The 60,948-nt window shown below is 45.9% G+C and overlaps 1 protein-coding gene across 2 annotated transcripts; it reads right to left on the bottom strand.

The window, feature by feature from the left end:
- Positions 1-998: 998 nt before the first annotated feature.
- On the bottom strand, positions 999-37,608 carry nrip1b (nuclear receptor interacting protein 1b). Of its 2 annotated transcripts, XM_071898385.2 has the most exons (3): positions 37,393-37,608; positions 31,899-31,981; positions 999-7,323 (listed from the first exon to the last, which is right to left on the bottom strand). In XM_071898385.2, exon 3 carries the CDS (start codon positions 6,864-6,866, stop codon positions 3,246-3,248), a length of 3,621 nt encoding a protein of 1,206 aa, XP_071754486.2. In that variant the 5' UTR covers positions 6,867-7,323; positions 31,899-31,981; positions 37,393-37,608; the 3' UTR covers positions 999-3,245. The 2 variants fall into 2 exon arrangements, with proteins under 2 accessions (XP_071754486.2, XP_071754487.2); XM_071898386.2 differs by lacking the exon at positions 31,899-31,981.
- Positions 37,609-60,948: the final 23,340 nt, after the last annotated feature.

The raw sequence follows: 60,948 nt of genomic DNA, 5'->3' as shown, positions 1-60,948 counted from the left end.
GTTCTTTATGCTCGCCGCCGCCTCGGCAGTCGGGAGGAAATCAAGAGGTTACTGGCGGTTCAGCCTTGATAAGAATCTTGAAATGGAGAAGTTCACCGAGGGGAAAGGTTACTGAGAGTTTAAAGAGAGTGCAGCCAGTCATAGGGAGGATTAAATAAAAGAGAAGTCGGAGCTGAGGAACTGCGCTGGATTTCAAAAGTGCACTGCAGACAAAAAGCCGTCTGTTCGCCGGTCGGACCTCATATTCAAAACCCAGCGCAAGGGAAGTTGAGCTTGAACTCCTCTTCACCTTCGGAGAGTCTCACGCTACAGGCTGTTTTTCTCAAGCTGAGCCGATCATGGCAAAATGGATAATCACGTAGTCTGAGCACAAGGCTTCAGGTGCTCCAGTGCCCGCGTGAAGCCATCTATTCTGGGGTCTAAATAAGAGATGCATGTTCCATCCTTGGGCATGCATTCAGGGCACATCTGTTGACCTCCGGGTGTCCTCCCGCCTCTCAATGTCTTTCCTGCCTTTGTTAAGACTCAGCAATGTAGTGAACTGCAGCCAACTCAGAAGCAGAAGTTTTGGGGGGGAAATACAGGACATCCTCTGGCCCTTCTATAATAACGACCATAGTCTTTGATTGCTCAATGTGCTTTTGGCTTTTTATGTCCTCAAGGCTTTTTGAGGTCCCAATCTGATATGTGATGTCTGTTACCCCACTACTGGTTTTGTTTAAAGTCCATTTCTACTCTAAAACTGATATAAAATATGATATACAACTGTTTCCATTTGTATTGTTTGGAAGCATAAAACCAAGACGTAGGCCTATGTGTTTTGTGGTGGCATCTGAAAGCTAGGAGATGAATTTCAATCAGCCAATGCTAACATTCAAGAATATATTATCGATTAATATACTCAGACACATCCCAGATTTATGCATCAAGTTGTCAATAGAAAAAAAAAACTCATGAATGGCAAAGTACAAAAAAAGAAACACATTCATACTAGGTCATGCATTTTAGTACTTTATTTTTGAGATATCAGTGCAAATGAACACCAAAAATGAAAACATAAAAAATGAAATAATGTTTCAGGTCTTCACATGAAAAAATGAAACATCTTTTTTTTTTATATTTGCTGCTACAAATGTATTTCTCAGATGCACAATGCAGGTCTATGATTGTACGTCAATCCTCCACTATAGCCCCGAGCTCCTTCGCAGAGCTTTGTTAACCAGTAACAGAAATGAAAATCACAAAAATATTCAATGCACGTTTATTTTCACACATTTTTATCAACTTGCTCAACAGTCTGTGGTTATTTAGGGACTGTTCATATTCTAAACGAGCCTCTCTCTGTGATAAAAAAAGACCTATTTTAAGACTTGACATTTTCCCCCATCACCAGTAGGGATACACAGGTAGTTCCCATGCGTCTGCATGCAACAGGCAGCAGTGAGGAGAGTCAGACATTATTACACAACACAGCGCAGGATAGATTATCATTTACCACATAGAGACACATGCAAAGAACAAACCAACCAAAAAAAGATGGGCATAGCATCCTCTGCCTTTGTATGTACACTAGTACGCATATAATTCATATTTACATATCAGGGCATTAAAAACTAGGGTAATATCTTTTTCTTCAACAATACAAAATAGTCATCTTTCATAATGAAAGTACTATTTACACAAATATATTTAACCATTGTGAAAATGTATTAATAATAGAAGAAACGTACTTCATAGGTATATGTATTAAAAAGATCACAAGACTAAATGGATAACGCAGTGTGTGAAACTAAAACTGATACTGAAAAGAATACAGTACAATCAAAATAAGGAGCTAGATACCAGATATCCCTCAAGACACCAACATGTCTTGGTGATTATTGGGGGGCAGGTACACATATCCAGCTGCTTCGGAAAAAAAAATGTACCTGTGGTTTTCTCTGTATTTTCATGCAATTCTTTTGACATTTTATGAGTTAAGAGACCGTCACGAAAATAAAAGGTGTCCATAAAGCACAAGAGTCAAGAAATAATAATAAAAAAACTTCACAAACTGTCAAATTTCTCAACAGATAACAATACTGACATTTTTCATTACATGCCATTAACTTATTCTTAAAAGGACACCGAGGACTCAAATTCGAAAGTGCAAACTCCGGGTACAACTGTACATGAATTGAAAAGAGACATGCCATGTGCTTCGCGCTCAAAGTAAATGCTGCTGCCTTACCCAGGATGGAAAGATAACAGTTCCTCAGACACTGCAGTCTTTTAACTGTTGCTCTAGAAACCTGTTTACACACAGTTGCTGAACTGTATGCACCACAGATGCCTTGTTGACCCATCTGCTCAAAACTGCACAATCTGCAAAGACGTTACCCCCGAATTTGCACTGTCGAATTTTAGCCTAACAAGTTCAATTCAGATAAAAGCAAAATACAATGAATTGTGACCATTCAAACCTCTGTTGATGTATTGTCATCCCACTGGTAATTATGCCACACCATGATTCTTGAGGAAATGCGAGAGAGAGCATTCATCACTGTAGGATCCCCTCTGAAGCTACTGCAGTGTGAATATTGTTTTCAAGGTCCTCCTTTGAATGTCTCTATCTTGTACATTTTTGTAATAGACTGCTGTGCCTGCCCTAGAATGACTTTATTTGGAATCTGATCTAAAATTGATGGGACTCTGTCCATCTCAAAATGTTCTGATGGAGAAAATAAATAAATGCCCACTGAACTGAGAGCTAACATTTTTGGAGTCATCAATAATAAATGCTGCTTGAAATGTTCTTTGTAAATGTTTTATGGCAGGCAACAAAGAGGACACAGAATGGTGATATGTGTACAATTCAGATACAAATTATAAGAGTAAACAAGACCAAATTCTAAAGGAGGACTTTGCAGTTGAGAGAGTGAAATACATACTGCATGATTATCAGTAATGGGCAAAGTTAAATTTGACAGTTACTTAATTTTGGTTTAACCAATCAGACATTCTGCAAAGATAGAGCTATTTTGTACCATTCCATAACCTCACCGTTTAAAATTGAGAAAGCAATGAAAATATGCCTTTGAATTTGAACTTGCTCCATTCCACTAAAAAAATCTTCATTTTTGCATTCTCAATGTTATTTTGTCTCATCAAACTTCAAACCAATTTGGCAAGTCAGTAAAAAAAGAAAAAAAAGAGAGTCATTGTAATCTTTTCCCCCTTTGTCTTTTTTGTTGTTGATAAAACTTCTACTCAGATGATTGGCTCAGCCCCTGGCTCTCGTGGCTGTGCTTGTCGTGGGTCGGCGATTGCGGAGTGGAGCTCAGTCTGTGTTCATAGGCATGCACGTCACTGATTGGCTCCTCCTTAACTCGGACCATAGGCTGGGTCCCCTCCGCCTGATCCCTCATCTCCTTCCTCAGCTGAGCGCTGCCCTTCTGCAACATGTAATACAGGATGGGGTTGGAGCGCGTCAGCCGCGGAGAGTCCGGGTTGGAGTCACAGCCCTCATCCTCCTCCTGACCAGTCCATCGCACCGGGCTCTCTGGCTCCTGTTTGACCAGAGTCGGGGGGTCCCGTTTTTGAGTGACCGGCCACGGGGCTGAGTGGCGGCCCCAGGGGGCGCGGAGGGGGCCTTCGCCTGCCGGAGGGGTGGGCAGGGGTCTGAGATTACTGGGGAGCCCTGAGCTGAGGGAGCTGTGGGGGTGCCAGGGCATGTGGAGGAAGCTGTGATTGTGGGCCGGCTGACCGAGAATGCTGCCGTTGGCCTTGCCGTTGGCCTGCAGGACAGAGGGGCTGGGTGCCCCCCGGGGCTGCTGGGACAGCTCCTTCAGACAGTTGTCGGAGAGCAGCAGCTGTTTGAGCACGTTGAAGCCCCGACTCTCTCTGGTGAGCGATTCACTTGGGGGGCTCCTGGGTGGAGCCTCCTCCTCCTTGGGACTCCTCTGCTGGTCAGGCTGTTCCTGAAGAGCAGATGAGGCAAGGCTGTTGCCGTCTCCACTGTCCACTGCCCTTGGAGAGCTGACATTATTCAGGCTGTCAGTTCGATCAGAGCAGAGGCGTCTCTTCTTGGGGCTGGGGCTCGGGTACTCCCTCTGTTCCTCTTTAACCTGTCTGGGCTGTGACTCAGCCTGCACAGCAGCGCTGGTGTAGTAGGTAGCAGTCTGTTGTTTTAGCAGCTGGCTGAGGAGGCCATATTTTGCTATGACCTCTGCAGGCCGTGGTTCTGTTTTAAAATCCTGCTGGGGTTCTGAGAGGGGGCTGCTCTTGTCGTAGCCACTCCGTCTCTTTCTGCCACTCAAATCGTCAGATGCGGCCGAGGACGGCCCCACCTCCTCCACAAGCTCCGTTTTGACCTTTACGTCCAAAGAGGGCCCATTGGAGCTGTCACAAATTACGGAGGGGCCGGGGCTCTTCTCAAAGCACCCCCCTGCCGCCTCCACACTCCTCCTACCACTCCCAGCGGGCCTGTCTTTGCGGTTGACCGTAGCAGTGGTCGAGCCCGTTCCTAGCAAGAGTTGCAGCACCGTGCGCCTCTCCAGAAGGTTCTCGATCTGGGAGGAAGGGGGTGAGGCTCCCTTCCGGCTGAACGGCGTGCCACTGCCCGAGGGCCCGTCGGAGAGTGGAGTGGTGCTGGTCCTGTGGATGGGTGCATTGAGCCTCTCCAACAGGGCCAAGGGCCTGCCCGCTTCCAGCTCCTGGCCCATCCCTTTGCTGGGGGGAATGGGCGGGGAGGGCGAAGCCGTGCCACACTGGGCCAGGTTCTGTAACAGTTTACTGGCACTGAAGGCAGGCTCAGAAGCCTTCTCAGCAGGGAAGGCTTTAGACTTACACAAATCCAGCGGGCTGGACTGGACATGGGGGGAAGGGTAGGAGTAGGGGGACAGCGCACTGCTGGGGTCTCGATTGTGAGAGTAGAGGGGCTGGGCTGGGGGTGTGGGCCTGTCCATGGGGCTCTTTGTCCTGGTCTCATCCCAGGGCACCAGTCCCTTCGGTTGGCCCCGAGACATGGTGGCCATGCTTATGTCAAGTGGCAAATCTGGATTACCTACACTTTTGTTTACCTTCTCGTTATTTCTGCGCTCAAGAAGGAGCTGCATGAGTGTGACCTTAGGATGGGATTTTAAGTCTGGGCTCATTTCAAGCTCCTTACCCTTGGAGACCTTTGACCCGGACGGCTCTGGTTTCCACTTGTTTATCAATGACTCTGTCAGTTTGTCCAAGGAGGAGGTAGAGAAAGAGGAGGAGGAAGAGGAGGAAAAAGCGGTGGAGACAGAGGAGACAGCAGTAGAGGAGGGGGAAAAGGTTGTGGTAGAGGGTTGAACAGAAGAGGGAGGGGAGAAAGCAGCCGGGGTAGAGGAAAACACTGTGGTGGAGGAAGAGAAGGAGGAGGAAGAGGAGGAGTAGGAAGAGGAGGTGGTGGTTTTGGGCCCAGTGTCTTGGGCATTGGCCCGGCTCCTCATGGACAGGTCAATGGGAGAGCAGCTTGAGTAGGAACTCTCTGCATCACTGCTGTCCTTAGCCAGGCTCCTCTCCTGGGTGGAGCACTCGCTGTCCGAAGTGACCGAAGAGGAGCCGCTCGGCGGCAGGATGCCACAGCTGTCCTCCAGGTGCCCGTTCTTGGTCAGCTGCTTCTGGTTGTTGTGGTTATTGAGCAGCAGCAGGAGCAAGCTACTGCAGGTCTGGGGAGGGCGTGTCGGACGCGAGTCAAAGCCTCGCTTCTCCCTAGGCGGCTGGCTCTGGGTGTGGCTTGGAGTATGTGGGGGAGGGGGAGGAGAGCTCTGGCTGTGGCCGCGCAGCAGGGAGGGACTCCGCGGGCTGGACAGAGCCATTCGGGGGAGTGTTGTTGTTACTGTGGTTGTAGTCGTCATCCCATTTTGGGTGGTTAAGGAGCTTAGTGTGTCTGGAGCTCCAGGCAGAGCCTCTCCCACACTGGGTGGCCTTTTGTCCTGGCCCTGCTGCTGGGTTGCCATGGCGGCCAGTCGCTCGCTGGCGGAGCGTCCGGAGAGCTGGGCTTTGAGCGCGTGCTCCCGGGAGTACTGCTGGAGGTGGGCTTCACTGGACAGCAGCAAGGCCAGCTGACTGCAGGCCACGCTGGGCTTGGGCGAAGGTGCTGGGCTAGAGCGGATTTTCACCATGTTGGCCACCGCCTTCAGACGCTCTGCACAGGACACTGAATCAGTGGCCGCAGGGGCGGAAGGAGGCGTGGCGCTGTGTGCTGAGCGAGGTGATTCTGGAGGTCTGTCCTGGCTGTGTCCCCGGCGGCTGTAAGGCGTGTTGCTGTGATTCTGCAGTTTGCTCTTCCTCATCAGGCCCTTCAAACGGCTGGAGGCTGTCCCGTATACAGGGAGTGGCTCTTTGTCTGCAGGTGGGGCCTTGGTTGGAGGGGAACACTCGCTTGGGGGCTTGTTGGACTGCTGGGACATAGCCACACTCTGCAGCCTTGAGCTGAAGGACTGGAGCAGGGAGGCGAGTAGGGTGCTCTCCCCAGCGTGAGGAGAGCCCTCTATGGCTCCATTCTGCAGGCCTCCCCCTTGGCCGTTCAGCTCCACTGGGGGTGAACTCATCCGCTGGTTCCCCGGCTCACTCCAGGCCCCGGAGCGCAGCAGGCGGGCCTTCTTCAGGTGCTGCGAGGCACCCAGTGAGGGCCCATTGGCTCCAGCCTTGGGGGCTGTAGGGCCATGGTTGGGCAGCTGGAAGGGCCCGCCCGCCTTGTCGGCCTGCTCTTGGTTGCTGTGGGCAGCCTCGGACCTCCTGCTTGCCGTGGCCCCAGGCCCGGCCACCACTGGATGCATCAGTAAACCTTCCAGATAAGTTAGAACAGCTGAATCCTTGTGTGTCTCAGGGCCAGGCTCCTCCCCATGAGTCATGTTCAATACTAGGATCCCCTCGTATGGTTCAGCACTGGTACTGGGAAATAAATGTCCACTGGGTCATCTGGTTGACAGTGGCATGTACTTCCAAAATACCAAAAAGAAGGCAAGCAGTTGCACAGAGTGAGTCTGTAGGGGGCTGAAGGATGCACCGGCTAGATGCGATCCCTCTCTGTAGTGGGTCCAGTCAGCAGAGCGGTGAAACGGCGGCCATGGTTAGAGCCATTCCGGGGCAGGTGGGCCTCCCTGGCATTCTTGTACGCCTTTGAACACCGGATGGTCCCAGAAGGCCCGGCTCCAGGCTTATGTGAGCAGCGAGCGAGGAGTCAGCGGGATTTCACCACAGAGATGTTGACACATTCCGTGGCTGTGGATGTTTAGGATGTCTGTCCTTATGCCTGGCTGTGGTTCTCTCAGTGGCGCCTTTCAGCTTTCCAGATCTCACATGGGGGACCTATGGGAGCGAGAGAGGAGAGAGAGAGAGAGAGAGAGAGAGAGAGAGAGAGAGAGAGAGAGAGGGGAGGGGGGGGGGGGAGAGAGAGAGAGAAAGAGGAGAAACTGTGTAAGAAGCAGGGATTTGCACAGCACTATATACCTTGTCCGCCATCTCTGTTACTTAGCAACATTTCAGATTGACTGCACACGGCTCCCTCTCCTTCTCCCTCCCCACACTCTCCCCTCACAGCCACCCGAACAGACGACAAATGTAGATTAGGCCTGATTGGATCCAAATTGAAAATTCAAGCCCACTACCTTGAAAACATTCAGGTCTTGAGCTGTAAGCCCCTCGCAGCGATGTCTTTCAAAAGTGAAGGGCCTTGTGAGAGCTGTGAATAATTTCTTATGCAGCTTGTCATTTCAGTGGATTATCCCCCCCCCCCCCCCCTCCCCACACCTCCCGCTCCTTATGCACTTGAGCAGCATCTCACACGACACAACCCTGGCTCTGCACACAGCAGCAGCCACCTACCCACCCACCCACCCACACGCACGCAAATATGCATTAAAGCATGCGTGCCTGGACACAGGCATGAATAAGTGCATGAAGACACACATATACACATGCACAGACTTAGTGAAAACTGTCCTGCTTGTTGTGGCTACTCTATCTCACCACTGAATTATCTTTATCAACACCTGTCCAGCTGAATCCCTCACCAGGCCTACTTGATCTGAGCCTGAGCGGCTTTGAAATCAGAAGACAGGAGCAAAACAACTGAACTGACTTGATGTGATGTGAGTCTTGTTTACAGGTACAGTACAAAGGCAGTGGAGGATCACAGCAAGGATCTAGCTAACAGACAAGCCGTACCGGACTATCAAATGTTTTTGTGTGTAAGTGTGTGTGTGTTGGAGGGATGGGGGTGGCTTAAGGATCAGGTGCACCTGTCACACCACACCACTGTCAGGAGGGCAGAGCCGGTGACACTGGGGTGAGCTCTGTGCCAGTTGCCATGACAGTGTCAGCGGCACTGCCCTGGGAGACCTCTGCTCTGAACCCTGTCAGCGTGGTTTCCGTGGATACAGGACACCTCCGACAGTCCTGGCCGCATCCCATAAAGGTTAATTAATACAGAGTTTCCACCTCGCCTCAGCTGCTGTCCGTGTCCTTTCCCGACGCCGTCCTCACCTTTGGTGTCCGCTGAGTGGACCAACATAGCAGGTCACACAACGGGACAGCAGCCCTTGATTATGACGAAAGGCCATGGCAACCCACGCAGCCACTAGCCTAAATACTTCACAGAGAGCAGCGACGAGGGCCAAAAACAACAAGGCAGCGGGCCTCTAATCAGGCTGAAATCCATCCCTGTGGCCAAAGTCCACAGGTTGGCATGACAGTAAGGGCAACAAGGTGGCACTTTTAATGCCACCTTGAAAATGAGCAAGGATTAGAGGCTGGATTTAAGTTGATCAGTGTGCAATGAAGTCTGAGTACCCAATCGTTTCGGCCATTTTAAGTATTCTTCAGACCACTGGTCCACAGGTTGATGAGACAACGTCACAACGTTTGCCAATGCATAAAGAATAACTTAACTGAGATTGGCCCATCAGCGTCAATTACAGTTCAAGGCCAGCTTTAAGCTGTTGACCTAAATCTGACAACAACAAAAGCCAACCTGGTCATACTGGGCCATCTGACGTCTGCTGTCCTGCTAATCTTAGATGCCAGGATTAGGGCTATTTTCCCGCCAGTGAGCTTAACGCAATTATAATAGAACGCCCTGTAACACCGCGTTTGATCAGCATAATAAACACGTACACATGTTTACCTTCAACTTAGTTTGGAAGAGTAACTAATATGCCTTGATGCAGCCCAGTCAGTGAGTCAGAGGAAAAAAATTAAATGGAGAAGAGACACTGACACTGTTTCAACGTGGGAAATTCTGTTAATCTCTTTACTGTTGGCAGTGAACCTTACAAATTACAGTTGACCTTGTCTATGCTTTTGCCCAAAGAAACTTCAATACACAAAGCAGACAAGGCAGCACAGGGCCACTGTAACACTGCAATGAATACGTTTATATAACAGAGCTACCACATCCACTATATCACTTAAAGTACAAGTCAGCCTTTACAAAGGAGTGGGGACCTTCAAGCTCTTGAAAGACACATGTAATGACAGAGCTGATGTCAGAAAGCCCCGCAACAACAAGGGCAAGAGAAAATATGTTCTCTACAGCGACAGTGCTCTCTGAACAAATAAATGACCTTAATATAGGGAAAGCTGTCCTCTATAGTGAGCCCCTAAAGCATACGGCCCCCCTCGCTTCCCCTTTCAGGATGTGTGATGTGTGTATTACTATTACATTATCTCCCCTGGTGTATACATTGAAAATGACCTTACACATCTGTTAACATGTCATCTCATTGGTGGTGGCACCCCAAAAGCCTGACCTCCACCCCCTCCCCCACCGTGGGACACCGGAGCACCAATGAGCTGCTCTACGGTTTCTGTGGTGATTATCCATTATCTTTGACAATGTCAGCCAATGACAGAGCAGGCACCATTCTAAAGTGATTTTTACCACTACAGTCGGCCACGTACGTGTGAGAGGGGAGGGCAAGTGATGGGGAGGGGTGAGAGCTTCATCATCCCCCGGCTGGTCTTCTCTTCGTCTATTTCTCTCCCGCTCTCCCTCCGCTCGTACTTAAGAGACACCAGGAACAGGAAAGGTCACTGCACTCTCAGCCACTTCCTATGTGGAATTACCAGAAAACTGACACGAAAACGTCCCGATGCAGATGTCACGGATTAGATCTCAAAGTCTGACCTTCATTCCCCTGTAAATACACCCCCCCCCCACCACCACTACCCACCCACACAAACAAACAAACAAGCACGCACAACCTCACCCCCTCTTTTTACAAAAAATTGAGAGTTCCTAAATGACCTTCATTGTCAGGAATGGTAATCCATTTAAGCCATTTAAAATGTATGAGACCAAACAAAAGAATTAAAAAGGGGAAGAGCCACAGGAGCGGCAGTTAAAGTCAAGGTCATTCATGCCGCCAAGGCTTTTCCACTTGATGCAACAGCTGGTGTCCATGCAAAGCTCTGGGCGTTAATAAAAAGTGACAATGCTGCCCGAGCGGTGTGTATTACTAATGTCTGACACCAGCCTGGCAGATGTGTTCTCCCTGCATTAAAGGGGAGTCAAGGTTAAAGGAATTTAAAAGGAGAGGCGATGCCTAAACACTATTATATCATGTAATCTGCAGCCCAGCCCTGCTGCACATACTCAACGGGGTAGCTCACTTACACATACGGTGTGACCGCTATTTGTAAATTCAATATGGCCCTGACATGATTAAATAAGACAAAACATAAGCTACCTGACCAAATGTAGTTGTTCCGGGCCCACCACAAGTGAACGAGTGCACCAGAGGAAAGTCGAATTAAAAGCTCTCCCTCACCTTGAGAGAGGTAAACAAGAGAATAACATGCTACCGAGCAGCAGGAGACTAGAAACAAGAAAATGTTTTCGCAGATAAGTCAATCAGGACAAAATAACACTGAAATGCAATACACAGACACACGCACACCCACACAATGAGAACTAGGGCACTCTGACCCACTTCTAAGGATGCATTGACCAAACAAGTCATGCATAGCACACACGCCCCCATGTGCGCACACAGAAACCCGTGGACATACCCCACATAAAGGAAATGTGATACACGCATGCTGAAAAGTCAGACCTCTTGTGCTAAGTAGCACAGGCAATCCAGGGGGAAAACCGTCCTCCTCAGAGCACATGAATGTGAGGAACATTGTGTGATGAGTGAATGCTAACATTTCAGACTCGGACAAAATGGGACCGGAGAGCTACGGTTCTTGGCCTGCATCTGGCCTTGGATGAGAGGCGCGTGAGGGCCGTTTAACTTCATCTGCACTCATCAGTACAAAGAGTTCTCGGGGTGGAGAAAGAGCAAAGAGGAATTTATGCACGCTGATGAGTCATCTAAGCGATTCAGAGCCCAGCTGACTGGCGGGGGACCCAGCCAAACCTAAATGGCCCTGGATGATATCACTGTACTGTATCACAGACCTGGACAACACCGTTTTCCCCCCTTACCTTGCCCAGGGTGGCGCGGACGTGCTTACAAAAATGTTTGTGTCCATAGTAAATATTTGTGTGCCATTTGGAAGACCCACCCAAGGGCTATTTCCTGAGTGGCCGAGAATTAGTGCATCAATTAAAAACACACACACATTCCTTCTTAATGAGCCGTGGCCGCCATCAATCTATACCTGATTCGTTTCTATTGGGCTCCGAGGTAATCTTCAGCTCACATCGTCTATCCAAAATGGTACTCATTTCCCCCCGAAACAACACACATTTTCCATTTGTAAACACTGGCGCTGGAAACAGGAACAGCTGATTGCCCCATGGCCAGCACGCCAAAAGGCAGAGCTAGGCTTTTGAGGCAGACTGCGGTGGTGATGTCTGAGGGAAATGGGCCACTTTGCAATTGAGATCAAATGTCCCACTGTCAGGCTGCCCTGAATGCTAGATAAAACCAGCTAAAAAACCTTGGCCTTTAATGAATCATTTCCATAATATCCCTGGCATCAATCCTAAGAAGGCCATCGCCGTGAGTCAGCAAGATGTCTGCCTTTATCGGGTTAAAAGAGTGCTCCTGATTTTTCCTGTGAGTAATTTGGGACGGTTTGGAGTAAGATGGCCTGTGACAGAGGTCTAAGTGACAGAAAAGAGAAGAGGACATCTCTCTGCTACCATTTTGCCTTTCGTAATGCTCCCATTGACCTACTTTCCAGTTTTTAAATCATCCTAATGCTTGCTCTGAGTGAGGTTGGAGAATGGTATTAGAGGGTACAATAGGTTGTGAAGGGTCATTCCATTAGAATCATCCGAAAGACCGAAACACATTTTTGACTTGTTTTTGCCTCTGCACAACTACACATACAGCCCCATTCAAAGTTACACAATTAAAGGAATCTTGTAAATCAATTAGGTACATTTAACCCACTAAAGTATAAAACGATTATGCGTAACCTTTTGGGAGAAAATCTCAAGCAGCACCAATCCAGTTGGCAGGGCCGAGCTGAGTATATGCCAATGAACAGGACACTTCAATAAGATTAGTCCTACACCTGGCCCTGATGCCCGACCCAGCACTTACAGTGCAATAGCTGGCGCTACTGACAAAAACAGCTTCACTCTATTTGGGATATTCTCAGAATCTAAATTAGCATCCAGGTTAATACCCAAGCACACTTAAATTTACAAGGTTTGTAATCTGGTGATCATGTGGCACAAACATTTACATACAACCAGTAAACTGAATTGGCATCCATGTTAATACACAAGTATACTTGCATTTATAAGGTATATGACGAAGACCTGGCACTACTTCCAGGTAAACAAAGCTCAAAAATAGTTGTTGTTAGCCATATTTTCCCAAGAATACAAGGGTTTAACGAGACACTATGCTTACTGTCCCATCACCCTTATGGACCTTGCGGCACATTGCACCCACTTGTTAACACAACTTGGTAGATAACACAGAAGAGTGAGTCAAATAAGCTTTAGACAAGCAATCCCTGCCATTTAAGTTAATATCACAAGCCTCATATGATTCCTTTTCAAGCAAAACATTGGACAAAACAAAATGTAGCCACTTATTAAGCTTGGATAACCCTGGTCAATTACACCGGGGATTATATTAGAATACTTGCCATCAGTGCCCTGTGGGCAAATAGTTGTGCTGCATGATCAAAAACCCAAATTTCAAACAGCATTTTTAAATTGAAGTGTCGTAGGTAAACACCTTCCTCAGATGCTCTAGTGGGGTTAAGTAAGAGACTGTGGCGAGACTTGAAAGAAAGACAGAAAGAGACTTTAACACTGCAAAACAATAGGCGAGATAATGGGCAATTCTATGCAAAAATTGGAGGATAAAAGTGGGACAAAATCCAAACAATGACTTTTGCTGGGATGTTTGAGAGTGATTTTTCCATGGTCCTCTTAAAACAAAACTTAATACTACCAATGAGAGGTACTGTTGTCCTTATACCCCGTGCTGTCTGAATTTACTGTGAAACTCAAGTTGGCGTTAATTCTCTCCACTGTCACCAAGACAAATGCCATTTATTGCACTTCAGGATTAAAGTGATTCTGACATACTTTTTGTAGACATGCAATGTGTGTAAGCATTGTGCGTGGAAGCCATTAATTGAGTCAAAGCACAAGTCAATCTTAGATCCCATTGCAAGCATACAATCCTTCACGCAATGTCAACTGGGGGATGCTTGGTGCCTTCTAACACGCTTGGGAAACACAGGCTTGGGAGTTGGATATAAAATATACACATAAAAAGCGTATATAGAATCAGTTTACAACATTGACAAATATACAAATGAGTACAAAGCAGACTTCTCTAAATTACATTGTGTTTATTGTGTTGCAGGAAAAAAAAAATACCCTGAAATGCTCCGCCGGCAGCCTCTTTAAGTGTTGAAAAGTACTTTTATTTCTTGATGCAAGCCGGGATCACCTTGATCTCCACTTGAACCGGAGGTAAACCCGTATCACATGGAGACCGGGACAAAACACACTTATTCAGCCTGGCCTCTTCCTCACCTGTAAGCCTTCTCCTCACCTCTAAGCCTTATTGGCTAAAACACCTACAGTCTGCTCCGCTTGCTAACTACAGCAGGGTGACTCCAGCACTAAAGGAGAAAAGATGTGAGGAGGGCTCCCCTTTGTCTGCTCAGTGTTTCTGGACAAGCCGCCCTGGTCAGGAACTCATTATAGAAGTTTGGAAAAGAGTAATATATCAAGATTTTCCCATTGTTTTTAATTACTAACCCCCCTATATAGGTCTAAAATTAGTCACATTTTAGTGGGTAGAGTATTTGGATTAGAAAACAAATGAAATGTATTAATCTAAAATGACCTACTAGTTGAATACTCATATGTTTATATATAGGCCATTCACAGGCACTCTATATCAAAAAACAGTAATAATAGCCTAAGATACTATTAGGCAACGACGCATACAGCAGTGGTAATGTTTATGGGAATTACTATATTATTTATCTCTATGCAGTACACAGGCCTACATAACTGGAGTTAGCAGGCCTTGCCTATGCATTCGTAACACTGTTGGTAACCAGCTAATAAGACTCCTTACTCACTAATAAGTTGAAATAATAATGCTTTAGCATTTAGATTGGATCCTTTTCAACAGGTGGATTGGATAAGATGGTACTTATTCAACTTTGCATAGTCATGTGCTGCCAGTGAATGGAGGATATTAGAGGATATTTTTGGTGGATATGTATAACTGGAATTTTACAAAAAACGAATTAGGTTTACTCCACTGATGCTGTTTGCTAAGACAAGCAGACCCTGCCATTGGTTACTGAAGTGTTGCCAAGTTAGGGGCTAACTTTGAGTCATGAATCTTAAGAAATGTATTCCTATTGACAGAAGAGGATTCTTACCTTACTCTCAATCCAATGACAAAGGCCCAGGGGTGCTGAATTGAGCCTAACATTATAAGAATTTATTTTCAATTATCTCAAGCCATTTCTGTTAGTTAGGCATTCTGCAGAGATATACATACATATACTGACTGAGGAAGTAGGGGGTTGGTAAAATAGATAATTGGGCCTGTACAGAAACATTGGAAGAGTAAGGTATTGTAGTTAAATGAACAGTGTGTTGATGGAAATCATAGGCAGACAAAAATAACATTCTAATTGGATTCTGCATGGCTTTTAAAGTGCCTTGGAATTGACCAGGTTGCTTCCAGTGTAACTAATAGTAACATGCTAATTGTCATCCCTGATGCAGACAACCGCCGGGCCAAGGCTTGCAGGAAATGAGTCTGTCTTCCCTCAGTTAGCCATTGACCATTAAATCAGACGGAGAGAGAGAGAAAGAGAGAAAGAGAAAGAGAGAGAGAGAGAGAGAGAGAGAGACAAGGCCAACGCCGAACTGCAACCAGCAGTCCCTATTATTTTGCTGTAATGAAGGAGATCGAGGGGAGAAAGAAAACTATCTAGCGGAAAACATAGTAAATAGAGCCCAGCAGAATTAAGTAACCGCCCCCCCTCAAAAAAAAAAAAAACGCTACACTAAGCCAAACGCTAACACACCCATTCCGCTCTGGTCGGGGATTGGGAGGCGAACGCAGACACACATCACGCTCCCGTACCTTGTCATCCTTAGCTGTGGAGGCTGATACAGGTAAAGTGCAGTAATCAATTTGCTCTACTGGCAGGAGCGCTCCTTTGGAATACTAATCAGGCTTCCGCCCTCCCCGCTTCCCTCGTTCTCGCCATCCCTCCCCCTCCCTCTGCCTCCACCCCCCCCCCCCCCTCCCCCCTCTCCCTCTCTCTGCCTTTCTCCTTCCTCATTCACCTTTCTCATGACTTGACACCCCCCCTGTGCCCCAGACCTGACCAAACGCTAAAGGAGGGCGGGCTGTCTTCTGCACAGATAACTGCTGCCACTAATCAAGCCTACGTGCACCGGGGCGTGGGATTAAAAGAGCTTGCACAGCTTGACTCAGGCACTGAATAGCGGTAGCACACACATACACACAAGCAAACACACACGAGGTCAAAATAAAAACCTATAGGGAAGCCGGCAGCGTCTTGCCCCAGAAACACACACACACACACGCGGGCACACACAAGCCGCAGAAGAGCAAACAACACAACAAGGTCAACTTAAAAGCTGATGTGAGGTGAACATTCTTGGGCTATAAAAGAACACACACACACAAGAAGATTAGATCTAAATTTACTCCGCCAGTCAAAATGGGACTCGGTGGTGAGCCACCCATCTCTATCTCTCAGAACACATGTCACGCAGGGAGCTGCGGTGTTGTGCGCATCTAAAGCGAAAAAGAGGAACAAACTCGACTGTGAATTGACAGGGCCTTAATTCCCGTTCGTTTTTCATTTGGAGAGATGGCTTACAAGGGGGGGTCTCTACACCATATCAAACACATACCGGAGTTGCCTGGAGGCTGTAACAGAGCGTCCTCAATGTTACACTGCACACACACACACACACACACACGCATATACAGGCAGGCATGGAGCAGAGATAGGAGAGTGTGTGAGAGAGAGAGAGAGAGAGAGAGAGAGAGAAAGTGAGTGTGAGAGAGAACGCCACCCTATGCATCAGCAGGGATATTTCATTATGTACATAACGAGTGCCATTAATCGCTCTTAACAAGAGGACACAACCTCACCTTGGCAGTCTCACACGCACAGCAGGGGGGGTGGGAGGGGGTGGGAGGGGGCGGCGGGGGGGTGGGTGGGCGCAGGGCAGGGGAGGGGCATAGAAATATCTACGGCGCGCGGCAGAAATTAAAATTCACCACACTCGAGGATCTGCCACCTCCCTTTGACCGACCACATCGCTGCCCAGGGGGGGCGTGGAGGCGAGCCAGCAGCCATATAGGAGCCGCAAGTCTGATAGACACAAACACATAAAAAAAAAAAAAAAAGTCAAAAAAAAAAAAAAAAGAAAAGGAGCAGAGGAGAGAAAGGGGAAGTGAGGAAATAAATATATAAATTAAAGTAGGGGGGGGGGAAATGCCGCAGTGGCGGTTGCCAGCGGGGGCTCATGCCCTTGACATAGTGACACGGGGGGGCGCGCTGTCATGTGACACTCTTGTCGTTTGCCCGCTCACCCGCCTGTCCGCCCGCCCGTCCGGCTGGCCACCTGGCAAAAGTCGCCCCCCCTCCCACCTCCACCCTCCTCCACCCCTTCCATCTCTCGCCCACCTTCGCACGACCTCATCCTCCGCTGACCTGACGCCGCTTGGCCCGCCCGCCCGCCCGCCCGCACCCCGCCTCCGTCCCCCTCCCCACCCCTCTGCAGTCCTAGCACCCCACCCCGCCCCACCCCTAGCGCTCTGTCTCCCTCCCCCCTCTCCCTCCCCCTCCCCCGCGGCTGTGCAGCAAGGTCAGGCGGGTCACCGTGTCCTCATCTGTAATCCGCTGCCATTCGTCAGCAGCCCCGGCCCAGGCTGGAGGAGAGAGAGGAGAGAGAGGAGAGGCAGGCGCTCCGACGAGGGGAGAATGCCCAATTAGGCAGCTGTCACACACACACACACACACACACACACACACACACACACACACACACACACACACACAGCTCAGCACAGCAGAGCAGGGGAGAGAGAGAGAAGAGGAGAGAGAAAGCGAGGGAGGGAGGGAGGGAGCGAGGCTGCAGAATCAGCCTACTGTCCACAGACAGAGCAGAGGGGGGGGGGGTGGGGGGGCATACATGAACCCTTTCAGCTGCGAGTGTCTGTGTATTGTTTTGGAGTGTGTGTGTATGGGGTGAGGGGAGGAGGGGGGGAGGGGGGGGTCAACTGTAGTTTAGCCATGTATGACTACTATCTCAGGCATGTTAGTATGTCAACAAGAGGAGCAGCAGGGAGTATGGAATTACGAGGATATAGTTAGTATAAATTAAATTTTATTAGAGGGCAACTGTTCTTATCACTGGAGCTAAAACAGAAAGGAGTGGTGTGTATTCTGTTGATAACATGAGGACCTCTCCTATCTGTAACCCAGACGATGGGGTGGGATGATGAGGGAGAGGTGGCTGGGTGCTACTGGGGACGGACAAAGCTGGGGCAAAAGTCCATGCTCTGTCTAATGGTAGAGTTGGCCAGTTGGCCGTCCAAACAACAAGTCCAAAGGCCGGAGCAACATATACCCAGCCAGAATGGACTGTGGACTGGAGGGACCAGACTGAAATTCCTTGGTGTCCCAGACTAGCAGCAGATATCAAATGGGTGACAAATATCCCATAATTGGATCATTCATCACCTCCGAACACATCTGCTTTGAGTAATGGGAAAACTAATCAGCAAAAATGATACAGAGAAGACTCCACGCCAGGCCCCAGGAAGATTTATGCTAGAACGATTCAGGACTCAAGCCTGTACTTATTGATTGTTTAGTCTAAATGCTTTTTCGTTTAATCAAAGGAAAGAGTCAAAATGGTGCTATGCCAGTTGGGTGATGAGCAGGTGTGATCAAACGGCCTGTGGGGGGGTGGGGGGTGGGGGTTGTTGTGGCTTTGTTTTGCTGCTAAGAGGAAAGTGTTTCCCCACTCTTTTCTTCTAAGTCCCACCTAAAGTGTCAAAGTTCAACAGGGTTCAGTGGAGCTTCAAATCCAGCTTTGAGTGGTTAGTGTTCAAAAGGATTGCGTCACAAGAGCGAGGGACACTTATCCGGTAAATCCTGTCTGAGTAGAAAGTACAGTTCATAGGGACTTAGGGTGGATGTCATAACGGCTGCATACATATGCTCCTCTGCCCATGGGGAAGAGTTTCACTCCTCTACAGGTGTCGTGGGTAAACCTGCTCTCCACTGCTAGACTGTACACCTACAAGAAGACTACAAAATGGAAGAGATGACTATGCAGGCAGAGCCAAAATGTCCAGTTACATTAATATAGTTGGAGCAGGCAAGGGGATAAACACTCAACCCCCTTGAGCAACACTCCACTGAAAGGACTTCCTCTGCTGCAATTTGAATGTCAATTTATTATTCATCACTGGAACTGACTTTTTCCACGGTACACTCTCACTTTACAGCCCCGGTAATAACATCTGTCTTCTGTAGTAAAGGGTAAACCCATTTACTGTTAACTAGTATTAGAAAAATACATTCATAAATAGGGTAAATATAAATAAAATAGGCTATCGTTTCCATGAATTCAAATTTCTATAAATAAAAAAGAAAATCCCATTTAAATAAATACATCACATTTAATAAAATATAAAAACTGTAAATAATACATAACATATAATATGCTATTATTTTACTGTAACTGCAGTGGTACCCTAGACTACTGTACTAGTTGCCATGTCTTTGTTCTGTGTGTCAATATAGGCCGACATTGGTTTTGTACTTGTTGGAGTGAATTCTAGCACCAAACACAATTACTGAAATTCTATATAAATGCCATGTACTCAGCAAATGAAAGTGACTCAAATAAAATTGATGTTTTCAAGGTTTCTGAGAAACTAGCAACAGGCTTCTGTTAGCATTTGTTAGCCATGCTAGTGCAAGTCAAAGGGGCATGGGGCCAGTGTTAGCTAGCGAGCTGTCTTTTCTGTAGGAGGGTGAATTACTCTTCAGTTTACAAATGTTAGCTTCAATGGGCTCAATGGGCTCAGAAGAAAACCTTTATCCCATGTATTCCCACATGTAGCTACCTGGTAAAGCACTATTCATTTTATTTTTCCTGTGCGTCTAGACTAGAGAAACACTCTCTTGCCTAGCAAGCTAACAACCTTTCCATAAGAAACTGGATGTATATATATATTATATGTACTCAATGTATTGTAAGCCATGTATTTACTCATTTTTAAAGTGTGACATTCTCCTTCTCATCACATCCCCCAAAACAAGGTCAGTGGTAATTAACTGCATGTCCAGCATATTACCAGAGAAGGCTGGAGTTACAATTTCACTTTCGCACATAAGCTGTGTCCAGTTACTTTAATTATTTTAACAAAATTCTTGTAAGCCTAGGATAGGTGTGGTAGGTGACAACCATAGCACCTTTTCCTCTCCTCCTACTGTATCAATGTACCCTTATAAAAAAGAACTATAGTAATCCTATGATAAATTTCACAATCACACTATGAATATTACTGTGATACCACAGGCGATAAAAAAATACCATTAAGTATGATAAGTACACTGTTAACTCGCTATTGAGCACCACAGACACAGCACAAGTCCCTATAGGAATATTCAAGATTTTGAGTTAGGGTGTATCACTGTACAGCTCCACCCATCCCTGTGATTGTTATTATAATGACTCAGTGTTTTGTCACCCAGTCCTTCCTCCTTTCTTTCAGCACTGAAAGTACCTAAAGTGCTCCCAAAGTCTTAAGATTGTAATCTGTGATGTCATATTGATGCATAGCCTGAAATAGCTCCATTAGCAGCCTGGGAGACTGACTTTGTAGACTCATACAATGTCTGCCTGTACTTTTACATCTAAAGGAAATTTAGATGATAGTAAGGCTATTAGTTCCATTCCAGAAAATATACCCTTATCTGCGCCCCAAAATCATCCTTGTTACCATTAGGCTCACCTTGTACCTCTTTTACAAATCATTGTCTATGGAGCCGTGTATTGGTGTAAAAATCACAGATTAGGAGGCAAAGTAGACTCTTCTCATTTCTGGCTACGGGAGATAACGGTTAATGTTTAGTTATAGGGACAAAGCTGTACTAGACCAGGGGAATAACATTTTTCAAAGCTGAACATGAGTGGTATAAAGTAATATGGTACTAATAATGATGCGATACTTTATTGAGCCACACAGGGAAATTCTCTTTTCACTTTCCCCCTCCACAGGGAGGTCAGAGGTCACAGTCAGCTACAGAACAGCAGCCCTGGAGCTGGTAGGGATTCAGTGTTTTACTCAAGGACACTTCAGCACAGCATATGCTTGCCAAAACAGGGACTGGAACCACGGGGTCCTCTCTGGTTGAAGGGCGGAGTCCGTACTCACCACGCCACCCTGCTGCCCCAAGTGCATTCCCCCCGTTAAGTATAGCTGTGTGCTGTCGGAGGCCAAGACAGTGTTGTCACCGAGCGGCCATAGTGTAATGGGCACTGCAAGCCGACACCTGATTGACCAGTGGACACATGACTACAATGTAAACAAAAAGTGGAGGAGCGACTCAGCCCATGGATCCTGTAAATATATTCTCAGCTGTCAATACAGTGGAGTAATATTTGATAATGGGTTCACTTTTGTTCTTATCATGATGCCAGCCACTACACACTGCAAAACATCCCAGATTAGAATAAATTTGACTTTAACTTTAATCCCTCATCGGCTTTTCATTAGCTTTATTTTACTGTGAAATCATAGATCACTTGGAGAGCACAAAAATTGCTACTGAAAACTGCTTATTCATTTGTGAATGTTGCTTTCCAGGTTAAATTACGCATATCTGAATGTGGCTATGATGCCACCATTTCCACCTCCACAATGCGCTTTGTAATCTTTTTTGTATCACAATATATTGTACGACGATATAGCTGTTACACGTCAATATCCAATGTAGTGCAGTGGACAAATCTAGCATGGACACATGCAGAATCCAACAGGGTGAGTAGGATAAGATGCTAGTTAATTGCATTAAAATTGGAAGTAACTGTACCAAAACATTTTACATTCACATTTTAGGCATTTAGCTGGCACTCCTAACTAGAGTGACACACAATGAGTGCAACAGTTGAATAACCTTAAATTCCGAGAGCACCAAAATTACATGCAACAAAGAGCAAGGAGTGCAAAGGTCAAGGCTACACAGTAGTTCCCTCGCAATATTCCTGTGGCCATAGAACAATCCATCTGAAACCACCAGCTGATGCAATCTAGTTTACGACAGTATTGCCAGTAGTATATAGTCTGCTCTATGTAGTATATCTGTAGTAAAGGCTGCTCTGCGTCCCATGTATGGCAACAGCTAGGTTCTGATCATGCAGTAGAACGCAGCTTGATATCAGTATTTAACTCTCAAATGCATTCTGTGACAGCTGGCAAACTTGTTCAATTATTGATGGGACAGTCTATTGAAAAAGGTGAAATTCACTTTAGCCTCAACACTCAGCTGAAAAACATTTGCAGGGGGCTGCCATTGGTTCGCTGTCCCTTTAAATAACTTTAAGACCTTTTTTCTCTTCTCTACCTCCCTCCCCCGAGGTTTATCACACTGTGACTCTTCTCTCTCTCTCTCTCTCTTTCTTCCTTCTTTCTTTCTTTCTCTCTCTCTCTCTCTCTCTCTCACACACACACACACACACAAATGCGTGTGTGTGCATGTGTGGCTGGCAACTACAAAGCAGTTAACCAAGCATCTCTTGGCTCTGTGCAGAGAGAATAAGACACTCTCATTACTGCCCTTAAAAAGCTCTTGCCCTCACAAAATCCACTGTAGACCCAGACACCAGTGCAGAAAGTCACAGGAAAGATTCAAGGAGTTAAAGGTTACTTTTTCCCCTTACAACTCAATTCTGTGTGGTGTGTGAGTGAGTGAGTGTGTGCGTGTCTGTGGTTGATGGTTTTCTGCCCCCCCCCCCCCCCCCGTTCCCCTTTCCTGTTCCTCTTTAATGTCACAGGGCTGGCTCATATGACCTTGAGCGGCAGCGTTGGCACGGCAAGAGCGAGAGCTGCCTCGCCTGCGGGCGCCCTTGAACTGGATCTGCAAGACAAAAAAAACCTTCACGCGGCCTGATAGACATCTCAGACCCCCACCTCCCCACCCCTCCGCCACCAACCCCCCGCTCCCTCTATCCTCCCTCTTTCTCCCCAGCTCTTTTATTCAATCTACGCCACTCCTTATCTGTTCCCCCTGGTGGGAAGAGATTTATCAGGATGCTGTATCTTTAACCTCTCTATCAGACTGAGATAGAGACAGAATTTCAAAATGTCTGACCGGCCTGTGCGGATTTATTTTTAAACCACCACCTCCTCCTCCTCCTCGCTCGAGCCCTATGCCATTTCAGGACGGGGGCTGAGGGGGGAGGGGGGGGGGGGGGGGGGGGGGGGGTTTGGAATACACCTGTGTGATGAGATGGCCGTCCACTCCAGAGATGTTGTTTACGTATGAGGAAATTCCCGCTCTGCCCTGAGCCATTGGCACACAGTGACCCGGAGCTTCAAAACAAATATCCCAGTCTCTGTTCCAAGGATGAGCGTCGGCTTACCGGCCAATCGAGCCTCTCTGAGACTTAGAGAGGGGCGGCGCCTCGGAGCCAGTGTTTTGACAGGTTGATGATGACCTGCTGGGTCCAGATGAAGAGCTCTGATTTACCTACGTAAACACCGCGGTCCATAGTCCAAAGTGTGGCTCTCTGCTGCCAAACTCTGCTCTCGCATGAGAACGGAGCATAGCCTACTATAAAAGCACAAAGATGGCTTTTATCAGCATGCAAATATTGCAGCACCCTCCCTTTGACTGCGAATCAGGCCACCGAGGTTCAAGTAATAGAGTAAATATTTGCAGTCGCGCTGTTAGACGCGATGTGTTCAATACATGAGCGGTGTGAAAATTCATAACAGACTTGTTTTTTTTTTACATAACACACACATAGACGGCACAATAGTGTGTGCAGAGGAGTATATAAGAGGGCGAAACAGTGACAGGCCTAGCCCCCCTACCGGCTCTCTTCATGCCTGACCTTTCAGAACTGTAATGTTATCACATGTCATACGCAGGCCTGCTGGAAACCATCTGCTAAAGGCGCTGTGGTGGCTCCCTCTCATAAAAAACAAAACAAAACACAGCACTGGCTGAAGTGGCCGAGTACTGGTTCTGACTGGTTTACCGCTCAGCATGTCTCACCTTCACACACACACACACACACACACACACACACGCGCGCATAAACGTAGCCAGACGGACGGTGACATGCAAACGCCCCCTCAGAGACTGTTGTTGAGCGACACGAGCCATGAGCAGTCTCCTCAATTAGCGTTAAGGGGCTTTCGCACAGAGATGTAAAGTTCTGAGGCTAAGAATAACATTAGACAGGTCTGCTGCCCCGACAGCAGCGAGGCTATGGAGCTGTGGCACTGAGGCGCTGAGGAGAGCCCGGTGTCTGTACCAACCAGAGCCTCGCTGCTAATCCGATCCCCCGCCATGTTTAGCCCCACCTCGGGATATTATGTTATGTTTGTTAGTGTGACACCTTGGCTAATAAGGTTGTTTTTACAGAGAGCGAAACCAATCTGATTAACATTAGCCAGGACTGATATAGGGGAAGAGGAGTGACACAACCGCTAATGAACCCTGTGTTTTATTCGCTGTGAAATCCCTCTCATCAAAAAAAAAAAAAGAAAAAGTTGTTTTCATATTGGGGAGATGGGTGTGCTGAAATATTAACAGGCCTACTATAGACACACACGCCCCCAGTAGAGCCAAAAAGACTCGGGTGTGGAGGCACCACAGTGTCCTGCGAGATTCATTACAGGCAGATTTGTTCCACATAGTGAAATATGAGTGAGCTCTACTGTCTGAAAATTGAATTGCTCCATAAGCAGACCCCAACACGAGAGTAAGCCCCGATTTTCACTTCTGAGGTCCTAGCTCACTAGAACAGCCACAGCAACCCAGTGTTTATCCCGCTTTGTCTGTCTGAGACACACTGGAAGACACAAAGGATATGAAACGACTAGCGACGGCGGCGGGCCATGTGAAATCAATATCAAAAATATATGGTGACTGTGGATAATTTCTTCCCCGGGGCTGGAACATAATATGCCAGGAATCAACATGGGCAAAAGTCACCCGCTACTCCTTTTCACATAACATCACTGATCTTCCTAGTTTAGCCAGCATTGCACTGAGATTAGGGCTGCCTTGCATGTACTTTTAGAGTAGATTAGTTTACCAGCACAACAGTATATATGTCCACTAGCAAGTAATCATGCCAAGTTAAAACAAGTCTCCCATAAGCGAAGCGTATTTTTTTTTAGTGCTTGATATCTTATAATAGGTCATACAAGCAAATTATCTGTTCATGTGTATCTGGCTTTGGCACAGATGATATGCAATCAGCACAGAATTCAGCGCAGCTGAATAAGCATCTGCATTGCTCATTTCTAAACCACAGTTGAACTTGGTACAGTAAATAACCTGACCTGAATAAAGTGGAGCAAATCCGGGAGAAAGTGGGCTATATTTAGAAAATAGCAACCCGTGTGTCAGAGAAAGAGAAATGTGAAAAGATCCTTTACTTAAAAGCGTGTGTGGCTTGGGCTTTGAGCTTGTCAGGTCTGACTGCAGTAATCAAACGCTATTACTGGAGACTGAGAGGGGAAGAGAGGAACTTATAGGAGGTGGCAGTGCTTCAGAGACTCCTGCGCTACTGTAAGCCTTATATGTGTGTGTGTGTGTGTGTGTGTGTTTTTGATGTGTGGAGCTGGGGAGTGAGGAGAGACCTCAGTGCTCAGCTTGGGGCGTATAATCTATGGTTCATTTGCAGCTTTTCTCCCCAGTATGACAAGCCGTTTACAAGATGTAGCCTCTGCTGCTGACCCAGTTCTGAGTGGCTGCGTCTCGCGACAGGGCCCTGCCTCCCCATCAGGCCCTGCTCCTCGTCTAACTGACGATAACTCCGCCACCCTCTGCCTCCGTGAACTGTGGGAAAAAAAAAAATAGGTCGCCCTGACCCACTTTTCTTTCTTTTTTTTTTCTTCCTCCCTAAGATCGTGCAAGGAGTTCTGCAGAGCATGATCGAGGGAGACAGTAAAAGGGAGAGAGAGAGAGAGAGGGAAACAAAGGAAGAAAAGAAATACAAAAAAAAAAAAAAAAATAGACAGACTCAGAGACTACTCTGATGAGCCGCGGCATTTTGGCATTGTGTTCCTGTGGCCTTTGGAATAGAAGCGACCCTTATCAGCTGGCCTGTATGTACGGCAAAAATCCTCCCACGCCTTAATACAACAACTGCTCCCGAGGTTGAACACCCATCTACAGGCTTCACCAGCCCCCCACCCGCCACCCACGTCTACCTCTCCTCCTCCGAGGTGGCCATTACCTCATGTGTTACTCAGAATGCTAAATGGGACCCTCTGCCTTATTTAAACACAGACATACACGCTGCTTTTCGCAGTCATTTAACACCCGTGAAGGTATGACATGTCATCCAGTCAGAAAAATTATGAGCGTTTCTAGGCTGGGGGAGGCATCACGGGGCTAGCTGAGCCGGAGCTGCCCTAATGCCCGGTAGCATGACACTGGCCCCAGTGAATGCCACTGTGTGGGTTAGGACAGCTCATGATATATCTCCGATCACGCACGGGGCTCTCATGCAAACCCTTCCTTCATTAAGCTGCGCTCACTCATGCATTGCTTCTGTAATCCCTCCATACATTAGCTATGGCTCTCCTGGACTGGCACGTTCTTCTGGCGACAGCTGAGAGCTGCGTTCATGTATAACAGAACTATCTGTATCAGCGGCAGAGGCCCGTTCGAAACCATTGTAAAAATACCCAATCAACGCACACCTTTGAATGCATAATAGCTCATTTAAATATTAATGTGCCAACCGAAAATTATCACTCACTCCGGCGCTTACGTGTCGCTTAGCAACCTTTGTTTAGCTATTGTCCAAGAGCTATAGTGTTAGGCGCAAGAGTGACATTTAATTATTATTATAAGACTTAGTGAACATTTGCATTCTACCTTTGGTATGGTGCGTTATCACCATTGTATAAAAGCAATAAGCCACTTGATGCTGTGCTTTACAATGATTTTACACTTGGGTTAGCTTCAAGTCTACCAATACATCTTCTAAACCGACTATAAACCACAGCATCTCATGGCTTATTGCTTAAATTCAACTTTAGAATTGTATTCCCAGTTAAGTTAAAAATTCGGTTTCACAAACCCCCTCATAGATGGATTGTCAGGTATACTGGCCGAGTCCAGAGTTCGCCGTACATTAGCGTGCCTTATGTTAGCACCCCAGTGTCAAACTGAGTGTGCCCATACAGGAACATTAGTCCCACCAGATGCTAGCTACTCCATGTGGTTGTGTGTGTACTGATTTGCATTAGCCACTGCTTGACACTCTGCTTTTAAAAACCAGAGGAGGGTTGACCCGCTGCTAAACTCTCACCAGCCGAGTGCTAAGCCTCTGCGTGCTAATGGTGACCTAGTGCACACAGACATGTTGGTGCCTCAGAGACGAGTCATGAAGCCCGCTGCTCCACTTTCCTCTGCTGCCAGACACGCTTCAGAAAGATGGAGCTATGCTGCATCGTGGGCTCAGATGTGTGAAGAACAGCAAACATGGCCAAAGAGAGAGACAGAGAGAGGGAGAGAGAGAGAGAGGGAGAGAGAGAGAGAGAGAGAGAGAGAGAGAGAGAGAGAGAGAGAGAGAGAGAGAGAGACACAGAGAGAGAGAGAGAGAGAAAATGGCCGTTTGGAAAAAGTAGAATAGGGTGTCAGATCTCTTTATTTGGCGGGGGCTGGTGGAGGTTCTAGTTCCTGTTAAGGGGGTGGATGTAGGTCAAGCCCTGCCTCCTCATAAGCACCAAGGTCAACGCTGAATGGAAGGGCAGGTGGCTTAGAGAGAAAGAGGCCCTGGATAAACCACATTCGTCTGGCTCTTGTGCCAGCGCCAGCCCCAGACGTGTAAACACAGTTACACAAGCACACAGCTCCTCTGTGCTAACCCTAGGTGTGTGTATGTGCGAATGTGTGTGTGTACAAAGAGATCATACGGGTTACACAAGCTTTGCTTTAGCTTCCATTACTTTTTATAACCCAAACTAGGCTTCCCTTAAAAATACTTGCGACGCGAGTTAGCGACACTTGTGCTACCGCTAGTGCTGTCCCTTGACATAAATACAGTTACACAACAGGAGCACCTCTGATGGGCTAAGGCTGAGCACGGACATGAAAATCTAAATTATACAAGCTATGGGTTACTCTATGGCGCTCCTCTCCTCTGTATGTGTGAACTAGGGGTGTAACCAGGCACGCAGCAATTGATATCTGATTTCCAAATGTCAAATCCTAGCAGGTGATCACCTTTACTTCAGTTCTGTCTAACGAGAAAACGTTCTGTGCATAATCAAGCAAGCATATGAGGTCCTGCGTAGCTCAGTGGGGACAGCACTGCACTAACAGTGCCACGTTTTGGGGTTTGATTCCCACTGGGGTCAGCCATGCTAAAAGGCACTTTGGATAAAAGTGTCCAAGTCTGGCATGTTATGTTATGAACCAAACCAATCTTAAAAAAAAAATCTCTATTTGTCAATTTGAACTTGGTTGTAAAGGTAAAGTCAGTCTAAAGTCTAAAAGTGGGAAGATTACACTGAGTTGGACAAATGCATGACAAATTGTAGCCTACAATAATGGAAGTAGTCTTCTATATGCCTTATTCCTCCGGGCAAATGATCAGTCGATCAGTTAGTTTAATTACAGGGGAAGTATGACTTGGCCTGCTTTTAATAACAGCGCAATGAGATGAGAAGCACAGAACTTGAGTATTTTGTGACATCTGGCTCCATGAAGAGCAAAGAGACAGCACATCCCTGTGAAAACTAGACTGGAAATTAGTCTTCACTGCTCCATTTATTTGACTGGAACCCTACATGCAGCCTGGATGCCTTTCAAGTTAGATGTTACGCTCATATCAATGGGTAGGATAGCTTCAAAAATCACAAGCTAAGTTTTTTATGGTTATCTCATCTTAGAACTTGCAGTAGTTTCACTGACGACAGTATGGGGCAGTTTACCGAATTCAACAGGAAACCGACTTTTCTTTTGCTGTTTTCAATTCCTTAGTATTTTGATGTTGCAAAGCTTTGTAAAGGCACAAATTACAGATTACAGTTACTGTCACCACTCCACAGATAGACAACAGCTACTGCGGCTTTTCTTAGGACTGACACAGAAAAGATATGCACATGAGGAAGTGGGTATATTTACGGTACATGATATACTACGAAAACCCAAACAGTCATCCAACTGGGCCAGTTCACTGAGTACATTAACTTTTTTAGTGTTACTTGGTCATGATAAATGAAGTACGAAGTCACACTGACATTTTATATCACAACACATGCCTTGTGTAACATAACATAATATAACATGGAGGAAACAGTGCCTCTCATTGCCTGTCAAAATCTCCAACTATACTGGAAGTGCCGAAAAGACAAGGGAGAGCACGATATTATGGAAAAGTGAGAAGTGACACTTTAATCTAATGATTGCCTCCTTTGCAGAAATGCTGGAGTTTGGCTGGGATGTGCTAATGTGGTGTTAACAAAGGGGGCCGCGATCCTTATTCACCCAGCCATATGGTAAACATATCCAGGGGGCAGAAATGTTAACATACTAGCATAAAAATACTCTGAAGCAGAGACACCAGTGAGCTCTAAAGTGAGCCAGTGAGCCAGCGTGGTTTAAACAGTGGGGCAGCTGTAGGGAGTGAGTGAAGGCAACTGCAATAACACGAATCCAAGCAGCCAGCTCACTCCGGACATGAATCACTCTGGCCATGAACCGACCTTTCCCTGACATATGCTGGTATCAGTGATTGAGAGTTGAGATGATGACTAAACCTGCTCAGTCCGCCGCCACAATGAAACAGCGTGGAACTTGTGGCCTGCCATTCCCAAATACAGATAAGGGCAGGGATCATTCGAGCCACGCAGCTCGCTCTGACACGACCTCGACCCCGCTTGACCTTGCAGTGATTACCCAATCGGATGACGGCCCCTCCAGCTGCGTGCTTGCCTGTGGCGAGTGTCCCCGCCCCCTTTCCCCTGCCCTCTTAGACATACAAGGATGGGAGCGAGGGTAGGGGGGTGAGGTGGGGTGAAGGGTGTCACATGATTGGATCTCCTTCTGGAGAGTTACTTAAAAAGCCTCCTCAGCAATCAGGTCAAGGTCATGCTCTAGTGTTAATGCCAGGAAAAGAGAGAAGAGTGTGTGTGCGTGTGAGGATGGGGGGGCCGCACAAAGACAGATAAGAGGGAGGAGGGGTAACATGGTGCTCCTCTATATGTTCAGCAGTCCTGGGTCCTTGATAACTTGAAAACACAAGCTGTGATTCTATTAACTGTATTAATCTTCCTGCTTAGTGGACACTTTTATTCAAAGTCACTTACACGATTATCGCTCTTGCACATCTCTTTCCATTTCTACAGCTGGATATTTACTGGAGGAATCCAGGTTAATTGCCTTTGCTCAAGGGCAGAGGGTGAGCGGAGTATGAGCCAGCAATCTTCTGGTCACCAGTCCATTTTCCCTAAGTAATAGGTCATATAGCCGCCTCAAGTCATCCGCCCGGCGCTCTCCATCTCCTCTCAAATGGCCTCCCTAGCGCTGGGTGCCTTATAACAGTTATGAGAAAGCTGTGCCTCTGACCCACAGCCTTTCAGTCTGTTTACCGAGCTCTGGTAAGGATGTACTGAATAACGCCACCTCACTAATGGATTCACAAGTGGGCTGGAGGTTCACAATAGGACAGCATGTTTCAGAAATTCAAGAGACCACTTTCAGTAAAAGAGGGGGTTGGGGTTATGCCAAACTTCCTCAGCCCTTACTTGGGAGTGTGTGTGTGTGGGAGGGGGGGTATTCATTTGGCACTTAGTTGGCCATGTGTTATATTATATTGATTCAAATTGCAACGACTCATTTATCTATTTATTGACAAATTTAAAATACAGTGGGAGATTTACATGGGAATCTGCAAAGTCGTACAAGGTGTGTTGCTGCCACAAACTATAGCTCTACAGCAACGCCAAGCACAGCCAACTCTGCATGTTCAGAAGACAGCTTCAAATGGACTGTGACTTTATATGAAACTCTAGTCCAGCTGACGAATCGTCCAAGCTCGGAACAACGTGCAAAAACAATCAGATCTACAGTTTTCGGGGGAATTAGGTGACATTCCTGTAGTGGAAACCAGGCTAATGTGTTGAAGATCTCTCTGAACTCGTACAGCTCCTACTCTCCACGGCCACCCGCACAGGTCCCTTGTTGCCGAGCAACGATTCAGCTCATCACTAGAAGCCAAAAAGTTACACAATTACAGTTCAAGCTGAAGAGGATTTGGGGTGTGCAGAATATAACATCATTCAGCGAATTGTTTCCAAACTATATAAGACGTGTGTCTAAAATAGCAGCTAGGGAAACCCCAGCCCTTGCATGGCCTGTGCGTTTTTTTTCCCACCTATCCTGCAAAGCCATATGACTCGGATTTCGGCCAACCAATGTAAGTGTCATGCAGGTACACTGACAATAACCCAAATGCTGACTGAATGGTGCATGTGAACTCTGCAGTGCTGCTGGGCTGGTGGCACACAAGGGCAACTCTGAGGGACAAAGTTTTATGATGCTTAAATTTCCCCGAACATGACCCTTCTCGCGATGGAAATAAATCTCCGAGGCACAACCTCACAGCATATACTGCATATGCATCCCCTGCAAACCCCCCCCGCCCCCCCCCCCCCCCCCGTCGTCCTGTGCAATATATCCATCATTCATTCATAAATTCTGAAAACTCCTCTTTAGTTAATTGCCTGGGAAAATTTAATTTCAAACGAAAGCTTTTAAAAGAGAAAGATATAATTAAGTTGCAGGGATCTCTCTGCCCCCTCCTTGTCCAGGGGGGCCAAGGGGACATGTGCTGCGCGGCGTGCAGCTCTGCACTGCACTGCTCGGTGTCAGGGAAGTCATACGCCCATGTTTAAAGCAGAACGTTACGTAAAGCCTCCCCCTCTGCACAGGCTTACTGCACCAGACGCTGAGTCCTTGCCTGGGCTGCTCAAGGTTCCCAAAAGGACAGGCTGCTAAGAAGTTGGGAAGGACGGGGCCCTGTGATAGGCTGCAAAGGGAGGGGGGGGGGGGGGTGGGGGTGGGGGTGGGGGGGGAGCCGCTGCCTGTGACAGCCTTGGACTTTGAATTCAGCGCCAGACAGGCTCATGCATCAATCCCTCAACTTACAAAGACAAGCCACTAACCTTGACGAGGCCAGGGACTCTTCAGGAATGAGTGGCATTTTCACTTAGCCCCGGCTTCTCCCCCTGCACTCCAGCCACATAACCTGGTTAAAATAAGACACAGTTGAATAACAGCCAACCTGAGTCTCCAGAAATCCTGCTGCATTTCAAGCATTGTAATTGGACTTTGCGACCTGTTGTTCTAACCTTCCACCCTTAGGCTTCTTAGAGCACACTAGGGACATATGAAATAATACAATTGGGCCCACGCAAATAGCATTTAGTACACAAGGTGCAGTAGCCTTGTCAGATGCCACTAAGCTGTTTTGTTTGAGTGAGGCATGACGTAAGCTGATGTGAATCCATGCTTGCAATGATCAAGGACGGTATTATCGCACTCTGAATTATGTACAATTCCAACAACGATGCCAACTCTTTCTAAGCCATCTTTATGCAGTCCATGCCCCTGTAAATCAAGGCAGACACTCTACCACATGTACATACAGGCTGGGTATGGCTCTTATCTATGAGCGTCTGTCCTCATTCTCTTTGCAGCCCGCCCACTCTGTCACGCCAGTGACATTGCCCTGCTTGTGGCAAAGCAGAGACCTTCCCCTTGTCTGACTGCAGCATCCTGGCAGCACACTCACCACAATGGTAGAGAAACCTTCCTACTGCACCTCTACAGCCCGGGGGCAGCAGCTCTGCTACAGGAGCGAGAGAGGGAGGGATGGAGGGAGGGATGGAGGGAGGGAGTCAGTTCCACTCCGCTCCTCTGTTGTGACCACACCAGCCCAGCCAGGGAAAGAGTCAGTTCCTCTCACGTCACCCAGGAGGTCTGCTGCTCCTCGCTACATCTCCTCAGCCTTTACTTAATGTATCAGAGGAGAGGGCGAGTAGAGATTCAGTGTTGTGCCGGTAGGCCGGTACCACAGAACAAGGTAGCTCTGTGCTCTTTCCCTGCTCTGCTTCATTGATCGGCACAGTTAGGCTCCACAGCTGTTGTTTTTGAAACAGACCGATGCTTCACGTGGGTGACGTGTAATTTATCTGACCCGCAATATCTTTCTCCTTCAGTCTCCCTCTCCCCCGTCTCCCTTTCCCTCCCATTTTGTGAGCGATTTCAGCGAAGTCTAAATAATTCACGGCAATTGCAATCAGCAACGATCAATCGGTGGCGATAATTGAGGGGCCTGTCATTGCACCAAGGCCAAGGTGAAGCGCCAGGCTGAGGCGAGGAGAGGAGAGTCGGAGGTGAGGGTGAAGGAGGAGGAGGAGGAGGACGGGGGCGGGGGTAGCCATTCAACAGATGAGCTCTGGCCAGTATAGCTCTCAGGGGTTGCGTCGGAGGCGTCCATCTTTCTTCCATCCATTTCGTCATCCCAGCCCACATCCAGGAGCGATGGCTGTAAAGACGCATTTAGCAGTTCCTGCCTTGTCATCAAAATGAGCCCCACTGACTTTGGTTGCCTTCTGTTCATGACAGAAGCACCAATAGGAGCCAGGGCGATTGTCAATGTAGTGAGATGTAGGAAACACTGTTGGTGTTAACTGAGAGCTCATACTCAACACTACCTACTTAAACAATGCACAGTGGGAATACACCAACACTACCAACACAATGATCTCATTCAATAAAGCAGCATCAACATCAGTAGTCATTTGCCTTGTTTTCCGAAGCGGTTTCATTCTTCGGGTGTGCTAGTGGCAATAAACTTCTAAATATTCTCAAAGAGTAGACTCAAAATGCCTTCTAATCAGTAAGCAGCATGAGTGTTCAGATGCCCCTTTTTGTATCTGCCTCACTAATTCAGAATTGGATTTGAATAGTGTAGCTCCAGTGGCAATTTTAGTGGTAATATTCTTGTATATTCTGTTTAGTTTTTTGACTTCCATTTCGTTGGCTTCAGTTATCAGTTATATTTCAGTCACATCATCAACTAGTCTATGTTTAGACTTCTTAATCCTTCAAAACTTGACATTTTAGTCTAGTCTTCATTACATCCATTTGAGACATTTTATTTCCCCGTTTCATGCAATCTGGACCCGTCTTGATATAAACACTTGCTTGTATAATACTATAATCTTTGCGTGTTCCTTGCAAGTGTGAAATCCAGTGAGGGACGAGAGGTGTGGAGCAGGCAGAGAGAAAAGTCAGGATACTAAGCTGTGCTTAAATCTGCCTAATAGTAAAAGACACTGAAAATTGATCATTTCAAACAGCTTCATCAAACAGAATGTCAGCTAGGCTCTTAGTGAATTTTTATCTTGTCAGTTTCACAACAACAAAAATAAATCATTTCAGTCTAGTTGTTTGAATTTTACGGTGCCTAGTTTTCATGTTGCGGTGTAATTTTCTGCCAAATAATATTATCAGTAGTGAGTATTATTAGCAGCAGTGAGTGTCCACTGAATAAACAAGCAAAGAAGAGAATGTATAATAATGCTTTGGCTTAGTGTATGCTCCACAAAAATAGTATGGGTCCCAAATGATTGGAGAAGCAAGCTTGTGACCAGAGGGTCCCTGGTTTGAGTCCTCAGACTGGCTCAGGAAGTATGGGCATGAAACTAGATGAGAAATGCTCCTCTATTCCTCAACATCTACTGTCAAAGTGCCCTTGAACAATGTTCAGTGGCCAACAACACAAGTGCTGGGCAGCTCCCAGGTCTATAATAAATCAAAAACTCTGCAGTAAATGCATGACACCTGTTTTGGTAGATTGCACATTAGTTTGTTTTTTTGCTGAGTATCTCAGCAGTCATAAAAAGAGTGATGCCACCCTCAGTTTTGTCTGTCCTCCATCTCTTTTGCTATTCTGACAGATATTCAAACAGTGGGGTTTGATAGTTGGCACAATGGTAGTAGGAGGGGGCAGGGAGGCTGTTAGCAGAGATAAGTGCAAGGGCAAGTACTCCTACATCTACAGCATCATCCTGTATAAAAATACACAATTACATCAAAATACCAAAAGGAGAAAGGAACCACTGTGGGCCGCAACGAGCTGTGTGATTCTCAAATTACTCATGCAATGTCAAGATTTGTTTAATAGGGTTGATGACTTTGATGATGTCTTCTATACTGTAGCCAAATACATTAACTATTTAACACAAGAAGCACAGAAACACACCTGCATGTGCACAAACACACACACACACACACACGCACACACACACACACACACACACCTGAAAGCATGCCACTTTCGCACAGCAGCAGTGGTGTTTTGAGGGCAGATAAGATTTGCTGTCATGAAATGCAGCCAGTGGATAAGAGAGTAGACAGAGTGCAGAGTCCAGTCTTGTGACTGTTCAGCAGACCCGACATCATTTGCATTTGGCCATTTGAATGTCCTCTGGTTCTGTTGCAGGCTACTGCACATCACTCAACAGCAGCTCCCTGGACAATAGCAGATGGCTCAGTCAAATGAAGCTACATCCAATACACAGGTTCCATTGAGTTACAGTAGGCTGGCCAGACCACTCATACAAAAGTACTTTTCAAGTGCAACTTCAAAGTTGGGCTATAAATGTGGAGGTTTTAGTTATCTATGGCAACAGAGGACAAGCTGAACTACCTTGAACATCTTGTGTAAGTTCAGGTCAAATAATTAAGCAGCTTAAACGCTCAACAAAAGAAAGGCTAAAAGGCAGACCCCCAGACACAGACGGTATTTAGAACCAGACTTTACAGAAGTTTGACTTTTCTCCACATCACTTCAGTCTGCTATGTCTAATCCACTAAGGTTCTGTGAAACGTAGTGCATGAACTGAACACACCTTTTTTTTCCACATGACAAAAGCCAAACAGGTTTTGTTGTTGCCAGGAAATTTTGTGACCTGGACTATGTGCACCTGAACTAACAGTGCAAACCCTGTAACAAACTTCAGCCCCTGACCTTTTGCCTCTGCACTGATCCATGGTTGCATGAAGCAATAGGACATCTCAGAATAACTGGACACCTACGCAATGGCCATTCAGAAAGCCTCTCTGGCAGTCACTGAAAAGCTTCCGAGTCTTTGAACTCTGAATTATCAAAACAGATCTCAGAGGATGGCAAAATGATGTGACAGGTTGCGAGAGATCAACTTCAACCGACTGCATTTTGGTCTGCAAACTGAACCAACATCCCTCCCAAACTAAAGAGTTCAGCCACTGTAAAATAGGCTGATGGCATTAGACTATTTGAAGTTTTGGGACATGAAGTAGGGAACAAGGCAAAACAAAATGTCCATGAATGAGGATCATTAACAAACCATTGAATCCAGAGCATGGCTGATGATAATTCATTAAAAGGCCAGACTTTGCTTTGATGATGATTCTTACAGCTATTGTAGCAACAGACAGAGTGACAGTGCTTTGCAACATTTTTAACGACCTGTATTGTATTTACTGTACATGGTCAGGGGGTTAGCGCTATTATCACTGAATCCTGAATGAGGCTGCATTGTAAACCAACCCAGCTCAACACGGCACTACAGGGGGCCTACAGGTTTCTGCAAGGCAAATTTAAGACTTATTTCACCCCAAAAATTAGCCTGAAGAGTAAAACAACACAGTGAAGTATGCGTCTGGGCAACCGGGGAAATGTCTCATAAAAGTAGCTAATGCACTGAGGACAAAGCTATATTTTTACGACCTCTGAATCCCTATTTACGACTCGAACTCAACATTTAACCGCATTCAAGGCCTTGAATTTCGATACATTCAAATTAAAGCATTTCAAGACTTTTTAAGGACCAGCACTAGCCTAGTGATTTACAGAGCAGTGCAACTGTGAAGTGTTTCCCATTGGTGGTGCTAAAACTACTCTGGGCTACTTTATAGGAAATTAAGAAGGCTGTCTACTGTATTGAACCGATGTGATGAACTACATTAACTGAAGCTACCACATTACAACTCTTCGGACATGGACAGGCCTACAGTGTGTAATGTAAAGAGGGGGAATCATGTTGTTAAATAGCCATAACCCGTGGTCTGACATTATCGATTCAGTTTCCATAGTGTCAGAGAGGTATGACAGCACAGTAGCCTAAAAATACAGTTAGAAAATTAGCAGGCTGGTTACATTTAATCTAAGAGAAGGTTCTGGTCGTGCTCGATCTATGTGTTTGGATAAAATAACTATCATTTACATTCATTTTACCGAATTATGCAAAAACATAGTCATAGTCTGGGCCTAATTTGCTGGCCACACGGTAGCCAGGGAAATGAAGACAGCGGGTTTTATTACTAAATGACTTTGTATGCTAACACAGAAGGCTATGGCACGGCACACAGGCTGATTTATTCCCCACTTCTTCTTTATGCAGCGTTTTCAGCGCTATATCCATATGCGCCTCTGCTCGCCTTTCGACACACAAACAGCCCTTCCTATCTTCGAAAAAACACGAAATAATCTGGTATAATCCTCGACACCCCATCCCATAAAGGCACCCGTGTCATTTTTTTTACCCCCGGTGGTTATAATTTTGCTGATATTACAGTGCATTTATCTCTAGCACGTAGATCCCCTACCTGCGTTGTCCACCCCACAGTCAGCCGGAGAGGCGCATCGTTATTATTCGACAGGAGGAGGCAAATCCAATGAAAAAGGTCGCATCAGTCTTGACAGTTTTGGCAGGAAATAAAAAAAAAACGGTGAGATTGCCTGTAAAATTAAAAATTTAGTTCCAAAATGCCTCGGGTTTTTGTGCGACTGTGACCGAGCCGTGGTGTGTAGCGTGCAGTCTGTGGGAATTGTTTATTCTCGGAGTCCCCTCGCTGTGGAGAAGTCAGCAGAGAGCTACACTCCTCCTCCTCTGCTGGCTGACACCACCCTTAAAGGAACAAGCTGCACACTGCTACTGCTCCTGTGCCATGGACTGTATGTGGAATAATAATAGCCTAATAAAAAAAAATTATAATAACAATAACAATGCACATATATTAGTATTTTTTATATTTGTATTGATTCATATATTTTATGTATTAATTATTCTTAAATTATATATTATTATTTTTGTTACTTTGAATTTTTGTAAATACATTTTTGGGATTTTCAATTATTGTCATTTTTATTGTTTTATATTATTATTAGCAGTATTGGCAGCAGTAGACCTAGTAGTAGTAGTAGTAGCAGTAGTAGCAGCAGTAGTAGTATCTAACTTAATTTGATTTTTTTTGTTTTTGTTTTCTAAAACAAAAAATAACTTCACAATCAAGACCAGCAAATTTCGAGACAAGGTTGTCAATCTAAAGAGTAACTGTAAGCACAGATAACTTGGGAGTACTTTTACTTTTTTAAGTTCCACTAAACCATAATAGTTCTTGTAACATGAAATTGAGTGTCATATACAGGGATATAGTGAATGTAAACCACTAAACTCAGTTTACCCACATTTTTACATGTGGAATAGAGTTTGCTCACCTTTTTTGGGCTGACATCAAAATTTATGGTGTGAAATCACAGTAAGTGGTATTGAACTGATGTAAGTTATGTAAGGATAGGAAAAAATAAAAAGGAAAGAAAAGCATAAATTAATTCCTTTCTGAAAATAGAATTTATTTTACTCTTGGTTGTGGTTGTTTGCCTTATGGTGATCACTGAATGGAGGTCACAGTATACCTACCTTTTATTCTACATCACTGGTCATGTAGCTCACCACAGCTATCACATTTGTGGCCTCCATGTGTTTATTTTATAATGAACAGTCTAAGGCCAATCAATGGACAGTCCAAGCCAGGTCAACTAATTTAATGGAAGCTACGCAGTAATCTATCTCCTTCTCATAACATAAAAGTGGGTTGATTCAACTAAGGATTAAACGAGAAGTGGCCCAACCAAGCCATTAGTCAGCCTCTCTAAACAAGTCATTACACCGGATTTGGTCCAAAATATAGAATTTTAAAAAATAATCTGCAACAATACTGGAGATGTGCAACCTGCCTCGGCACAACAGTGAGCAAGCAGGGAAATTGAACCGTTGAGGTGCCCTTGAACAAGGCACTGAGGCAGCTCCCAGGTGTGAATGTGTGTGACTGAAGTGTGAAGCAGGGGTGTTGTTCAAAAACAGCAAATGTGCTCATGCAGTCAACTTCTAAAAATGACATAAAATATCATTTCATGTTTATTTTTTAATTCTTCATTCATGAACCATTAGTCTAGGCCTGTGCTAGTATGCCCAGCTTCACCACAGAGCAACAGCAGTGTAAATATAAGCTGATTATGTAACAAAACGCTTCCATATGACTTTTCTTTCTTTCCTGACATCTTGTGATAATCTGCGGTATCAAGTCCACTGGCCTGCGGTCGGCCATCTCAACATGGCCTTGAACAAAATGTCTCTAAGGACCTGGGGAACATCAGTGTTCTCATGAATAAGAACACAACAACATAACCTACTTCTGCCCATCCCTCTCTCTCTCTCTCTCTCTGTTTTCCTTTTCAAATCCAGGGTGGAAAGGGGGAGGAGGGGAGGAGGGGGTGGTGTGGGGGTGGTGGCTCCTCCTCCTCCTCCCGCTGCTCCACTATCACATCACGCTGTGTTATTGGCCACTTGTATGCAGCCAGTGGATACTGTGCCTTCTAACCTGCCGTAACCCCACTGTGGTGTTTAAACAGTAATTCAGTTCATTGCCAGTAGTATAAACAGAGCCGGCACTCAACACGTCAGTCAGGTAAATTGGATAGTTTTTTACAAGGCCGTCGCTCGCAATAGATGTTAACCTTCAATTTGCATTTTTAGTGTAACAGCAGTTAAAATACGAGTCTGATCAAAGTCCTCAGCAAAGTGGTATTCATAAAAAGTTGTCTTTACTTCCTTTATTGTTGTTGTCATCTGATTGCGCCACAAATGCTGTGCAGAACATCACTCTTTTGTTGTGCTTTGGCCTAACGTCGGCCTCAAGACACACTGGCAAACTGAATGGTATCTCACCTTGTAACCTCTGAACTGGAGTGACCTTTCATCTTTGAACTCTGACCTCAAATGCCACATAAATGGAGATACAATATCCTCCCTTTCATTCCTTCCCCCCACCAGAACTCCCTGAACTTTGGCCCCAAAGCCTTTCACAGAAATGTGGTTCAGGGAACTTTGTCCTTTGACCTGAAGAAAGGACAGCTTGTGGCTGCTGTCTGTGGGCCGACACACGAAGTAATTTTGAAAAATGTATGTCACAGTTTTATTTATGTATGCGGTTTTCTAAATTCTGTCTGGAACAGAGGAAAAGAAAGTTGAGCCCAGATGTCAGGAGGCTAGTAACAATGTGAGACTTGATAGAACTGTGGCCGACCACAAAAGACATGAAGAAACACGAGAAAGTGTGGCGCATTTAAAAGGGCAGGTTAACAAGCGTTTAAAAGTCATTAGTGAATGGACTTTGATGTTTTACAAGACTGACTTTTTATTATCTTGTTAACACAGTGTCTTATTAAACGTATAAAATAGTGGTAGATTGGGATTTTATAACGTGATGTTATCAAACTATCAGCAACCCCCCCCCCCCCACACACACACACAAAAAAAAGTAAAATAGCTGGTGTTTTCTGACCATGAAAACAACACACAAAGAAGCATGAAAAAGTTATAATACAAAACCTAAAAAGAAAATAAATGAGTAGTATCCTCATTTAGAATTTTGATTCTCTATTTAAATAACTGCAGACTTGTCAACTAGTTAAACCATAAGAGAAGTGTAAGTATAAACCAACCATTAGAGAAATATAAGTGTAATCCAAAGAGAAATATAAGTGTAAACTAACCATTGGAAAACCAAAAAGACAAATAGCTTAGTTAACAAGCACAGATTTTTCCAAGCCAAGCCACAGAACATTTCATCCGTATATAATACTAGAATATAGCTTATTCAACTGTGATTCACCTTTCATGTCAGCATGAGTTCACTGCACGGTTACTGGGGCAGATTATCATTCAAATCTTTGGCTGAGATATGCGGTGAGATTTGATTTTTCCCTTCATCCAGGAATTAAGTAATCTGACCCCGGCCCCCCACCCCCCCCTCTAAAATAGCTTTTTTTATACACTGAATATTCCAAGGTAAAAAAAAAAAAAATACATGGAAAACATATGAATGCGAGGGCAAAGGTCAGCGGTGCGAGTGCCCGTGTCTTGGCCCGGCAGTGCAGACAGAGGAGAGTTTAGATTCAGACGCCCGATTGTCTCAGAGGGAGGGAGCCGGAGTGTCAGCAGACATTAACCCTCCGCACCTTTGACCTCCACCCCACCCCCCCTCCTCAATTTCAGCCGCGGTGTCTCCCAAGGTTTGGAGTGAGGGGAACGGAGGAGGAGGAGGAGGAGGTGGAGGAGGAGGCAGGTGCGAGCTGCGATGGGAGGGACCGCTGGAAGTCACACCATACTGTAACCTTTGAACTGGAGTCAGTATGGGACGGTTGTGACATTCCCCACGTATGCAGCTGCAGCGGAAGGTTTGGCTGAGACCGGATGACACAGCAGGTTTGTGGAACCTGCGCACGACGAGACAAAGCCCATTCGGATTCTTCAACTTTTTTGCTAAATTGCCAAGGCCGCATATTTAATTCGACAAAAAAAAAAAGAGATTTGAGCGCGTTTGACAAGGTCAGCGCCCGAGCTTGCCGAACATCTTACAACTCCAAACAAGTGACATCCTTTGTACAGACTCAACATTGGCCTTGTGATGAGTGGATTAGTCATTAACAAGTGAAACTGGCTTTTATTGGTGCAACAAATGGAGGGCAGAGAAAATAACGTTTTGACCCGGGTTCAAAATAAACAGACACGACACGCTACACAGTCATCTCGATCGTCCCGATAAATATTCCGCTTTTGTCCTTGAAGCGTTTCGGAAAGATGAAATTGTATCCGTGATGGGCAAGAGAGATAATTCCAGTGTATCCGACAAAGGTGCACCAAAGTCCTGACATGACCCCATCTCTCCAAATTCTTATTTTCCCATCAGACTCATTTATTTCTGTGTGGAGTGTATAACATTTCAATGCGCAGTGCCAGGAGAAGTACGTCAGCACGCCCTCGGAGAACAACGGTATATACGAGGTTATCATGTGATGTTTAGAAATGTCCTTTCCGACGTGTCCGGGTTCAGACAGTTGATACGGCGGTCGGTGTCCAGGTATGTCAGTGTTATTTAGTGCAGCAGCGCTCTGTTGTTTCGCCGTGTTGTGTTTCTCCGGAGAGTTAATGATCTGACTGAAAGGATCCACGCTCGGCTCGGCGCTCGGCGAGGGGATATCATGATGTTGGGCTTACAATGGAGATGGTGTCTGCTTTCCCATTGAACGCTTTCTTCCCTCTGGTGCTGGCATGGAGAAGAAAAGGCTTCATAAACACCTCTGGTTTCAAAAAAAAAAAAAAAAAAATCTCCAAGGCCATCCTGCATGAAGCTGCTTTACTTCTTTAAGGTGTGACTGCGAGACCACAGAGATGTTATTCCATATTCCTGCATTACCCAGGCAGACACAGCCAGTGAAGTTTTGAGGGGGGGGGGGAAACAACTTTACAAGTAGATTAACCGAACTAGGTTGTTCCAAATAAGACATATTCACTTATGGAAACGGTTCATTTCATCAACATTTTGCCTTTTACCCGGCAAAGCGAATGCTCTGCCAGTGAATCAATTGTTAGGCTGCTGACAGCAGTGGGAATGTTTACATCTCCCTACGCCTGTCCTCATATCTAATGCTTAACCCATACCCACTTGCTCTGAAAAGGGGAGAGAAAAAAAAAATCAAGAGGAATTTTGGAGTTGTTTTTGGATAACTGTCAAAGTATGGAAAAACAGGTCACTGCGTAACCATGTCTGTGAGTGTGTGTGTGTGTGTGTGAGAGAGAGAGAGAGAGAGAGAGTTCATGTGTGTGAATAGAAACCGAGGCAGGACGAGACGGGCTTCTGTGTGGGTGAGTGAGTCGCTTCCCGTCCCCCTGTACATGCGCCGGCCCTGCATCTTGTTGACCTAGTTGGTGCTCTTTGACTAATCCCTGACGATTCTGCGGGTGGTCTGGGAGGAGCGCTCCTCCAGTTTCCTCTGCATTTGAATATCAGATGGCAAAGGCGGGGCCTCGCGGAACGAAAAAAAAAAAAAACATCTCTGAACTGCCAGGGGATTTGACTGGAGCGCCTGCCAACACAACACGCAATGTTTTTTTAGTGCTCTCCCCCCTCTCTTCTCTCTCTCTCGCTCTCTCTCTCTCTCTCTCTCTCTCTCTACCCCCCCCCCCCCCTTTCTGTTGCTCCCTACTCTCTTGCTCTCTGTCCTTTGGGAGCCCTTGTCTCGTGATTTCAACACCTATGCTATCATAGCTCTTCCTCTTTCATCTATTTATCACACGCCTTTTTCCGTCCATCTCAGGTTCGATATTGACTCGTTGGCTCAAAGCGCGACACAAGCAAAAAAAAAAATCACGACACCTATATTTTCGCTGTGTTTGTGTGTGTGTTTTCTGAGCTGATCAGGGTGGCCCAGGGGTGAATAAGTCATGTCTTCCCACACAGTCACGTAGCTGTCCGCCCTATTCAGCTATCAATGCTGGTCTATCAGCTTACACACGTCAGAGGAGTTTTCCCCCACTGACATACAACTGACATGCTGTCGTCTTGTGTGAGGTTTTATTACTTATGTTTGGGTGATCCAATTACTCTTTCACCTTGTGGTTTATGACTCCTCCAACCCGCTCACTCACTCACTATGGGCCATTTGCAAGTATAATGAGGCGTAGATATGCTGTTAATGCATACGCTGCCACATTTTTGTAAAACACCTACAGATGACGTTCGGCTGGGAGTGAAACCAATAGAGGTAAAAGTGTAAAAATGAGCCAACGCCCTGGAGAGGCCGAGTTGGTTTTGGATATGACAGTAGACATATACTGTGTGTATCTATTTTTCATGTGTGTGTACGTGTGTACTGACAAATTCAGCCGTATAGCAGAGACTAATCCTGCTGTTCAAAGCCGCTGTGTTGTTGTTGGTTTTACACTCGACGTGCTGCTTTGTTTGACTGAGGCTCTATTGGGAGGACACAGTGGGGGCTGAGCGAAAGAGTCAAATATCAGGGACAGAGGCACCTTACCGTCCCTGCTGCACTCTCTCTCACACACACACACACACACACACACACACACAGAGCGAGGACGCAGTGAAAACACAGCTCAGTGTCCCTGGGCCCTCGTCCTTCCTCCACCCATCCACCACCAGCCGTTCCCACGGGGCCGTTAACATCCTATTGACCCTGCTCACTCATTATCAGATCAGCATGGAACACACTGGGGCACTTTAACCCACTGTGTATACACACACACACACTCACACACACACACTGTAGATTACTCTGTTCTCAGACAGTATTTTGGCCCGCTGCTTCATGGCAACCCCACCCACCACTCACCCACCCCCCCAAACCCACAGTAGGGCACTAAGCGACTTCCAGTGATCGCTCCTCAGTGTTGCCGTGTCTTTACAGAGCACTCCACCAGGAGCTCAACGCCCACTGGTGCCGTCTCCTCATCTCCTCCACAGATGCTGGCGGGTCCCACGGGACTGCCACGGCTTCCCAGCATCCCCCCGCTGATTGTCAGTAAACGTGTTGACATAAATGTAGTGCGGCTACTAATGAGCTGCCAGCCAACAACCACTGTCAGCTCCTTTAAGGCCTGTCAATATAAGACGCGGGCCGATTTTTAGCTCGTTACACCGTTATGCTAAGATGCCTTGCAATAGACTATAATGCGAGCCGAGTTCACAGTGTCGGATTCATTTGAAGGCCAAATCGCCGGCGGGGGAAATATATTACAGACATTAGAATGCAGCGTGGACATGTGTAGTCTGTGATGGCGCGTTACAGCAATTGAAATTCATGACAGGTGCCATGTAGCGTGATACCCATGTAGGCACAAAGCCTGCACATCTAATGTTTATTGATAGCAAAGCCTACATAGGCTGTTATTATTTCAAGGCGGTATGGGCAGGCTTAGTTTCAGTGTCTGCTTGTGTGTGTGCGTGTGTGTGTGTGTGCGCGTGTGCGTGCACGTGAGAACGTGTGTGTGCGTCCGTGCCGTCTGTGTGTATGTGTACACGGCCCGAGTGTTTGTTTGTGTCACACAAAAAACAGATTAGTGAAAACACTGAGGTAAAATAAGCAGCCTGACCTTGCTCTGAAACTGAAAGGCAATCCTCTGAATGATCCGCGGGTCAGTAGCTTTGTCCTTCAGACAGTTAAAGTCTATCCTTCTCATCCCTTCCCTCCCCCTCCCCCTCCTCCTCTTCTCTCTCTCTCTCTCTCTCTGCCTGTCTCACTCTGTTTCCTCCCCTATTTCTCTCTCTCTCTCTCTCTCTGGCTTCCTTCTCTACAGTAGTTGCCTTCGCACTAAATCCCTCTTTTTCTCCTCCCTCATGTAAAACTTATTCTTCCGCTCTTCTATTCTCTATCCTTGCAAAACTGTCTGTCTTAATGTGCTGCACGCTCTCTCTCTCTCTCACACACACACACACACACACACACACAAATGCATTCAGAACTCTTGATATGCATGTCATCTTTTCATGTCTGCTCTTTGAACACGGCTGTTTGTGTTATTTCAAGACACGATTGTTCCTCATGACAAGCCGTGATGGCACTGATGTGTCTGATCCGCCGGTGCGCCTCAAAGACAGACGAGCAAGACGCAAAGGCGGCAGCAGATACTACCAGCCATATTAAACACTTCCCCCGCAAACTCTTTGAGCTGTGAAATGTTTGACGCTAAAGAGCGTAGCCGAAGCGGGTTGCCAGGTGAGCGCAGGCAACCCCCCTCCCTTGATGTATAGGATGCCTCAAGAGTTGCTGCATTCACTGAAAATTGCAAGTGTGTCAGCAAGTTCCAGATGTCAGTTATGCAATGTCTAATTACAGCAAGGAGCACGGCTTGGTGTGTTGTTTAGTAGGTCTTTGTGTGTGTGTGTGGGTATGTGTGTGTGTGCACATATGCACGTTAATGTGTCAACTCCTTGGAGGTTTAGGTTTAAAATGGACAGACTTGTATTTATGGGAAATAGGAGGTCTTGCAAAATCACCATTGTGTTTCTATTGCACTTTAGTCTGCCATAAGTTGTAGGCCTATTCCAAGGTTGTTAATGTGTGTGTGTGTGCGTGTGTGTGTGTGTGTGTGTGTGTGTATGTATGTGTGCACATTATTTTCACTACGTCTGAACTTGTTTGTGTGTGTGTAAAAACTGTCAATTTTAAGTTATTTGCTCTCATGTTCAGTCTTAAAATCTTATTTTTCTTAATACAAATGGTGGTATGAGAAACAAGCATCAATATCTTGAAACAAGGCAGCATAAAGCCGATCATTCCACTCATAGACAATTACATTTGATTCAAGAAAATTCATGAAGCAAATTGATTTGCACTGGAAAGTGAAATTATCTCCCCCCTACTGGCACATTTGCTCACTTGATATAAGAAGAATAAGACTTCAAGACTCAATACTAGATTAAATAGCTTGTTAAAATGGATATTTTTTGCAGTGAGTGTATGTCTGTTGCTAATAGCCTACCGCATATGTAGCAAGAACCAACTAGGGATCTTCTTAGTTGAGGTTGCACCAATGCAGCTGCTGTCCTGTGACTTAACCCCGGCTCCATCTGGGCAGCACTGCCATCTTTACATCTTTATTAATCTACGGCTGTAGGTGTTCTGAAACTGAAAGGCAGTCCTCTGAATGGTCAGTAGAGGCAGAGCTCACACCCACCCACCACTGTATGAGCTGCGTTTTCCACTAGGAGAGGATTTACCAGAGCATCAGGGGTTAACCAGGGTGAACAAGTCAGTGAGAGGTTAATCTCCAGATCATGATGGAATATTAGCACAACTAATGGGGTATAGCCTACTGTTAAACATAAATAACCTGCATACAGTCACAGTGTACAATATGATAATTATATAATATATATAATATTAGACAATACATTTACTGGAGGTATTACTTCAGCTCATCTGTGCCGTGTGGTAACATCTGCTGTACAGTACAGACTGAAGGGTGAACTGGAATGTCACCGCTATCCAAAGGATGGAAGAAACATATTATATTTACTCTCGTTACTGTGATTGAGTAGCTTTTTTGTGTACTCCTTTGTTTTTGAAGTCAGTCATTTTGATTTGATGTTTTGATATTTAAAAAGATAGAAACAGTTTTGCCAGATGGTATGTAAAATCCTTGATTCTCAATATCTCAGAAGTGCACTCTACCCAGATAGAACTTTATAATTCCAAGCACACATCACAAATTGTAAAACAGCATCTGCATAAGTTAACTAACTGTAACATTAAATGGTGAAATGAATCCATGATAGTAGCTTAGTTAACATCCATCCAGTTACAGTATTTTTGGTGTGTGTTAGCCTGGTTGTTGTCTAGCTCATTCGCTAGCCTTGCTAGCTAGCTAGCTAGCTAGTAGCAAAACATCAATGCAGTAATCAGTGCAAACATTGTCTATAACAACATAGGCAATAGTACATAGTGTATTGAACTCTGTTGTCCTTTTTCCATTACATGGGAAATTGAATCAATAATAACAATGTGTTTATTTTGTATTTTTTCCCAAAATGCTCATAAGGATTGTAGCCAGCCAACTTACTGATTAACTGTGAAATAACAATTTATTTGAACCATATCAATTGTGTTTTAGATCTTTTCATTGATCTCCTGCTTTCTACTGATTCAGATTCAAACTCAGTGCTATTTACTAAGTGCAACTTTTGATATGGTCGGCCATAACATACTAGATCTTCTTGAAAACTATATTGGTATTTGAAGATCGATGCTCCGATCTATTAGAAAGAATGCATTGTGTCTTCCACAACAATATGACCTCAGACTATTGTAATGTGGACTTTGGTGTGCCACAAGGCTCTGTTCTGGGCCCGCTGTTAGTCTCTGTCTACATGCTACCTCTCGGTGAAATCATTCATAAATTTGGCATTCATTTTCATTGCTATATGCTGACAACACTCAACTCTATACTCGTTAAACTGAATGACTGCTGCTAATTCCTAAACTTTAATGGCATGCTTATCCAAAGTCAAACGCTGGATGTCCCTAAACTTCCTGCTCCTCAATGCCATCAAAACAGAGATGTTGGTTATTGGACCAGCTAGACATGGGCATCTGTTTGCAAACATTACTCTAAATTTTGCAGCATAATCTCCCAGATTCCTACTATCAAAAATCATGGCGTTACATTCCATTCTATTCTCTCATTCAAGTCACACATCAAAGACATTACTAAGACTGTGTTTTACCATTTTCACAATATTGCTAAAATTCAACCTATATTAACAACGACAGTTGCTTAAACCTCAAAACACACATTTGTATTGTCTAGACTTGATTACTCCTGATTGATTGAGTATGACCTGTTTTCTGGTTTACCTAATGCTAGCATTAAAAATCTTCAGCTCGTACAAAATGCTGCTGCCAGAATGTTGAGCAAGACAAGAAGGTTTCACTACATAATCCTGTCCTCCCTACTCTGACTCCCAATTCATGCCATATGTGACTTCAAGTTGTTTCTGCTAACATATAAAATATTACATGGACTAGCACCATCCTATTTAGCAGATCTCATTCCACCAAATGTACTGCCACATGCACTCCCATACCTCTCTATCCCAGCAGTCAAAAAGAAAACTGCAGGTAGCAGAGCTTTTTCTACTATCCCTTTCTTTGGAACAGCCTTCCTGCTGCGATTAGAGAGGCAAATCCTATTGATGTCTTTAAATCCAGGCTTAAAACCTATTTATTTTCACTATCATTTGGCCAACCGTAGCTTTGCACAATTACTGAGTGACTCAGTCTCTTCATAGAGTAAGGTTAGTTAGTTAGCACCAGTTCAGGTTTCGGCCGATGGGAATCTAGTTTGTGTGTCCTGTTCTCTCTTTTCATTTCAGGTTGTGGTCCCCTCCTCTCTCGCCTCCGGCTGTAGTTGTTGCCTCGATGCTAGATCCAGACGTTCACCCGAGCGTTCTTACTGTACTTACTTTATGTATTTTGTTTATGATCCATTTTGTTATCAACATTTAGTATTTGCTTGCCCACTCTCAGCACCCATTGCACACTGTCTGACTGTCTGTCTTGGAAGGGGGATCCTTCTCTGTGAGGCCCTGCCCAAGGTTTCTTCAATTTGTTTCCCTAATAAGTTTTTTCTTGTTCTTATTGAAGGTCTAAGGTTGAGGGGAGTGGTTTACGTGTGTCATTTTCAATTATTGTTTCATAATGTTAACATTGTGATGCCCCGAAATTGTAACTGTGATTAAGGGCTATACAAATAAACTTGACATGGCTTGGTAAATGTGCTTCTACTTAAGTAAAATTCTGCCAATAACAGTACTTCTGCTTGAGTAGGATAAGTTGGCACAATTTCCACCGCTGTCACCCCCTCTGTGTGACCGACCTTCATTGAGAACAGAATGCTGTTGCTTTCACACTGCAAAAAATATCCATTTAGTCTAGCACTGAGCTTTAAAATCTATCTTTTCTTTAAAACAAATAAAAAAATATATTAATGGCATGAGATCATTTCACCTGTTTCCAGTAGAGTTTCACTTGTCTCAAGGATTTTCTTGAAGTGAGTGACAATATCTTGAAATGAGGCAGGTCGATCCTACCAGTATCAAGAAAATTCTCAAAACAAGTTGATTTGCATTGGAAATGAGGGAAATTAATTCACCCATTGGCCGATTGTTTTCAATTTTAAGACTCTATATCAGACTAAATGATTTGTTAAGATGGGTATTTTTTGCAGTGCGAATGCCAGATACTTGTAGAGGCGCTAGCGTGTTAAGACAGATTTCCAGTAATTGGGAATTGACACCAATGACTTTATCTCAGAATAAATTAGCGACCCCCGCCCTCTCATCCCAGGCCTGCAATGACGCAGCAGCAGAGGTTTCTTTTTCTAACCCTGACCTTTAGCTGTGATGGGTCTGCCTCCTGCCCACAGGAATAGCCCTGTGTGGACTATCACAAACAGGAGGCATCCATCACTTTGAAACGCATAAAGCAAAAATGACACAGCGTCGCATAGGTGTGTGCTACTAAAACTCAGCGCACGAGACAGTTGTTGAACAGTAAATAATCTTTACTAGAAAAAACAGTGGAGCTGTTTTTTTTCCCCCCGTAGATTTCTTCAAACGTAAAGGCCAATGTGCGGGGTTGATCACTATACAGGTTGGCAGTGCGGTTATAAATAGAGCTGCGTCTGCTGTTATGTTAAAAAAGGCTATCCTGTTATTAGAGCACACTGACCCCCCATCCCCCCCCCTACAACCCCCACCACCTCTGCCACTGCCACAGGATGACGGATCGATTGAAGAGTGACAGCGGCGAGGAAATAGAGAGAGATTCAGGATTTACATCGTCCTCTGACACGCTCATATAAACGCCCCCCAATGATAAAGAGACTACACTCTGACAAGGACACCAGTCCTCGTTTAGCCGCTCACAAGTTAAAAGATTTGCCATCTTCCCTCCCTCTTTCACTCTCTTTCTCTCCCTCTCTTTTTTCAGCAGATTTCAGTGCAAAGCATATAACCTTTGTGAATTATTTAGTTTATTGACCTCTGCAGGGATTTAATATGAAGGTCGTTTCCTGCTGGCAGAGCGAGCGCCGGCGGGGTCCTCAGGTGACACGGGCAAGGTCGCCCGTCTCCCTCCAGTTAATAATATATTTGTCACACGCAGCGTGTTAGCCCCCGACACAGCGCTACTGCCTTCCACTTGATTAGTGCAACCAATAAGGACTGCCAAAGATAATAAAGTAGACATTGGCTTAAGGAGATGTGTCAAATGTCCACAGCATCTCTCTCTATCTCTCCCCGCACACACAGATACGGAGCGAGCGCGAACACACACAGAGATATACACACACGCGCGCGCGCACACACACACAAATTCACACCCTCTCATTCTCCCCTCCCCTCCTCCCTCCTCCTCCTCCTCCTCCTCCTCCTCCTCTGTTCTTGTTTTATTGTTTCCTAGATGAAGGTTAAAGGGAGATGCTGAACAGACAGAACAGCCTGAGGGCCGTGGAGGGGCTGCCTGGCTGCCTGGCTGCCTGGCTGTGGCAGGCGGTGCTGTGGGTACCAGCAACAGCAGCCCGGCAGCCAACCACCCCACCCCACCCCCCCACCCGCCCCCCTCGCCTCTGCAGTGCACTGGTGTGTCAGAGGGGCAGGAAGGGTGAGTCGGCCGGTGCCACAGGGGCAAGTGGGTTACAGCATCTGATGTACGCGGGGGTGCAGCGGAGAGACGCCGGTCCCTGACCGAGCCGTCACTGATAATAATCAAGGAGAGCTATGGAGCCTTATTAGCGCCGCCGCTTGGCCCGAGACAAAATGGCGCCCCATAGGTGCAACCCCGGTGAATTATGGCGGGTGGGGGGGGAAGCATTACGGCAGGGGTAGCAAATATTCCGTGGCGCGGCGTTGTAATTAAGTCGGTGCAGTTTGTGAGGATGCAGAGAGGGGGGTTTTAAATCTTAAGGGGCGATCAGGACTTAACATTATTGATTTGATTGTATGAAGGCTGGTGATAATGGAGGATGCATGTGGGCCGGCGATGACAGACAGATGATGATGGTGGAGTGGAGGAGCTGCTGCAGTAGGTAGCAGGGCCAGGCGGAGCTGCAGTCTGTCTCCTGTTTGTCCTCTCTGACTGGAACAGTTTGCATGAGGAGGTCACTGCAAGGTGAGTGTGACAACCATATATGGCCAACACCTGTCAGATACTGCAGATAACTACTGACAGTATCATCACTCATATATACATACATACATATGTGTTATAATTTAATGATTTAAGTTGAATTAATCAAGAATTATGCTCCTTCATTTAGCATTAGCACCTGCAAAATTTTGCTATTTTTTCCCTGTCAAGTAATTTCCAGTTTTTCCTCTTCTTTAGAGTCTCCTGAATATTGCATGACAAAAACAGCGATCCTTTGAAATCAGAACATATAAGAGTGTGTCACTGGGAGCTGATGAAGCTGATATCATCCCAAATTAAATAGCGGAGAGCGAGGTGAGATGGGAGGTGAAATCTGCCAGAGCATTAGCATGATCTATGATTCGACCGTGGAAGGACACAGTACATTTTCTCTAAATGAATAGATTTGTTGAGTCTATTAATGACCTTCTATTCTAGACCTTTTCCCTATTATCTGAACTGCCCACTGCCATCCATAACACACCACTGATTCCTATCTTATAAATCATTGTTCCTATCCCATCTTCGCCCTATCACGACAATTAGGCTCAATGCTAGAATTCGTGTTTGCTAAATCCAGATTAACTCATCCCACCGCTATATCTATAGAATATATGAAGAGGATTAATGGATACAATGCGCTCCATTATATTTGCGATTGTCTTGTGTCAGGGAGAATTAACATTAGTGGAGCCCTTAATCACCGCAGCTAAAGCTAGGAGGTAGCGCTTTCTTCAACCAAGAATAACCTGCAACTATTATTCTTGTTTTTTCCTACAATTGTCCAAATGATGCCTTCCCTTGTTATTGTGAGCATGACATTGATGCACTGATAGACTGGATAAAATCAATGTGAGCATGTTGCATCATTTGCAAATGTGCTACGTTTGTGTGACTGTGTGTGTGTGTGTGTCCAGCTTTGGGGATCTTCCCTAGTGGGGTCCCCAGGGCAGATGACCAGAGAGGTCAGCAGCGGAGACACTTATTGGCCGATTCATTAAGGCGGACTCGGGCAGAAGTCTAGGGTAAGGTCTCCACTTCCAAAGTAACTCTGCGGCTCAGACCTCATTTGCAACCAGACAAGCCTATTGTAACAGCAAATAAAACAATATTGATTTTGCGAGTGGCAACAGGGCTGTGCATCTTATTGATCAGGATCAAGCACTTATCACTCTCCAGACCCGGAGTGTGCCAATGTTAAGCGCAGGTCTCAGGTCTTAATTACGACGGTGGCCTTTACATGGTTCCTTGCCTAATGATGCTCCAATAACACTGCTGCGTTTGACCTTCCCTATCGGCTTTTCGGACAGAAGGAAGTGCGGGGCGGTATTGTTCTCACACAGGCTAAAATTTGACTGTTCAATATTTTTACAAACATAACCGACCTGTGTTTGACTTATAACATGCAACGTGCTCTCGTCATTTAATCTTTTATGTCTCTCCTTGATGTTGTATCTAATTATGTTGTAAAGCTGTGGCCGGTACAGATCCATGGATGTCGATAAGACAGGTAGGTGGCAGGATGACCTAGTGATTATAGTGACCATCCTAAAACCGAAAGGTCACAGGTCACAGCTTCGATCCATGCAGCAGCTGAAGAGTTCTTGAGCAACACTGAATCCCGACCTGCTCACTCATGGTAAGCAGCTCCGATTAAGACCATCACCTAAAATGTAAAATGTAAAGAAGATGTAAATGTAAGGTTGATAAAAATCGCAGCAGGCCGTATAGAACAGATTACAGATGCTTTAATAGCAACGCTTCTCCCAGACTCTGTTTTCCATCTCAAAAGGGCTAGAAAGTGCTGTTGCGTCAACTGAGCAATGAATATTCATGTGCTTCTATGACAAACTAAGTTGTTTGCATCAGCTTTGGTTATCAATTGGTGGTGTCAGACGCTCTCAGCGTCTATGACTCATCTCAGCTTTGTGTCGGATTCATATGTAACTCCGCCTCAAAGGCTGGTGTGGGCGAAGCATTGGGCCACCGAGTTGGAGAAATAGCCACTAGATTGAAATAGACATTATAATAAAAATAAAATGCAATTATCCTTTAACAGACACTTAGCCATTACACATGCAGCGCCACTGTCGGTTATGGTAATGACAGGCACCTTTTGCATATACATTTATGTTATTTGCCCTGGAGGTAAAGAAGTGTGGTTTTGATTCTACGAGATGTCACGCTGTCTGAAATATGCACTGTATTATGAAAATAAGCCATTGAAAACTCATGAATATATTTACTCAGCTCTGTCGGGTCAACAGACCTTGATAAGACCATGAAAGAAACAAACATACTGCGTGCACAGCCAACCATAACGTGCACTGAGTAGAACATATTCCTAATAAGGCAATGTATTAGGCATGCTTAAGATGTTCCTAATGGTGTATTCAATATGACGCCGATGGGTTTTCACAGCCAGAGTTGCTGTGTTTTTTTTATGTCGCAACATGTTTGGATAGGAAAAGATTTGGCCTCTCTGTAAGGATTTATAAAACAGAAGTCCTAGAATGTAGCAGGGATCTCGGTCATAGATTAGCAGGCTAAGAGGGAGCATTGCCACTCAAGGCTCTGCTGTCAATCGTTGAATCTCGGTACTAGGTCAATCAATGGTTCCTCTCCCCTCTCCCCTCTCTCCCTCGCTCTCTCTCTCTCTCCTTCTCTGTCTCTCTCTCTCTCTCTTTCCAGTGATCTTCTCAGATCAGTGGAGGAGGGAGAAAAATCAATGGAGTAAAGTAATCACTTGGCGGAAGATACAGTGAAGGCCCGAGGCCCGCCCGGCTACCTGAGTTCCATTTCACGCATCAGCAGCTGCAACACAAACACACAGCGCTAGCCTGTACTCCCATCTTAAACAACACCGGCAGCCCGGCGCTCCGTACCCCTGTGACCTATTCCTCCCCAGAGGAAACTCCCAGATTGCACTGCAGCACACCGCCACTGTCTACCCACACTAGCCTGCTATTGATCCGCAGCCCTCCGCGCTCAGCTCTCTGACGGGACCAGCCGTACCACATTTCCAAAATGCCAAAGCGGCCAAAACCCGCCTCCCTCGCCTCTCCGGCCGCTGACATCATCAGCTAATGTGCACGGGGGAGGACGATGTCATGCCGAGTCTATACTCTCTGTTCGATAATGCGACGGTTTTACAGCTCCACGTCCACAAAATGGTGCAGCGAGCCATTTAATAAATTAAACAAAATGGCTCCACATGAACTGAGTCATCCCCCCCCCGTCAAGTTGAGGAGTCTCTGGCTTGTCGATGATACTGTAAAGCGAGTTAAACTCAATATATCCCTTTTTTTTTTCTTTGTTGGAGTATTTCTTCCTCTTACTCATACGAATTATTCAACCTCCGACCCCGTTCTCTCCAACGAACATTTGGAGGAGTTTTCCCTCTTGTTGCGGCACCATATGACTGCGATTACCTTTGGCTGACTTGAGAAGGGAGTGGGTGGAGGGTCACAGTGGGTGGCAGAGAGAGAGATCCATGGGTGGGTATTTGTTTAACAATTCTAAAATGCAAATGACTGTATACAGTGAAGCGCTGCTGTACTAACAAAGGACTTAAGGGGGAGGTCAGCAGTGTTTTAGAGGGGTCAGGCAAGGGAGCGAGCGGAGAGAGATGGCCACGGCATTCAATCTTAACAAGACGGATTTAAGCATGTCCCCTGGTCTCCCAGTCTGTATGTTGTTTATGTATGGGGTCGTGTGGAGCAGCATGGGCCAGTCATTTCTGGTGGTGTTATCCTTTTTAAGCTGCCCTCACACAGCTTTAGTAGCTTTATTAGTTTGCATAGGCGCAAAGGTGAGGGTGCTGCAGCTTTCGCACCATGAAATATAAGCAGATTTTTTTGGAGGAAAATCACAGTTTCTAGTACGCTTATTAGGAATGGGGATATTGCTTTGAGGAAGAGAATAAATATGTAATTGTGAGAAAAAGTGTGTTCTGGGAAGAAAAAGAGCTCATAAAATAATCATCTGCAAATGCTCAGAACTGATTTCGAATCTCATCACATATCCCAAAAAATAGCCTGATCTAATAGGAAGAAAAGAATAATCTTTGTTTAAGTGTGGTAGGAGGGTAAGAGTGAGTAGACCGTGCACTTTCTAGTTTTAAACAGCATTCCAGGGATCCAATTTTAATCTTGGATGACGTTTATTAGGTATTAAAGCATTTTTTTTTTGACAGTTTGTCACTTGTCATGTGTAGTAGAGCACGAGAAATGCTGAAGTTTACATCTGCCATAATCAACGTCTGCGCATAAAATGAGCTGATATCTCCCCGGCCCTGTGCGTTTTGTATTGAAGTGTTGCACATGCTGCGCTGCTTAACATGGCTGCTTTGGCGATAATGTGATGGGTTTTTCTGCGTTGTGCATTTCCAGAAGCTACGCTAATTGTGTGGAACAGGCCAAAAGTCAGGAAACATGTCTTGAGTGAAACGTTTGCACCAATTATCTGGCTGTCTGCAGTTGATGCGGGTCTCGCATGCACATTTCAGAATGGTTTGATTTGTTTACTCGCCGGTGCTCCGGCTTTGTTGAATGTTGCACTCTTGCTGATGATGTTCTTTTTGCTTGTAGACCTGTTTTATCCAGGAAGGTGTATCGTTCGTCTCAAAAATGCATAATTTCATGAGGATATGTTGAATTTGCTGCCTGATTGTGAACAGTTTTTTAAGTCCAGGTAAAACAGGGTCCATGTTTGGCTGGCTAGTGCACATTACGGTCAGGCTCACTCAATCTTAGTAAGGAGTTTGCTTTGCTTTGATGGTAGGTAGGCTCCATTAAACCTGACATATATCAAAGCAAGACACCATCTGCTGTGATTTTTTTTTTTTTTTTTTTTTTTTTTTAAGTGAGCACGCTCCCCCAATCACCACCCCCCCCATGGAAAATATTTCCCCTCAGCTAAGTTACTTGTGAGAATTCTTCAGTTCGTCGTGTCCTAATAACCTCTGATGAGCGTTGGGGGCAGGTGGGTATTTCAGGAAGCTATTTCTCTTCCGTCTCTTCCGTCAGCTTAGAGCGACTTGACTGAACAATTCACCCAAACATGCTCCGACCATGTCAGGCGTATCTCGGGGGTTTTGAGAGCAGCGTGGCCCTGCGCTGCTCCGACGCGGTCGACGTCAAGGCCGAGTCCCCGGGACGGTGACATCGGTGAGATTACTCAGTGGCAAACTTTCGGCTTTTCCCTTGGCTTATAGGCAGAGCATGTTCCTGAGTGGCGCAGGGTCACCCTGATCTCTGATGACTCTCCTCCTCCTCCTCCTCCTCCTCCTCCTCCTCCTCCCGCTCCCTCCCTCGTTCTCCTCTCCTTGTCTGTGTGTTTTTTTTTTTGTGATGTTATCTTTTCACTCTCCTCCCACTCACTGCTGTTCCCTGAAGCTGTCTCGGGGATGAACGCCTCATTGTTTTTGTCCTTGCGCTGCTTTCCAAAACTGCGTTACCGGTTGGGGATGTTGAGCGGTTTCACACTCTACATGACCCTTTTCCTTTTTAAAGGAGGGCAGGTCGTGCCTAGGCTGCTGCCTACAGTTACACTTTACACAATTACACAATCACTTTGAATGCATCAGAATTCAATTTCATTCCTCAGGTTTCTAACCAGGGACTACTTCTGTCTAATTTGTATGCCGTTGTGCACCATGCATGCTTTCCTTTCTTTGTGTTTGCAAAATTAACACATAAATTCATGGCAACTGAACATGGGGCTCAATTCTTCTGGATTTACTGCCTCACAGATAGGATAAAGGTAGACTGTTCAGCTTCATCTGCTAGCACCACTTTGCAGTGCTGGAGGAACATGGTCCGGATTTGGTAATGTCCCCTTTTATGAGGCCAGCCAGGTGAGCTGTAGTGTTGTTATCTAGTATTGTATAAATATTATATCTTAGAAATTCACAGGAAAAGTAAGACTTACACAATTGCTCAAACAGGGTACCATATTGTTTTTGACAACTGCCAAGTAAGTCATCAGTTGCCTTCCAGTAGTCGCCTGTTCTGTTACAGCCGCCTAGCACCGCATGTTGGAAGCGCCATCCATCTGTTTACCCAAGTTGTGTCTCTTTATTTTCATTCCGATCATGCACGGTAGCAGGTTTCACACAAATCAAGCGCACCTTCAGATGTCGTTCCTCCACAGGGGGCTGAGTGATCGAGGAGAAGACGCGGTGCTCCTCATGAGGGCTCTAAAATTGATGTGCCCTTTTGGCTCTAGTGAGGGTGACCTTAAAAAATCAGAAGCACTCAGCGAGAGGCACAGCCACTGTCTCGCCGCTGATCAATCTCAATCCTCCACTCAGCTTCCCTCTGCGCTTTTCAGACGCTGTAGCAGTCAAATACCAAGTACTCATGTGCTCAAATTCTTGGTATGTATGGGCAGGTTAGAAGGCTACACCGCCGCGCAGCCAGATACTCCGAGGCTTGCTGAATATTGAGTTGAGTGTCTTGTGCGTAACTGCATTATGTCAGATAGCGAGACAGGCCTGACGGAAAAAGAAAGCTATTAGAGAGGATATATGAAGCACCAGATGTTCCCAGCATTCAAATGTGGCAGGCTGCGACTAAGATTGACAGGCAGTGGGTATGTGACATTGCATTATGCAATTGTTCTCACGGAAAGACCTGGCCGGTAAGTATTTGGGAAAATAGAATCTCTTTCAAGCAATTTGTGTCTCCCGAAAGGCTGCAACGAAACCCTTTATCTACTGTGGGCCCAAGAATAATTATCTTATTTCGCCTGGCCTTGCATTTTGTTGTTATTTGATAATTACTGTGGTCCCTGGAGATTTCTCATTAGGGTGTTGACCTTGGGGAGGTGCACGCACCATTGACATCTTAACTAAAGACCGGAACAGGCTTGCACAATGCGCATGCAGGGACACTCCGATCACATTGTCCGCTGAGAGCCAACTGGAGCGGAAAAGGCAGTGGAAGTTCAGGAAGCGTGGATAAAAAACTGAATGTGATGAAGTGCTGCAAGGGCAAGACGTCTTCAACGACCCCCCCCCCCCCCCCCCTCCTCCACCACACACACTCAAACACACACATACACACACGCACTCCCCATAGCCCATTACCTCAACCTGCCTCTCCACCTCCCCCTGACCCTGTCAGTCCCTGGCACCCCCCACCCCACCCCCACTCACAACTCATTACTCCCTCACCGCCTATCTGTGGTCGCTCTGCAGCCCTCCACCTGTTCTCTCCCCTCCTCTCTCTCTCTCTCACTCTCACTCTCACTTGTTCCCTCCAGGTCGGCTCTCTCTGTTGATGTCAAGGTAGGCAGCGGGGTGAGTAATTCTCCCAGTGATACTGGCTCCTGACCTTTCCTTGCACCTTGCAGGAAAGAGGGATTTTTCTCCCTCCTCGCCGGCGTCACTCCTCATCGGCCGTGACGGCTCCCAGTGCATTCTGGGGGCCCCGGCCTGGCCCTGGACTGGGAGGGGGTGCGTGTGTGTGTGTGGGGAAGGGGGCTTGTGCTGTCACAGCGCAGAGTGTCAGGCCTGACCCCCCAGGTGGCCTGCAGGCTGACAGCGGACAGACCTGCTATTTGTTGCCCAAAACACCTCTGAGGAAGATGTCAGGCAGCATCACCTGCCCCCCCCGGCCTCCCTATGTACTCCTCCTTCAGCTTTATGAGCAGCCTCCATACTGTATGAACCTCCATACTGTATGTACAACCTTCATACTGTATAACCAAACAAACACCGAAGGAGCAAAATGCATCACGCCCCTTTCCTTCGTGCAGCTGCCGCCGGCCTTTGAACAATGCCCTCATTTGGCGCGTGACAAAAGACCGACGCAATCCAAAAACTATTACACCCTCGACTGAAATGCCACCGCACCGAACACAGGATGAAGCCTCTTTGAAACGCCTTCACAGAAAGCCAAATAGTGAAATGATAATCCGTGCCACTGACTGTAGTCATCATCCTGTGTTCCGTCCTGAACTCTCCTGACAGTCGGCGCCGTGGCTCAGAGCGGGAGGAATTTCCTGTGTTCTGTGGTTTGCCATGAGAGAGAGGTATTTGATTTCCTCACAGCCAACAACATAACCACTTTAGAAAATACAAAGCCGGCAGACGCATTTTTCGAAAACAGCCCCCCCTCCCACCCCACCCCCCATCGCATGGAATAAAGAGATGAAATGAAAAGCATCAAGGCGAAACAGGAGAGAGAGACAGGAAGGGAGAGCGAGGCTTGGCGTGCAGACAGCATCGGCGGCCGCAGTACAGTTCATAGAGGGGGGTGGGGGGGGGATCGACAGAGCCGAGGCAAAGCTATATAGGCTATATGTCACAGCAATAAAAAAAAGGAAGCAGGCCTTAATTTGAGATCCTGTCTCTGTCCTCCCCTCCCTCTTATAGCTTTCAAAGCCTCTTTTCTGCAGCTTTTCCTAATTTACACCGAGCCAGAAGAATGGATAATTGCTGACCAGAAAACAGGTTTATTTTGCTATCCTATTAAAAACATACATGGTGACAATGTCCTTCCTCTGCCGCCGTGCGATCAGAGAGGCAGCACTAATGCTCTTGGCTTCACACACTTGAATACACACGTAGGGGTGGGAATCTCAAAATTAGAGGTGGGATCACATCGGTGGCATAACAAGCGACAGTTCTTCTCTTGTATTTCTTTTTTTATTCTTGAGGAGGGTGTTGGGTGTTGTGCTCAGGAGTCCTAATTTCCTCTCGGTCCCACAGTGACAAACCCTTTGTCAGTGATGAGGGCTTTGTAGATATTTACGTGCCTGGGGAAAGAGAATTTATTTTTTTTGATTATTCCAAACAATGGAGCTCACACAGGGACAGAAATGGGTCACAAATGGATTATCGTTTTTTGTGTTTGTTTGTTTTTTGACACCACTTTCATTCTGTTCTATATTTAGATGTAGTAAGGAAGCGTTTCATTATTGTGCCTTTGATAAAGTAGCGGCGGAGTCGGGCGGCTACAGCGCGCAGGACCGCTTTAAGTCGTGAAATGAAAACACAAAGACAGTCTTCTGATATGCAATTCAGTCTGACAGTGAAAAGTACACCAACTCCTTCAGTTCACGTTAGCGTGCTTAGGGGAAAATATTGACTGTGGAAAAGAGCATTATATTTGGCTGGGTCTGTGTTGATAATTAAGAAAACGTTCAATACTCACTTCCCTACCGCTCTGTCACAAAGGGGCAATTTGCTCATGCGATAGCTTTCAGGGCCAAAACTGTAACGACGGTTTTGAAAATTGTGAGTATATATCAAGATGCTCTATCCTTAAAGTGGAGAACACACATGGGCCACACATCCGCACTCACACCCAAGGGTGGGAATTAGC

This window comes from Centroberyx gerrardi, chromosome 11, assembly GCF_048128805.1.
Source record: "Centroberyx gerrardi isolate f3 chromosome 11, fCenGer3.hap1.cur.20231027, whole genome shotgun sequence".
In the NCBI taxonomy this organism is placed as follows: domain Eukaryota; kingdom Metazoa; phylum Chordata; class Actinopteri; order Beryciformes; family Berycidae; genus Centroberyx; species Centroberyx gerrardi.
This window is presented reverse-complemented; position numbering and strand designations above follow the sequence as displayed.

What these genes read in the sequence shown, in the direction of transcription:
- nrip1b (XM_071898385.2), bottom strand. Translation starts at nt 6,866, where the DNA reads ATGACTCATGGGGAGGAGCCTGGCCCTGAGACACACAAGGATTCAGCT.